We start from the raw sequence: 68,869 nt of genomic DNA, 5'->3' as shown, positions 1-68,869 counted from the left end.
TACCAGCCCAAGGACATCCCAAGCTTAGCAGATGCCCTTTTGCACATGTGGTTGGTCTTTCACTCACCTCTCGCTTGTAGCCATGTGGCTAATGCAGACAAGAATTATGGGCTAATATAAATTATAAGAGTTAATAAGAAGCCTGAGCTAATAGGCCAATTGGTTTATAATTAATGTAGGCCTTTGTGTGTTTGTTTGGGACTAAACAGATGTTGGGACCTGGTAGGGCAGACACCACAGTCAACACTCAGGAGGATCAGAAGTTCAAATCATCATTAGTTATTATCTAAAATACATCAGACTCTGTCTCAAAAAAAACCCATATCCTGTATGATTCAACAAAAATAAAATCATATACTAAATGGTTCAACAAAAAAAATTATCTTTCCACCTCATGAAATATTGATAGTTTTAGTTTTTGTTTTAAAATTTATTTGTTTAATTGCATTGATGTTTTGCCATGGGTGTCAGGTCCCCTGGCACTGGAGTTACAGACAGTTGTGAGCCACCACATTGGTACTGGGATGTGAACTCGGGTCCTCTGGAAGAGCAGTCGGTGCTCTTAACAGCTGAGCCATCTCTCCAGCCTGTGTTATTAGTTTTGACTGTCAATTTGACACAACCTGGAGTCCTCTGGGAAGAAATTCCTAGTGAGGAATTCTTAGATCAGGTTGGCCTGTGGACCTATCTAGGAGGGTCTGTCTAGTTTGTTAATTGATGTAGGATGGTCTGGTCCACTGAGGAGAGCCCCATTCCCTAGGCAGGGGTGTCTGAACAGGCACCAAAGCTACAGAGAAACCCTGTTTCAAAAAACCAAACCAAACCAAACCAAATCCAGCGCATGCTCTATGTTTCCTGCAATGGCTGAGCTGCACCACATGCAAAAGGCTCGTGGTCACAAAGACTACTTGGAGAAGCGCCAGGACAGTAGCTTCAAGGGACCCAGAAGTCCAGGCTGATGGGACAAGGGGTCCTTGGAGGCCTAGCATTGCTGTGGATGACTGGTCCAGGGGTTCCTAAGGACCCAGCAGAAGGAAGAGTAGCCTAGCCCCTGCATTGTGAAGAAGGCCCAGACCCAGGGGCAGGGATCATTCCAGGATCATGGTTTCTGCTATTTAGGAGAAACCTAGCAGCACATCCATCACACACAAACATCCGCTTACCTCCCCCTGATCGAATTTCCCCATCTTTCTGTGAAGATGTTCTGAGGCAAGAAGACTGCAATTTCAGGAAGGCCTTGGCCAACTTCACATTGCACCTCCTGAGGCTCCACTGGGTGCAGTCCAGACCCACCCAGCTCACTCCCAAACTCCAAGTCTTCTAATAAAAAGATAAAACATGAGAAGGAACGGTGGGATCGCACAAATACGTTAGTCTAGCACTGCGAGGATGCCATGTGCCTGGAATAAACTTCTAGTCTCCCCGCGTGGCTCCTCTTCAGCCTGTGAGCAGAGCCTTGGCCTGAGAGGCACCACATTGCCCTTTGGCTCTGGACAAGAAGGATGACAGCAATCTGTAGCTCTCTCCAGACCTGGTCCAAAACATGTCAGCCAGTAAAAGGGCATGGATTTCTGCAGAGAAAGCTCCTCCAGTGGAGACTAGCTTTGGGGCGCTGGGGAAGGCACAGTAGAGGGCTGCAGTGTCCTGGCTAGGAAAATGGCTGCTGCTGGCCTGGGCTCGGGAGACTCCCAGGCCTGCAGAAAGCATCGGTACTTTTATTCTAAGCAGGGAGGTGTAGAGTCAAGTCCTGACTCAGGTTCTAATACAAGAGGTTTGATTTCCTGACCTTTTCCTTTCTAAAACCCTATCCTAGCGTACCACTCCATAATCTGTTTCCAAATCCCACTCCCAGGTAGCTCATTGGTTTACAGAAAACAGGAGAAGAAATATCTGAGAAAGCAGAACTTTAAAGAGGCTGTTGAGCCCACCCGCAGCATCCGGAACTCACTTCGCAAATGGTTATATATAAGCATCCAGAACTCCACTATCTACAGGAACTTCTAACTTCCTTCAAACAAGAGCATCCTTTAAACACAAGACATGGGCTCCAGCTCCAGGTCCACCGTGGTCAACATCAGCAGCAGCGATGTCCCAAAGGATTATGTGACCTGGTCCACATTTAACACTGTGTATATGAACTGCTGTTGCCTGGGTTTTTTTGCCTATATCTTCTCTGTGAAGGTGAGTGTCCTTGTCGTGGGAGTGATGGGGCAAGAAGGTGTGTGTGGGACTGAGGCTCTTTCTGCCCAGAGGGCACCTGGGATATGTACAGCCTTGTGTTTGTGAACGCCTGACACTCTGTGTTAGGTGTCCTGTATGTATCTATGTTTGTGTCTGTAGACTGTGTAGACAGCATATAGTGCAAGTGAATTTTATGTGTCTTGGAGACTCTCCTAGGTAGGCAAATGGTAAGGCTGCCAGGGATTCTGGGTGAGACTGTCTCCACTCTCGAGGACTTCTCCTGACAGCTTAGCATCTGGAATGCCCCTTCATCCTGCAGCCTGGGGCACCAGTGTGTGTAAAAGCAGGGCTTACAGAAAACAGTACCCCATGGTGGGACCACAGACAGTGCTTGGTTCTGTGGGACAGTCTGAGTGTGTGCGAGGGAGGGGGTCCTTGTGCTGAGGGAGGAGATGGCAGTGGGCAGGAAGTACCGTGTGGGAACTGAGGCAGAGCGCAGGGCTCTCAGATGACTTGCTCCAAGTCCACACTGATCATCTGGTCTCCTCCAGTGCAGGGACACATCTGTTCACATTGGAGTCAATAAAGTGTGCGGGATGGCAATTGCGCTGTAACTCTCTGTACCCGACTGGTCCTGTCCTGAACTTACTCAGGGTTTTCCTGGCTTCCTTCCTGTCTAAGAGGAGCTGTAGGGGCAGAGTGCAGGGCCTTCACAGTCAGGAAGGTTTCTGGCTTCTTGCTGGAGACAACAGTTGACCAGCATCCTGCCTAGGGTCCTCTTTTACTTAGCAGGCACAGGCAGGCAGTAATGTATCCACCCCACCACCCAGAACTCCACAGGGCACCAGGGTTGCAGCCAGAATGCCTTAAAGCACTGAGGACTTGAAAGAATGTCCTACCTATCTAAAGAAAAGAGACGTACACGTCCCATCTGAGGGTCATGCTGTCTTTGTTTCCAGCTCTCGTTCTCTGCTCCCATCCTCTCTGTTCACACAGCTTATATACACACTCAATCACAAACTTCAGGCAGTAAACAAGGCTACAAAGGCGATTTCTCAGCGCCCTGAGGCATTCCTTGAGTAAAACCATAAGGGACAAATAAACTTGTCAGCTACCGATTAGTAGGCAATTGTAACAGGGAGTATATGCAGTGTCCTTTTCTCTTAAGAGGGTTGCCTACTGCAGAGACAGGAGGATCTCTGTGAGTTCAAGGTGGCCTTGTCTACGGAGCAAGTTCCAGGACAGGCTCCAAAGCTACAGAGAGAAACCCTTTCTCGAAAAATCAAAATTAAAAAAGACAAAGAAAAAAAGGAAAGTTGCTTACAAGGGTTTAGAGAAGAGAAAGGCTAAACTATTGAGGGGTCTAAGGAAGAAATAAAGAAGTTGTGTACTATTCTACATTTCTTAAGCGTATTAAGCTTTATTTAATTATTTATTTATTTTCGAGACAGGGTTTCTCTGTAGCTCTGGAGCCTGTCCTGGAACTAGTTCTTGTAGACCAGGCTGGCCTCGAACTCACTGAGATCCGCCTGTATCTGCCTGCTGAGTGCTGGGATTAAAGGAGTGCACCACTACCACCTGGCGCGTATTAAGTTTTACAAACTGACATTGTGTGATTAACAAGACATGAAGGTGTCGTGTCCTCCCCTCTCCCCTGTCCCCAACCCTAATGCCTGGAGGACATTTCTGAGCGTCTATGAGTAACCATGGCAACCTACAGGAGGCAGGGCAAATAATGCTGTCTTTTGCCAAGGCTGGTATTGAAAGTGTTCCAATTTAAAAGATACATATTCTTATCCTGCAAGCAGCCTCAGAGCACAAAGAGAGGATTTATGGGAGGGAAGCTAGTAGCTTTTGGGGGGGGGGGGCAGGGTTTTTCTGTAGCTTAGGAGCCTGTCCTGGAATTCGCTCTTGTAGACTAGGCTGGCCTCGAACTCAGAGAGGTCAGCCTGCCTCTGTCTCCAGAGTGCTGGGCTTAAAGGCATGCGCCACCCCCACCTGGTTTATAAAAGTATATTTTATTCACCAGAAGTACACAGCAGAAGAGGAAGTCATCCTGTTAATCCGCAGGAACAACAGTGCCCAACAGATGAGGAACACACTGGCAACAGCTGTAGGAAGAATCCCGGGGCTATTTTGGGAAGAGGGGAATCAGGTTGGCACACAAGAGAGTTATAGACAGACACAGACATTATTTATAGGCAATGGACTCATAAATATTGTCTATGAGTTTATCCTCCATCAGATAAATCTGGCAGGTTGACCTTGTAAATATCAGCTGCCACTACTGCGTATCTTTGCGACCCCGACGGTAACTGAGCATCGCCTCCCTCTGGCTTCACGTACTCGGAGCACCCAGGACAGGTGCAGAGCCACAAGCCAGGGAGTCCTCAGTCCAGGGAAAAAGAGCCAGGCTAGGGTCCTCCCATTTCAGGAGGAAGAAGCCTCGACCCAGACAAACTGTTCCCAGGATTTCTGTAGTGACTTCCAGCTTGGATTCTGGGCAAACTGTTTGTAGTACCCGCTGGGCACTGTAATGGGGCAATGACCCTTACCTTCTCAGGCAGTCTTACAGGTTTATTTCAGGTCAGGTCGGGGTGGGCAGCAGGAGATGAACACGGATTCTTCGCTGCCAGGCGCCACCTGCTGACGGAGCACATTATCGCTCTGTGGAGCCTCAGATCTGCGATGGGAAGGGCGGGTCTCCATGGGCCTTGGCACCTTCACCATTAGTCTGTACTCAACATTCACCTACCCTCTTCCTGGATGCCCTTGGTGCCTGCGTTTCGGGCACCGATACATCTTTAGAGCTCCTGGGTGGCACTGTCTCCCTGTGTTGGCACATAGGTTCTAGTCCTGGGTTCTGATCATCTTGTGAGGCTAAGCCGGTTTAGAGATGCCCTCTTCACCGAGGTTCAAGGTTCCGGAGCAGGATCCCTCCCTTCACTGTCTTGGGAGCTGACCCTGTCTTAAGCAGACAGGGACCCTAATAGCAGTGAAGACAGAGCACCCCACTGGGAGAGCAGCTATGAAACTGGAGGGGAGCGACTCAGCCAGACCCAGTCATAGGGAGAAATCAAGGCCTTGTTTGCATCAGTTAAGGAGCAAGAGTTTTTGAGAAGAACCCAGTGTGGCATCTCCACTAAAATTCATGGCTCTGGGCCTTCGGAGTGCTCAAGCTCAGACCCAGATTGGGACTGAATGAAGGTAGAGACCTCAGGACAAGGAACACAGTCCCTATGGTCACACTTCAGGCCTTCCTGATGCCGCGTAGGAACAACGCTTGGCAACTACCCGGAAGGCAGGGAAACTTCAGACATGTTAACACTGTGGAGCACAGGAATCAGGCCGTGATCTCCAGCCCGAACACCGTCCTAACGGCCTGTCTGAAGTGGAACAAATGGGGCTGGATATGACTAGGCTTATTACAACCCATGAGTGACATCAGAGTGGAGATGCCTGTTCTGGTGGAAGCTCCACCTGAGCCCCTAGCACCCGTGTACCCAAAGAGTCTGGGATGATTAGGCGGAAGCTCCATCTCTCCCTAGACCCTGCCTACCAAGAGTTAGCCCCTCCCCAGGGCTGCTCAAGACCCTGCCCGTAGCTCTGCCATGTGTGTAACAGAGGAATCCAGCAACCGGGGATCCAACACTGCTCAGCCATGAAGAGTCCCCATGCTCGCTTCCCACTCACCAAATGTGTAATTGGAGCAGAAGCAATGGAAGTTGTTACAACTCTCCATTGGTGACCTGTAGGGTGCCCTACACCTGCAGGGTAGGATGGTCAGCTGAGTGGGAAGACTCCCAGTTGTTCCCTACCCCAAGCCGGAAAGTAAACAAAGCAATGTCTCATCCTAAAAAGACAGCAGAGAAACCCCTGTCCTCCAGCCTACACTGGGTGGGGTGCTGGTCCCACCCATCTTCCTCACCCGTTCTGGCAGCAGCAGGACAGAGGGTCTCTGGGAGGATTAAGCCGGCACCAGCCAACAGGATTGCAAAGAGGGGTGACTGCAGGAGGTGCTGATAACCCTGTGAGGAACTCAAGGAAGAGAGTGAATAAAACGACTAGAACCTGGGAACTGGGGGAGTCCCAAACCCCAAGACTCGGAGCTCTAGGAAAGGCGGGTGCTGCAAGGCGCCTTGAAGCAGGTCTGGCAGCCCTGTCCTTGCAGTGCCACCAAGACAGAAAGTGACTACAACCCCTAACAGGAGAGTTCAGGCCAGGCCTCCCCGTTGTCAGGGAAGGGTAGCACAATCAGGAGTGGCTTTGGGGGCCATAGTCCTCACCCCACCATGTACTTGAGAAGGCTTTTCTGGCACAGTGGTGGTCCTCAGTGACCATTCCACTAGCACGAATAAATCGTGGTAGGGCTGGAGGAAAAGGGAGTTGGAGAAGCACAAAAAAGCCAGCCCTGGACCATGAGGTCACAGCCACGTGAGCTGGGATCATTCAGTCCTAACACCAAAGTCCAGTGACTGACCACATTAGGGCACTAGGTCTCTGCAAAAGGAGACACAGGTACAGTTCATCCCAACTTCTACCTGCACTGAAGCCAGAACTGGCCTCTAGAGTGAGTGTTGTGGGCTCTGTGGGCACCCTTAATTGCTGGGAGCAGAGAGGGTTCTGCAGGGCTTGCCTGGGACCTTGGCAGGGGCAGTGAAGTCTGCAGCTGTTAGCCTGAGCTCCGCAGACTGCAGGACCCTCTCACTCATAATCAGTTTAGTTGGGCCCTGGGACAAGTCCTGACTTGGGTTCCAGGACAGGAAGTTCCCCGTTCACAGTCTTTCCTGACATCCTGCCCTGGAGTAATTTGATACACAGAACTTTTAGATCCACGCCCCTCAGAACTCAGCCAATTCTCATTAAGCCAAAATTCAGGAAAAAGAAACTTCTGAGAAACCGAAACTGCTGGAGAGAGGGTGGACCCACAGCACTTCATCTTCTACCCTTCACTGCTGGCTGTGCTCGGGACCATGAACCACACTTCCCAAGCCTTCCTGACTTCTCCCAGCGGAGGACACCCCCCAAACTACGAAAGAATCAAGGAAGAATATGAGGTGGCTGAGATGGGGGGACCCCATGGCTCCACTTCTGTCAGAACCACCGTGATCAACATGCCCAGGGAGGTCGCTGTGCCGGACCATGTGGTCTGGTCCCTGTTCAATACGCTCTTCTTCAATTTCTGCTGCTTGGGGTTCATTGCCTATGCCTACTCTGTGAAGGTGAGTGTGGTGGAGGTGGAAGCGATGGTGTAAGAAGGTGTGTGGGAGCCAGGCGGTGGTGCACACCTTTAATCCCAGCTCTCGGGAGGCAGAGGCAGGCAGATGTCTTTGAGTTCGAGGCCAATATGGACTATAAAGGGAGTTCCAGGACAGTCAGAGCTAAACAGTGAAACCCTGTCTTGAAAAACTTAAAACAACAACAACAAAATTTGTGTGTGAGCCTGAAGTCCCATCTATCCAGAAGGCACCTAGGTGTGGGGGGGTCCTTTGTTTAAAATGTTTGTGTGCGTTCTTCTGTGGTGTGCATGGGGACATGTAAGTGTGTGTTTGTGAGCATGTGCGTGTGTGTGTGCATGCATGTACTTGTGTGTTGGCTTAAAGATGCTCTATGGTAGATATAAGGTGAGGCAGCCTGGGTCAAGACTGTCCCAGGGCAGTCTAGAGGAACTCCCAGAGTGCCCCCTTCACCTTGCATACTGGGTTAGCAGCAAGTCCTAGGGCCACGTTCATAGACAGAGTATGTGAAATGTTCCTGACGAAGTGGGAGAGATGCAGTCCACAGGGAGCATGATAAGAAAAGCGTCCGAGCATTTGCCCATCAGCAATAGGGCCACTGACTGTCTGCTCTGCTCCAGTCCAGGGACAGGAAGATGGTGGGCGATGTGACTGGAGCCCAGACCTATGCCTCCACTGCCAAGTGCCTCAACATCAGCGCACTGGTCCTCAGCATCTTCACGGCTGTCATTACCATCATTGTTGTCGTCTTCTTTGCTGTGTCCGCTAGTCATCCTTACACTTAATAGAGGATTCTGGCTTTTGGATCTGATGTGTGCTCCACCATCCACAGCTGCCTTCCTCCTTGCTCCTTTACCCCTGCCTGTATATACAGAGGTAACCTCACAGCTCTGTCCATAGCGGATTCAATAAAGTACACACGGTAGCTACTGTGCTTTGACTGGTCATATTCAGCTTACCCCTCAATCTTTCTCCCTCTGAGGTGGGAAGGTAGCTTTTTCTCAATTTGGCAGCAATTGGCCTATTGCTGTGGAAATTTGCTGGCCAACTCCTGCATGGTGTTTGGCTACACCAGCAGGAAGAACCTGAGCTTCATCCAACCATGGTCCCATATTCCAACGGCATCCAGCTCAGTTCAGAAGTGGAGGACCACCAGGCCAGGGTCCTTTCCTTCCAGGAAGAAAAAAACTCTGACTCAGACAAAATGTGTCACGGATTCCATTGGTGTTCTCTGGGTGCAGCCTGTGGATCCCTGGGTTTACCCTATCCAGGAGTTGCAGGGTGTTGTGGTGGGAGCCTAGTGCCCCCTGCTGGTCTCATAGCAGTGTTGCAGTTCATTCTATGTTCTGGAGCCCTGACGGACCCTAAACAAAACTCATACTGCCCTAGTGCCCCCTGCCGGCGTTCTGCGGCTATGGCGGGCACGTGACCGTGTGGGGCCTCCCCCCCACCCCCATCCCGATATGGGAGAGTTCCAATCGCGCCCTCCCCTGCCTGGGTTTGCAGGACTCACTTCTTGGGTCCTGGTAACCCTAGTTACTCACGTTTCCACTTCACTTAGATGCACTGGGGGTGGGCGCTGTCTCCCTTGGTGCTGGGACCCAACATGTGTCTCACAGGTGCCTTTCTAAGGGTCCTTATTTCAGGTTCCCAGAGCAAGCACCTTGAGAGTTGCTGGGTCTTCTCCCTGTGTCTATGGGACTCGGCTTGGCCCGTCCTCCTGCTCCTTGCCTCCTAAGCCACCGTGGTGGGTTTCAATGTTTCCTTGTGGCTACACCACCTAGGGCGGCGGGGTGGGTCTGAAGGGCCGTGGGTGCTAGTGAGAGAGACCTTGTAATGGTTGCATCCAGGAGTGGAGGGAGGTGGTGTCTGCACTCAACAGAAAGGGATGGGAACACGTACTCAACTTATACAGGTTTTAGGCTTCTCGTCCAGGATGGCAGATACCCCATAGCGAATCAGGACCCCAAGTTGTCTTCCAGTTCAGACTCTGACAGGATCTGCCCTGCCCAGCAGGGAATTTAACCACCAGATAAGGGAAGAAAAGAGGCGTGCCCTTTCCAGAAGGCATTTGCTTGGCAAGGCAGCGCGTCTGTTTACTTCATCAGCCTCACAGGATGTCCGGCTCAGTGGGAGGGTGTATGGAAAGAAAAGTTCGAGAAATGTGGTTCGTGGAGTAGTCCTGAGGAGCCTTTACACCCTCCCCCCCTCCGCAGCCCGAAGCAGTTTTGGTTTCCCTGCCAGCACTTTCATGAAAGGAATCTTGTCTTATTGGGGATACAGAGGAGGCAGGATAGAGATGGAAAATTAGGAGGACTCGGCTAGGGAGGAAGTCCGTCCTGGGAGCTAGCTTGTCTTCTTCACCACTGACTCAGAGTCAAGAAACATGACTCTCCTCCTCCTCCTCCTCCTCCTCCTCCTCCTCCTCCTCCTCCTCCTCCTCCTCCTCCTCCTCCTCCTCCTCCTCCTCCTCCTCCTCCTCCTCCTTCTTCTTTTTTTTTTTTTTTAAAAAAAGACAGGCATTCTGTCCTGGAACTCACTCTGTAGACCAAGCTGGCCTCAAACTCAGATCCACCTGTTTCTGTCTCCTGAGTGCTGGCTGGGATTAAAGGCGTGCGCCCCCATGGCCCCTTCTAAATACTTAACCAATCTACTATTTCGCTCAGTCTTGTCTTGACATTTTTCTTGATTGTCAAGGGTCAGGCTTTACGTGAAGGGAAGAACCTAAGGGGAAAGGAACTCCTCCGTCTACCGAGGGCAAGGTTGGGCAGTGTCTCCATTACTGCCTCAGCCCTGACAGGAGAAATCCTGAGGATCAGATTATTCCAGGGCAGGTTAACAGGTAACACTGAGCGCCAGGCAAAATTTCTGTCCAGAAACCCGAGTCAAGATTTGACTCACCACAGCCCCACTGCTTAGGGAAAGGGTCCCAGAGCTTTCTGCAGGCCTGGGGGGTCTTCCCAACCCAGGTAAAACTGCTATGGCACCTCACTGCCCCTGTTGAGAGCCCTAACCAGGCCCCACACAGCCTCCTTCCTGCCCAGAGCGCCTCTGTCTGAGTTGGCATTTCTCTGCAACTTTTGTGTGGAGGAGTGCTGCTTACTGCCTTGCTCCCCAGGGCTTGCCCATCCCACCTTTTCATACCACCCAGGACCACCTTCTCAGGGGTGGCACTGCCCACAGGGAGTTGGCCCCGCTGTCTGAGGGTTACTGTTGCTGTGATGAAACACCATGACTTAAGCAACATGGGGGTGGGGGAAGGGCTTATTTACCTTACACTTCTGTTCATCATTGAAGAAAGTCAGGATAGGAACCTGGAGGCAGAAGCTGGTGGAAGAGGCCTTGGAGGGTGCTGCCTACTGGCTTGTTCTTCCTGGTTTGCTCAGTCTACTTACTTGTAGAACCCTGGACCACCAGCCCGGGGATGACACCACCCACAAAGGGCTGGACTCTTCCCCATCAGTCACTAATTTTAAAAACGCCTTACAACTTGTAAAACTCTACAATAACTCTGAGGCCTCTCAGCCTTAGTGCTTTCCCCCATCCCCTGGGAGCCAGGATTCTAACAATTACCCACACCAATACTGAAATGTTGGGAACTTTCCATCTCCCCGAGTCTTTGTGAATGTTCTCCAGATAGAACTCAGTTATTGAAATTGGCGCAAGATAACCCTTAAGATGTTGACTCAGTTCCTGATGTTTTGATTCAGTCCCTGGGAGGGGAGGTCAAAGTAACCCTTAAATGTTTCCTCTTACTTCACCTGATCTGGCAACCGCCCTCCAGCCCTGGCTTGGACCAGTTATTGTTAATAGCCCTTTGAATCAGCCAATCCCAATAGTTGGAAAACAACCCTCGAGTCCCCCCCCCTTGTTTCTATGGATTTTTACTTTAAATGTAGCCTGTACCAGCTATTCAGGGTCTTTTGGTTTCTCGAATGCTGAAAGACCCTGTCGTGACAGAATTAAAAATCCTTGTGCTTTTACATCAACTGTGGTGTGAGGGTGGTCTCTTGGGGTGACTCTTCCTGGTAGCTGGACTTCAGGGTCCAACAAACTGAAGTGTAGTAATAGGAGCGGCGGGCTGTGTCCCCGACACCCCCGCTGCCTGCATGGCTAGCTTTAGCTTATGCCCCGAAATAATTACACGGAAACTGTATTCTTTTAAACACTGCGTGGCCCCTTAGTTTCATCCTCTTAACCCATTTCTATTAATCTATGTAGCACCACAAGGTGCGCTTACCAGGGAGATTCTAGCCTACGTCTGTCTGGAGTGGGAGAATCATGGCGACTCCTTGACTCAGCTTCTTTCTCCCCCCCTTCTGTTCTGTTTACTCCTCCCACCTATGTTTTAACCTATGAGGGCCAAAGCAGTTTCTTTATTGCTTAACCAATGAAATCAACAGATTGATATATGACACTCCCACATCACTGAAGCTTAGGGAGGCATCTTCTCAATTGAGGTTCCCTCCTTTCAGATGACTCTACCTTGTTGTCAGGTTGACGGGAAACTAGCAAGGACAGTCATCAATCAGGAAAATGAACCACAGGCTGGACCACAGGCCAATCTGGCAAACACATTTTTCTCAGTTGAGTTTCCCTCTTCCAAAATGACTGGAGTTTGAGTCAAGGTGACGTAAAACTAGCATTAAGATTGCCCTCACTGTGGGTCATCCTCTGCTAATATCTATGCCCTTCCTAGGCTAACCTGAGGTCAGTCTGGTTGTCAGTTTGCACGTATGTCTGTGTGCCACATGTGTGCAATGCCCAGGGAAACCAGAAGAGGCTGTTGGACTCCCCAGAATAGGAGTCACAGATGGTTCTTACCTGCTACATGTGGGTGCTGGGAATCAAACCCAGTGCTCTTAATGGATGAGCCATTTCCAACTCCACATTTTCTTGATTAGTGATTGATATGACAGGGCCCAGCCTGGACAGGCAGTCCCGGTTTATTTAAGAAGTGGACTGAGTGAACCATACAGGCTAACCAGTATATAGTGTCCCTCTGTGTTGTTTGCTTCTGTTCCTGCCCTGAGTTCCTGCTTTAGCTTCCCTTGTGGATGGGCTGTGACCTGTAAGTCAGACAAACCCTTTCCTCCTAGTGGGGATTTGAATGAGATTTACCCTCCTGCAGAGGTTCACATATTTGAGTACTTGGTCTCCAGCTGGTAGAACTGCCTGTGAAGGACTGGGAGGTGTGGCCTTGTTGGAGGAGGTGTGTACGGGGTGAGGGTGGAGTTTGAAAGCCCACATCAATCACATTCTCTCTTGGGGCTGGAGAGATGGCTCAGAGGTTAAGAGCATTGACTGTTCTTCCAAAGGTCCTGAGTTCAATTCCCAGCAACCACATGGTGGCTCACAACCATCTGTAATGGGGTCTGGTGCCCTCTTCTGGCCAGCAGGCATACACACAGACAGAATATTGTACACATAATAAATAAATATTTAAAAACAATCACATTCTCTCTCTCTGCTTCATGCTTGTGGCTTGTGGAATGAGCCCCAGATACTGCTCCGATGCTGTGTCTGCTTGACTGCTGTTGTGTTCCCTTCCATGATGGTGATGGACTTGGAGTGTCTGGAACTGGAAACCCCAAATTAGATGCTTTCTTTTATAAGTTGCATTGGTTATAGAGTCTTAACCCAGCAATAAAAAAGTAACTAAGACTAGCCGGGCGGTGGTGGCGCTTGCCTTTAATCCCAGCACTTGGGAGGCATAGGCAGGTGGATTCTGTGAGTTTGAGGCAAACATGGTCTACAGAGCGATTTCCAGGACAGACTCCAAAGCTACACAGAGAAACCCTGTCTTGAAAAACAAAAGAACAAAAAAAAGTAACTAAGACACCCCCAGTGTTGCTTTGGGTCATGTTTATCTTAACAACAGAAAACCAAGCTAGGACACCTCTCAATCCCCCACCCCCTCCCCCACATACATACGTGAAGCCTGTAGAAGAATGGCCACACAGGGAACTAACTCCATGTCTGCCACGAGGGAGCTGAGAGACTGTCAGAATCAAAGAAAGTTCCTTTGTAGCAAAGGACACAAGAAAATCATTTGCCACTTTAACCTGTCCAGTAACTTCCCATGGGCCCAAAATTCCAAATTTCACTGCATGGTCAGATGGATGGAGAGGTCAAGAGAACACCGATGCAGAGCCTCCTGTTCTTCTGACGCACAACCCTAACCTCCGGAGTCCTCAAAGCTAGAGTTGGATCTTCTATGCTTCCTGGCATCTGCCTGAGCACTGTCCCCACTTCCAATCCAGGGGTGGCATTCTGGAGGGGTGGTCAGTTTGGTTCTGAAATCCTGAGGGGGGTGGAAGATAGGGATGAGAGAAGGAATCCAAATTGTCTTGATGCTGTTTCCTTGGCGTCTGCTTGAGTCAGCCCTGTCCGTGCCTCGAAGAAGGGTCCCTTGTGCACCCTGACGAAAGCAGCTTATAGAAAGAAGGACTGATTTGTCTTATGGTCCCAGAGTCTATTATGATGGGAAAGTGACAGCAAGCCCCAGCCGTGTTGCTGGAGCAGAAGCTGAGAGAGCACATCTCAACCCACAGCAGGAAGCAGAGAGAGACAACTGGGCATGCTTGCGGATGGCTTTGAGACATCAAAGCTTGCCCCCAGTGATGCACTTCCTCTAACAAGGCCACACCTCCTAAGCCTCCCTGTCAGCCACCACCTGGGGATCAGTTACTCAAAAAGTTTGAGAGTACAGGGACATTTCATTCGTACAACAGGAGCTCAGCTCCCTATGAACTAGGAGGCTTGACTATTTGCTGGTCTCCAGAGAGAGAGCTGGTGCTTTCAAATTAACTACTTATTAAGCTGGCAGCCTCTCTCCTCAGGTGATACCACACATATGACCCGTAAGATAGGACCAAATAACCCCTTCTGCCTTATAAAAGACTTCCGTGTCCTCTGGGCCAAGGGATTTGATGCTTCCTCTGGAATGTGGATTGGGTTTATTGACTGCTGACATTCCTTTATAGTAGGAGAGAGTGGGGAGGGCCACTGAACCCTCACCTGGAGTCCAGCCCCACCAGCTGTGATTCTGCCATAGCTACATGATCTTGGGGGTCTCGGGAGGTGAAAGAGTAGATGGAGGATGGAAAGTTATTTGAAGGGGCCTTCCACCTACGCAGCTATGCAGGAGGAGACTTTCTTGTGGTGTGGCTTCTTCGGAATAACCCATGCTTTTGTAAGTAATTCCTTACCTCTGCTCTGTAAATAATCTACAGTAAACTCACTGGTTCCCCAAATTGGATTTTGTTGGAATCATACTTTGATTGGTCATTGAAGCCCAATAAGGAGGGGATAGATGTTTGTTTCTGTGTCCCTGGTGTGTGTGTGGGGGGGGGGGGAGTTCTTGCAGAAAGTAGCTTCGGGAACACAGTGTTTCTCAAAGACCAGTAGACACAGCATACTCTGTAGGTCACATTAACCTCACAGCGCAGCACTTGTAACTGCAGAGCGGGGGGGGGGGGGGGGGGGGGGGCGCGGAAGCCACTGCTTTATCACCTTCCCCTACCCCAGATGTTACTACTGAGCACTCAAAGGCGAAGACAGACAGCAATGTGCCCCTTACAGCTGCAGGGGTAGGGGCTGAACTCTGGGTCCCTGGTCTCACAGAATCCCAACCGAGACCAGCAGGTCACTGCAAAGCCACATACCCCCTGCCGTGAGGCCTAGCCTTCTGAGGGCACAGAAGTGTCCTGAAGAAGGGACTCCAAGGAATTGTCATTTCTTTCATCACTCTTTGACCCCCAAGATGTGCAGGCTGCAAACTAGCTCCTTGAAGACCAAGTCAAGGAATGTACTTTGTGTTTTGTTTTGTTTTTATGAGGCAGGGTTTCTCTGTGTAGCCCTGGGTATCCTAAAACTAACATGCCTGTTCCAATGTACTCTCTGCATGCTACGTCTACCGTATGATTCTGAGCTCTACTGGCTGAGCTATCCAGGCAAGAAGAGCTCAGGATAAACACACACACACACACACACACCTACAGACAGAGACACGGGGACAAGGGTCATCTTGCATCTAGATGCCAAGAATGCCCCCTTTATTGTCAGCTTATATAGGGTTCTGGCCACGCCCCAGCTCTTAGGATCTTTCTGGTGCAGGCCCACCAGAAACCACTCCCCTGCCATCAGGGTCTCGTGTTCAGAGCAACTGCAAACATAACAGGTTGTTTACAATAAATTCAGGGTCTGGGGGTTCACAGTCCCCAACAGACCAGGCAGGCCTTGAATTCACAAAAATCTGCTACATTTGTCTCCCAAGGGCTGGAGATAAAGGCGTGTGCCTTCAACTGCCTGGCAAGAAAGGCACATTTAATCCATCCTAGTCCATGTTCTGATAATGGTTGTTGTTGGCTCTATGCCTCCTCCTCCTCTTCTTTTTCCTCCCCCTCCTCATCTTCTATGGAAATATGGTCTCACTGTATTGATTATAGAGGAAAATTTTGTTCCAAACTCTAACTATGCTGACTTGGCACAGACTTGTCTGTTCTAGCCTTGGCTCATCCGAGGCTAAAGACGTTCACTAACTACCATGACCAGAAACTGGAGTTTGTGAAGACTGAGGAGGGGATGATACTGGGTAGGCGAGAGGTTAGATCTGAGAGAACCACGGAGAAGAGCAGCTGGATCTTGGCAGCTGTGTTCCCATGGGTCAGAACATCCTTTTATTGTTAAACATTCTCCACGATGCAATTAGGATGTTGGTGCTGTTTGGGGAGCTAGGGCTCCAGAACATTCTCCCTTCGCACGCAGGTGTGCATCCTCATAAGAGTAAGGGTCTCACTATAGCAGCACTTCCAGTGTGGTTTTGATCCCTTTCCTGTGGGCTTTTCTGAAGGATCACAAGTGCTTGTACATCTAGCATCCTAGCCCTTCTCACCTCCTCCCACCCTAAACTCCCCCCAGCCCTCTGGCTTCCCTCCCCACAGCTGTCCTTCCTTCTTACACCCTTCTTATCTACTCTTGCTGTCTCTCTTGCTCTTTTGCTCTTCTCACTATTCCCCATCTCTCAATATCTCCACGATTCTCCCCCACTTCCCTAGCCCTGGCCATGTCCAGTCTGCTCCCTTTGCTCTCTGCTCTGGACTCTTTCCGATATTTTCTCTCTCTTTTTCACAATAAAAACCTTCTCCCCTCCACCCCAGTCAGGCAGTGATTGGTGCACACTCTTTAATCCCAGCACTCAGGAGGCAAAGGCAGGCAGATCTCTGTGAGTTCGAGGCCAGCATGGTCTACAAAGTGAGTTCCAGGACAGCCAGAGTGGTTACACAGAGAAATCCTTACTCAAAAAACAAACAAACAAACAACAACAACAGCAAAACCTGCCCCTGATAATGGAGCAGTCACATCGGCAGCTTCTTTACTGCATCCCTCACATACGGCGGTCTCATAAATGCACGGTTTCTCTTCTTTCTGTTTCCTCTCCTCTGAGACCCCGCTCCCATGATCCTCTCTGTTGAGCCAGTTGCCATAGGCAGGTTCCCTGTCTCAGACCTAAGAGCAGTCATTTTCTAAAGACATTCTCTAAGAGAAGGCAACAATGATCCAGAAAGAGAGCATGCAATCTCAGGAATTGGACAGACCAGCTATACCCCTTTTTTTTTGAGGGGGGGGGGAACGTCAACCTTATTCCATAAATAGGACATCTACCTCATGAATATTCATAAACATTTAAATCCATAATGTTGAATTTGCTAGGCTATCTGCCCACCCCATCCCTTCAATTTCTCTTGGAGTGTGTACTTTAATTTGTCAAATAAGCTTCTGCTTAAAATGGGAATCTTTCCCTAACAAGAAAAGAAAAGAACTGAGCCATCCTTCAATACCTTGAAGGCGTGGTTCAGATGACTTTCATCAAAGGCGAGATGGAGGCTCCTCGGCATGAGACCTCTCGTCTCCTGGAGCTTGGAGAAGGTCTCCATTCCTCCTGCGTCTTCTTACGTCTTTTCTCTTTGCATTTCTCTTTGGGTTGCTCACTCTGATGCAGGGGCCCCTTCTTTCCTCATCCTGAAACCCAGCTTTACCACTTCCCTTCCTGTGTGGCTACTTCTGACCCCTGGAGAACCTCTGCTGTCACCCAGCAGAACCATTTCACTTCTTTCTTTGATTGACAGCGAGAGCTGAAGACTGCCAACACCTCTCCTCGTTGGCTTCCTCTTTTTGCCTAAAAACTCTGTGGGACTGAGTTCTCTCTAGTTTGACCAAGAGGGCAAACCTCCAGTCGCTAAGGAAATTTGATGAGATCCCACTCTGCCTTGCTTACTATACGCCCCTTAATGATACTGACGAGGAAGCCTAGAGCTTATCGCTTCCCTTGCCAACGGGACTCAAGATAATGCATCTATTGTGAATATCGCTCATTCGCCTGTGGCATAAAGAGAGCACCTCTCTGTCGTTTGGCATTTATTCTGCTTCTGGGTGACTCCAGCCCCGGATCGAATAGATTTACCTCATCCGTTTTACCTTTCACAATCCAACATTTGAGTTCCAGAAAATTTAAAGCCTGAGCCATTTGTTGTATGAAGGTTCTTATCAGATCTGGTAGGATGAATTTATGTGTGTGTGGTGGGGCATGCATGTGTGTGGGCACATGTGTTCTGGTGTACATCCACATGTGTGCACATGCATGTGATGGTCAGAGACTGACATGGAGTGGTTTCTTCTGTAGTTCTCTGCCTTATGTATTGAGAAAGGGTCTCTCATTTGAACTCAGAGCTCCCCGATTTGGTTAGTCTAGCTAAGCCATCTTGGTCCAGGATCCCCCAGATATTACAGGAAAGTTGTTCTACCCACCCAGCTTTTCCATGAGTGCTGAGAAGCCAAACTCCTCCAGTCCTCAGACTCAAGTCGCAAGACTTTGTCCTCTGCGGCATCTCCCCGGACCTCAACATCTTTCTAAGGCCAAGGATACCAAAGTGGTTCCATGAGAACGTAGTTTCAGGATGGCCAGCTAGTTACACTGAGTTCCCGGAATGACTAAGGAGTCCTCTGATCACTCCTGTTTCTGTTGTTCTTCCTTTGGCACAGTGGCTGCGCCGTACTGTGCTGCCATTTCAGCCAGCAACTGTGACTCCATAGGTACCCACCTGCTTCTCTGACAGAGGCCAGGCAGTTCAGGCTTTAGCCGGGCAGAGAGTCTGTTCCTGCAGGTGCTGGCTCTGCCGCTGCCGCTAAAGGTAGCTTTAACTAGATCTCCGTCGTTCTATTTGTAAATAAAATGTGAAACTCAAAGGCTGGGGTGAAAACCTGCCAGCTCAGAGACAATGAGTAGCACCCGGCTAAACCCCTCTTCTTGCTGGCATCTCTCCTAGAGAAGGCCTTCTCCTTTGGCTCTGCAAAAACAAAAAAAGTCATATCACTCAAAACCCTCTCTACGACTTCTGGCGTGTCTCTGAAACACAATTAATAAAAACTCAGAGCGAGAAATTGGGGTTCAACCTGAAGATCTGAAAAGCAAAACAGCCAGCTACTGGCTCTTACCTCGACCTCAGTATGAAATGGCGATCCTGCCTCCAGAAATCTCAGAATGAGACTGTGTGTGAGAGCTGTCTCCTCCTGTTTTATAATCCTCTCTAGGGCTGGGATTAAAGGTGTGCATCCCTGGGATTAAAGGCATGCCCAGTTTCTCTGGCAAACTAATGTGGCCACTGGGATTGAAGTTGTGTGTTATCACTGCCTGGTCCGTAAGGCTGGCCAGTGGGGCTGTTTTACTCTCTGATCTTCAGGCAAGCTTTATTTATTAAAATACAAATAAAATGCCACTACATGTCTCTATCTTTCCCAGATGCCCTCTGATGCGCTATGATTACTTTCTTTTTTTTTTTTTTAATTTATTAGGTATACATTATTCTGTTTGCTTGTATGCCTGCAGGCCAGAAGAGGGCACCAGACCTCATTACAGATGGTTGTGAGCCACCATGTGGTTGCTAGGAATTGAACTTAGGACCTTTGGAAGAGCAGGCAATGCTCTTAACCACTGAGCCATCTCTCCAGCCCCGCTATGATTACTTTCTGTCGACCAGTTGCTAACTCAGCCTCCTGACCCAAGGTTAATTTTGTTTAATTATCACAAATGCAAATTCGGGGTTCACATTGTGATCAAATATCCCCCAACATGTTTCTGTGCTTTAACTCATGAAAGAACATCTCTTTCTCCCCCACCTTTTTTTCTAAGATAGGGTTTCTCCTTGTAGCCCTGTCTGTCTGAACTCACTTTTTAGATCAGGCTGGCTTTGAATTCACAGAGATCCACCTGCCTCTGCCTCCCAAATGCTGGGATTAAAGGCGTGCACCACCACCGCCCGGCTGCTTCTCTTTTTAGATGGGAAATCAGGTACCGGTCCAGATGATCTGTCCTTTTGGCAAGTCTACTTTACCTCATATATAATTTTTTTCCCTTTGGGTTTTTCGAGACAAGGTTTCTCTGTAGCTTTGGTGCCTTTCCTGGAACTAGCTCTTGTAGACCAGGCTGGCCTCGAACTCCGAGACATCCGCCTGCCTCTACCTCCCGAGTGCTGGGATTAAAGGCGTGCGCCACCACTGCCCGGCCTCATATATAATTGTTACTAGTAAAATTCTGTGGGAGAATAAATTTAAATGTAACTTAGTCTGCTAATACAATGGGAATCTGTGCACATCTGGTCACATAGCTCCTTCTTTATATATGACTATTCTATATACAAAGGCTCTGGGTTCAGAATGCCATCGATGGACCCAATGACTCAACAGGGACTCTCTAGTTCTTCCTGTATTGCCCCTCCTCTTTTTTCTTTTAATCAATTTTGAAAATTTTTCTGTCTGTATACCACCCACATGTAGTACCGATAGAGGGCAGAAGAGGGCGCAGATCCCCTTGAAGTGGGGAACTGATGGTTATAAGCCATTGTGTAGATACTGATGATTCAACTCGGGTCCTCTAGAAACAGTCAGTGCTCTTAACCATTGGGCTCTAATAACTTTTTTAAGCCCAAGCAGTAATAATATGATCTATAGCAAGCCAGAACCTTATAATTTGACAGTGTGTGAATGGGTAACCTTAATTTATTATTGCATTTTATAAATGTAATTCCAGTTAGCTTCTCTCCTCGTATGTTGATAAATCTGCTTATGTTGCTCTGTTTCATAATATTAAGGAAGGAAATGAAATAGAAAGGAACCAGTAAGTAGAACAGAGAAATAGAAACAAGGGTGAAAGGGTGAGTTTTCAGATCTCTTAGTGAGAGAGGCTAAACGAGAATATTTTATATAGGAAAGGAGTTTTGTAAAATAAGATTATTTTTCCAAGATACTGGAGAACTTTAAGACAATTCTGAAGCCATTTCTGACACTTCTGAGCCCTCTCAGTGTCAGCAGTAATGCTCCCCCCTTCCCCCCTGGGAACCAAGGACCTAACAGCTACACATGCACGTGTGTTCTCCAGAAACTGGGGCAAGATAACCTTTAGGATGTTGACTCAGTTCCTGAACAATTACCCACACACGTATGTTTTGACTCAGTCCCTAGGAAACGGGGTCAAAGTGACCTTTTACTTCATCTGATCTGGCAACCGCTCTCCAGCCAATTATTGGTAATAGCCCTTTTGAATAAGCCAATCATAATAGTCATAGAATACCCCCCCCCCCGCGTGCTTCTGTGGCTTTTTCCTTTAAAAGTATCCTGTACCAGCTATTTGGCTTCCCGAATGACCCTGTCATGACAGAATTAATAAAATCCTCATGCTTTTATATCAGCTGTGGTATGAAAGGTGGTCTCTGGGGGCGAGGGGTGGTGGTCTCTGGGGGCAACACCTCCTTGGTGTTTGGACTCTCGGGTCCAGCAATACAGTGACTGGCCAAACTGGAGGAGAAAAGATAAAGGCAAAATCAGGAAGCGTAAACAGCCGTAAGTATAAGTGAGGTTTTGGGGGGGGGGGGTTGGCGAGACAGGGTTTCTCTGTGGCTTTGCTGCCTGTCCTGGAACTAGCTCTTGTAGACCAGGCTGGCCTCAAATTCACAGAGATCCACCTGCCTCTGCCTCCCAAGTGCTGGGATTAAAGGCATGCGCCACCACCGCCCGGTCCGTGAGTGAGTCTTTTGTGGCTTGTGTGGAGAACTGAAAGATGCTGTATTGCTGATGACTGAAGGTTGGTAAAAGCCCCAAGCTCAAACTGAACGTGCCAATGGAAAATCAGAGAGGAACGTTCTATTTAAGTTAGTGGGGTTCTTTTAAAATACCAATATGTTCTTTGTAGCACTTATAAAAACTGGAGCTGCTTGGAGATATTCTGCCTGCATGTGTGCCTGCTGGCCAAAAGAGGGCACCAGATCTCTTTACAGATGGTGGTGAGCAACCAGAGGTGGTTGGGATTTGCATTCATGACCTCTAGAAGAGCAGCTCTTAACCGCTGAGTCCTCTTCAGGCCCCACGGGGGCCATTCTTATTCCAACCACACACGTACTCTAAATTATATTACCTTAAAAAATTTTAGGACGGGCAGTGGTGGTGCATGCCTTTAAACCCAGAGAGGCAGCGAATGGCAGATCTCTGTGAGTTTGAGGCCATCCTGATTTACAGAGCAAGTTCCTGGACAGGCTCCAAAGTTACAGAGAAAACGAAAAGAAAAGAAAGAAAAGAAAGTTTAGGGAGTCGGGCATGGTGGCACATGCCTTTAATCCCAGTATTCTGTAGGCAGAGGCAGGTGTGTCTCTGTGAAGTTCAAGGACAGCCTGGTTCACAAAGCAAGTCCAGGACAGCCAGGGCTACATAGAGAAACTCTATGAAACCCCACCCCAAAACATTATTCTTTTGTGTGTGTGTGTGTGTGTGTGTGTGTGTGTGTGTGTGTGTAGCACAGAAGACAACTTGTGGGAGATGATCAATTCTCCCTTACTGTGTGGGTTCCAGGGACTGAACTCAGGTCAACAAGCCTGGTGAAAAGTACCTTTACCTCCGGAGACATCTTGCCCACCGTCTACGTTGTGAAAGGGAAACCACACTGTTAAAGTTTCCTTTCTTCTGAGTAGACCCCTCCCAACCCAGATGCCACAGAGCGGAACAAGGAGGGAGTCAGCAGAAACTAACCTGCCTCTGCGGTTTCAGAAAAGCACAGACTCTGGGAAGAGTGAGGAAGGAAACGCAGGTCTTACCTGTGTGTCTGGCCCCGTGACCAAGGACAGGGATTGACAACTTTGTTACCACTCCTTTTTCATTTGCTGACTGGAGATGAGATGGTAGACAGACTTGTTACTTTTTAAAAGGTTTTCTGTATGGGTGTTTTTCCTTCATATATGCCTGTGTGCCTCTGTGTGTCTGGTGCCTGGGGAGGCCCTCTTAGAGGGGGTTGGGTCCCCTGGAATTGGAGTTGCATCTGGTTTGAGCCCCTACGTGGGTTCAGGGGAGGGAATTTCCGCCCTCCGGAAGAACAGCCAGTCCTCTAAAGTACAGAGACTTCTCTCCAGCCCTGGGAAACAGACCCCAAACCCCACTCTCCTCAGGTTGTTGGCTCTCTAAACAAACAGCTTTAAAAATTCACTTCTAGTCTGGTGGTGGCACAGGCCTTTAAATCTCAGTCAGCACTTGGGAGGCAGAGGCAGGGGAATCTGTAACTTCAAGGCCATCCTGGTCTAATGAGTGAGTTCCAGGACAGCTGGGGTACAAAGAAACCCTGTCTTGAAAAACCAAACAAACAAATAAACACAATTCCATTCCAGTCCCTGTCATTGGCACCTCCTGCGACCTACAGGCAAATGCAGGCCCCACTTTCTGGTTGGGCAACCTATCACAATGCAAGGCAGGTCTCTCTGTGTCCCTCCCTCAGAGAGACTTGCTGCTCGCTTTCCTTTATACTAGGCCTACAGCTCTTTCCTCTTGCTGCTGCTGTTCCTTGTTACTACATGGATATGGCCCCATATCTCCTCTCTAACTCTGTAGTTAAGTCACTTAGTTTACTCTGGTTTTCCTTTACTCCTATTTCCTTAAATACCTGATAACATTTATTTTTTTTGTTGTTTGTTTTTTCAAGACAGGGTTTCCCTGTAACTTTGGAGCCTGTCCTGGAACTAGCTCTGTAGATCAGGCTGGCCTCGAACTCACAGAGATCTGCCTGCCTCTGCCTCCCAAGTGCTGGGATTAAAGGCATGCACTGCCACCACAGCCTGGCTTTCATGTTTGTTTTTTTCAGAATTCAACAAATTCAAATGCTTATATAACAAAAATGCTGTTATCAGTTTTATTGTTTTCATTGAAGTTCTGCATATAAAAGAGTCAAGTATCTAGACCTCAGAAATTAAAATAAAAATACTGGCCTCCCTCTCCGAGACTGGATCCTGAGACATCACACCCTCTACAGTATCAAATGAGACAAAATCATGGGTCAAGACCACGCGGCCCTCACACCTGTACGCTATGGAAGCCCTCGCTTCTGTTTTAATTTTTCTTCTTGTCTTTGACCACGGCTCACTTAACGTCCTCTTATGATTATGTTTTTTGACTCCAGGTGCTAAAAGTTTATATAATTGTTATGTTTTAAATAAAATGCTGCAGGTCCCGAGATCAGCCAGTTCCAAGCAGGGACCGCACAGTTCCCCAAGTCACAGCGAGTGCCAGGCAGGGTGCCGCATGGTGGGTGAGAGACCTCGAGGGGGCAGCCAGTCCCATGAGGAGAGACAGACCTATGGGCATGCCACAAGACCACGCCGCAGGTCTCTGAAGGTGGCTGGTCCCAGGCAGGGAGCTGCAGTCCCATCGTTGAGAGACAAAGACAGGGATAGGCACGCCATGCAAATGTTTATTTAGTAGGTTATGGAGGATAAAGGGGAGAAGGAGGAGAGAAGAGGAGAGAGAGAGAGAGAGAGAGAGAGAGAGAGAGAGAGAGAGAGAGAGAGAGAGAGGAGACTCAGGCTAGAAGCTTCAGTAGAGGGGGGAGGGAGTGGGCGGGCTCATCTCTTAAAGGGACAGGGCAGACCAGTCCAATACTGACTTTAGGGTGTCAGCTTCCGCTTGCTGTTTCTGTAGCAGGACGCAGGAGGGCTCTGACCTTGGTCAAGGACACTACCTGGAGTCTGTGTGCTGATTCCCAATCCTGGTAGGACAGAGGCAGGTGTGGTGTTCTGTGTACTGCCGGACAATTCTCTTAGCAAGGTTGGCTTCATTGTCCCCAGCACAACCCTGAGGTGAAATTTCAATTGATGGCTAGCAGCTCCTGTGGGAAATAAATGGGAAATCCCAAGATGTAAATAACATAATTGTGTTGCAATGGGATTGCATCATGTGGGAAACCAATTGCTTTGGTTTTGTGTAGGTTTTTTTTTTCTTTTTTTTAGTGGTTTTTCGAGACAGGGTTTCTCTGTAGATTTGGAGCCTGTCCTGGAACTAGCTCTTGCAGGAAGGCTGGCCTGGAACTCACAGAGATCCACCTGCCTCTGCCTCTGCCTGGAGTGCTGCGGATTAAAGGCGTGTGCCATCACCACCCAGCCAATAGAAACATGTTTTTCCACTTGAGGTTCACTTTTCCTGTGTCAAATTGGCATAAAACTAGCCAGCACAGGTTGGGCGGTGATGGCACACACTTTTAATCTCAGCACTCAGGAGGCAGAGGCAAGTGGATCTTTTTGAGTTCAAGGCCAGCCTGGTCTACAGAACTAGTTCCAGGCCAGCCAGGACTACATAGAGAAAACCCGTCTCAAAAACAAAAAAACAAAACAAAAAGAAAAAAAAAAAACCTACCCAGCACAAACTCACTATAGAATTCAGGTTTCCTTCAACTTGTGATCCTCCTGCTTCGACGTCTCAAGTGCTGGAATTATGAGCGTGTGTTACTACACCTAACAATGTATATTGTTTTCAGCAAATCCTTAATTGTGTTTTTTGGTTTGTTTGTTTTGGTACTGGTTTTTTGAGACAGGGTTTCTCTGTGTAGCAGTCCTGGCAGATCCTTCATTTTGTTAGGTCAGCTAAGAAGATGGGAAAGCTGAGTATGCACAGTTGACAGCACACGCACAGGGCATGCGAGGCCCTGGGTTCAGTCTCTGCTGCAACATGAAAGGACACCATAAACACAAAAAGACCCAGGAATGTAAACCTCGTACCTGAGCACGAAGGTGGGAGGATCAGGCGTTCAACTTCATCCCCTGCCACACAGGAAGTTTGAAGGCAGCCAGGGCTACACCAGACATGGTCACTAAACAACTACTACACAAACAGAATATGCTGGTTTTTTTTTTTTTAAATAAAATTTATTATCCTTGAGCCCCAGTAAGAATCACAACATCTGAACTAATTTGGGTTCTGATGTTTTTATAGTTTTAGAATTCCAGGGTTAGTTTTGGCTGTGATCAGGAATGACAAGCCGGAGAGAAGCATTTACCGTGTTGCCTATGAGAGACCGAGGCCGCCAGTCCTTTAGGGTTTGATGTTTATCTGATCTAAGGTCAGACTCTAGCTGCAGGAACTGAAATGTCAGCCTCTGACATTTCCTTCAGTATCCTGTTTTTCTCCCTGCTAATTGAGTTTTTTCAGAGTTAGAGCCTGCTAATTTGCTCTGCAGAAGAGTTGATGGTGCCTGGAGACGAGGAGCTGTAGATATGGTAACTGTCACGGCGGTGATGGATCTGTGGGGCTGCTGTGACTGGCCACAGTGTTTGGAGTCCTCGCTTGGCTGTGACTTTTCCGAGGCTCCTCCATCTCTCCTTCTCTTTCCGAGGGAACAGAGAGGCAGACCAGGCTAAGGTGAGTGAGGGCCTCCTAACAAGCAGCCTTGGCTGAGGGGGAAAGGATCTCTGTGTAGTCTAAGAACATCATTGCACCCTCTGTAGGAAGCATCTGGGGCTTCTCCTCCTCTGTCCCCAGGCCTTCAGGGTTCTGCACATATGCAAATTTTGTTTCCAGTTTTTTGGAATTCCCCTCCCCGTCCCCCCATTTTTTGAGACAGGATTTTTCTGTGTATCTTTGGCTGTCCTGGAACTCATTCTGTAGACCAGGCTGGCCTCGAACTCACAGAGATCCATCTACCTCCGCCTCCCGAGTGCTGGGATTATACCACGCCCGGCCTGTTTCCAGTTTTTAGGGTGGTCTTGTACACTGTGTTCAGTCTTCCGGCCCATATAAGGACTGTGGCTGAGATGGGCTTTCTTCGCCTTTTTCTGGCTATGATTAGAAGTGAGGGCATGTCAGCGACTGTGCTCTGTGGAAACCCAGAACTCCACATTCAGTAGAAGAGTCCAGCTGCTGAGCTTTGACCACAGACTCTCCATTTGTCTCTATGCTCACTGACACTTTCTTCTTATGTGTTACCATGGTGCCTCACCTCCCCTTACTTCTCATCACCGGGTTTTTGTATGGGGACATGCTTATAATACCTGCTTTGAAATCTTTTCTTGTTAAAGCCAACATTCAATCAAGTCTCTTGCAGGAAGTTTCTGGTTTTCATGGTTTCCCAGAGAGAGACGTAGTTGGTGAATTTTCTCAGAAGACACGTCACAGAGCCCAGAGGTGACTGTTTACCTCTTAGCGCCAATCACACCAAGGGCAAGGTTTGATGAGGAGAAAAAGTTTCTTCACTACACACACAGGCAGGAGAGCAGGTGTCAAATTCTCTGGAGGGGATGGAGGAAGTTGAGTGGCGTGAGGCAGAGATCTGTGGCGTGAGGGAATGGACTGAGAGGGTCCTGTACCTGTGAGATAGACCCTCCTGGCTCCTCTGAGGGCATGTTCAGAAACTGGTGGCTACTTGCTACCAGGCTATTGTTTGACTCTCTGCTATTCAAAGGCACGAAGCCCACATGAAGGATGAGTGGTCTCATCTGGCTTGAAATAGATGGTGACTCGCTTTCTGAAAAACTCAAGTACCTTACTAGTTACCATAGTAACCATGTCAGAGGTTGCCTTTGGCAAAGCTAAGGGAAGCAAATGCCTTAGCAACTGACCTCTGACCTCCTGGATAAGAACCAGTGGAGCGCCAGGGTTCCTGTAGCATCCCCAGTTCCCTAGGGTTTCCATGACTTGTCCTCGCAACTCTGGCTAGCACCGAGCGTTCCAGGCCTGCTACTGTTCTTGCATGTTAGAGACTAGTTTAATTAACCCACTCATCTCCACACGTATACATGGGCTCAGGGAGGCACAGCTTTATGGACAGCCTTGTCATCATAGGGTGGTCTGGTCCTGCCCAGAGTGAACTATGAAGCTAGGCTAACTCATCTCCGGTGGCTCCACTCTTTCTCCATGCTCTAGCCCACAAACTGCTCCGTAAGTGTTTGACACAACTGGCTTTTTTGGTGGGGGAGTTTCAAGGTCATGCTGACTGACCTCTCTGCTTCTTTTTTGTTTGTTTGTTTGTGTTTTTGTTTTTCGAGACAGGGTTTCTCTGTGGCTTTGGAGCCTGTCCTGGAACTAGCTCTGTAGACCAGGCTGGTCTCGAACTCACAGAGATCCACCTGCCTCTGCCTCCCGAGTGCTGGGATTAAAGGCGTGCGCCACCATCGCCCGGCTACCTCTCTGCCTCTTACACAGCTTTCCCCAGCTCTCCCGGTTTGTAGTTGTCTCCTGCCGACTGACCTACGAGAGCCTATTTCGGTTAAGCCACCCTTTTCGTCCAGGTGTCTTCACCATGACTCCACCGTACGTCAGAGTGTTCTCAGCCATGGCTTCCTCTGTTCTGCTGCGTATGGTGCCAGTGCCTAGGGACAGGACAAGTTCTGTTTTCTAGATGCTTCTCCCTCCAGGGAAGTCTGTGTGGGACCCCTGGAGCAGGGGATGGAAGCCAGGGCAAGCTTCTCTGCAGCGATGGAGTCAGACAGTTCCAATGGATGTTGCCACCTCTTGATGAGACCCATGAAGGACCCTTTGCCTCAGCCAAGAACCCAAGTGAACCTTTCCCAGCAAATCAGCCTCTTGAGTGAGGAGTTAAGTCACAATTTTGGGGAAGGAAAAGTGAGCGTGTGAGACGGGTTGCCAGTGGAGCAAACATTCAGTTGTTTTTGGTCATAGACAGAGATCTTCCCAGACTCAAGAGGCCCTCTTTTCCTTCCGTTTATAATCTGGCTGTTTGTGGTCATGCTTGCTGTGGGCAAGACTAGGTCACATCAACCCTACATTACAGTCTTTCTTTCTCTTTCTCTCTCTTTCTCTCTTTCTTTCTCTCTTCTTTCTTTCTTTCTTTCTTTCTTTCTTTCTTTCTTTCTTTCTTTCTTTCTTTCTTTCTTTCTTTCTTTCTCTCTTACCAGCGTCTCTCTACATAGCCTTGATTGTCCTGGATCTCACCACATGCATAGACCAGGCTGGTCTTGAACTCAGAGATTTGCCTGCCTCTTAGTGCTGGGTTAAAGGTATGTGTGCCAACACACCTGGCTGTAATACAATGTTTTTTATTTTTTAATTTTTTTCTTCTTTTTTGGTTTTTTGAGGTAGGGTTTCTCTGTGTATCCCTGATTGTCCTGAACTCACTCTAGACCAGGCTGGCCTCGAACTCCCAGAGATCCGCCTGCCTCTGCCTCTCGAATGCTGGGATTAAAGGCATGCGCCACCACTGCCCAGCTACAATAATTCTAGATGGTGTATCTACATGCAAAGCTGACCTGATGAAAAACTTTTTTCTTTTTTGGTATGTCCTGGAACAAACTCTTGACTCTTGCAGACCAGGCTGGCCTCAAACTCACAGAGATCCATCCACTTCTGCCTCCCGAGTGCTGGATTTTAAAGGCATGCACCACCACTGCCTGACTTCGGTGAAAACTTTTAGGGAAGCAAAGGAACAGGCAGAATCTGAAGATAGAATTGTCGGGTTTCTTATCCCATGGCATTTGCAGGCCTTGGGTTGAGTTAGCATTGTTAGAAGTGGCTTTCAGAGCCGGGCGGTGGTGATGCACGCATTTAATCCCAGCACTGGGGGGGGGGGGGGGCGGCAGATCTCTATGAGTTCGAGGCCAGCCTGGTTTATAAGAGCTAGTTCCAGGACAGCCATGGCTGCTACACAAAGAAACCCTGCCTCGCTGTGATTGCAGCAAGGCTTGTGAGGCACTGATGCATTTCCCACTTGCACTGGCAGCATATTGACGAAGCACCATGTAGAGACGCTGCATCTCATGTCAATATGGTGGGTGGCAGCAGCTCGAGAAGCCCTCCCAGAGGCCTTCACTCTTTGCACTGGTAACATTTCCGTGTTCCCCCTCCCACAAACCACCTTTTCCATTTGTTTATGTAATTTCTCACCCTTGCTTTTGACTTTCTTTTCCAGGGTTGCTTCTCTTTGAGGTCATGATTATTAGGTCATGAATTCTTTGACATTTCAATGCTTTTTACCCTTTAATTGGCTGTTGAAGTGTTAGGATTGTGCTGGAGGAGTCACACTGTCTTGCTGTCCCATCTTTCATGTGTTTCTCCACATCTGTGAAGCTCTATAATGTAAGTCACTTCTGTTATTCTTAAAAAACGATCCCTGGGCGGGCTGGCGGAGCCCACCATGAGAAAAGCGGCTACAGCTTCCCACCAGCGGGAGGGCACGCACCACGCGGGCAGTGGCGGCAGGTAACAGACACATAAACACAGGAAATAGCCATAAGTATTTATTAAGGAAGAGGGAGAGAGAAAGAGGGAGAGAGAGAAAGAGAGAAGAGATAAAAGAGATAAAAGGAGAGAGAGAAAACGCGTGCGCACGTCAAGGAAGCAGAAAAGGAAGGGGCCAAGATGGCGGCGGGCAGGTCAGAGGTAATGGGAGTGGGCGTGGCTTGTCCCTTAAAGGGACAGGAAAGCACAACAACGTCTGCCTTTTCTTAGGATCTTCTTAGTGAGCCCCTTTTGGGGGGATATGGCAGAGCTCAGTGAGGCGTGGCACGTAGGAAGAAACAAGCTGACCAACAGCCACATCAAACCAAACATACAAAACACAATTAAAAGTTGTTAAGCTGGGCGGTGGTGACACACACCTTTAATCCTGGCACTTGAGGGGCAGAGGCAGGGGGACCTCTGTGAATTCGAGGCCAGCCTGGTCTACAAGAGCTAGTTCCAGGACAGGCTCCAAAGGTACAGAGAAACCCTGTCTTGAAAAAAAAACAACAAAAACAAAACAAAACAACAAGAACAACAACAAAAAACAAGTCACCTACAATTAAAAGTTATTAAACATTTAATTGGGGGCTTTCTTACAATTCCAGAGTGTTATTCTTGCTTCTGCCTTTCTCGTCTGCGGGGTTAGAGAGTGGAGACTTTACGCGAGACACACGGCGGTGCGGGGTTAGAAAGGAGAAACGAATACGCGGCGGTCCCACGTGGGTGCACTTTAATGGGGGAGGGATAACAACGGGTAACGTACGGGTGTGCAGAGACGAAAGGAGAGGGGGAAGAGAGAGGGGGCTCGGGGCGACCCCCACCTTTTTAAGAGGAATGCAAGGGCATCTGGGAGAAGTGTCCTATTCCTTTGTGGCTTCCGGTCCAGGGGAATGCTGGGAGCTGTAGTTTGCAAAAGGAACAACACAGAGGATAAGTCCATGACTGTAAAGGTGGGGAGCCTGGCAGCAGGCAGGTCTGGCATTGGAGCAGCAGCTGAGAGTTTACATCCAGATCCCAAAGCTGGAGGTAGAAAGAGCTAGGCACACCTCCCAATCCTTCCCAAAACAGTTCAACCGCCTGTTCAAATATATGAGCCTCAGCCGGGCGGTGGTGGCGCACGCCTTTAATCCCAGCACTCGGGAGGCAGAGGCAGGCGGATCTCTGGGAGTTCGAGACCAGCCTGGTCTACAAGAGCTAGTTCCAGGACAGACTCCAAAACCACAGAGAAACCCTGTCTCGAAAAACCAAACCAAAACAACAACAACAACAAAAAAACAAATATATGAGCCTCTGGTAGCTATTCTCGGTCAACCTTCCGCACTCCTCACCAAAGAGCACTGAAAACTTCATAGTTAGAAATTGCAGTACTAGCAAAAATACTAAATAAAATGAGGTGAAAAGTAAAGACGATGCAAAGTTCAATAAAAGAAAGGAAAAGAGAAAATGAACTGAGGAAAATTAGGAACAGGGCGAAAATGGCAAGAGAAAAACTTGAAACCTGTTAGGTTCCCCAAATTCCTTTTAACAACTCTGGCATTTAGGCATTTAGACAAAAGCCAGCATTCCCTCAAGGACTTGAGAAGATAGTTCCTGCTTGTTGTAAGGAACAGGTCTCCTTGGCAGAAGGACAAGTGGTTCCCCGTAACCTAGCCCACAGTTCCATGGATGAGTTCAAATTCAGACAAGCTGGCAGTGAAGATTGACCATCGGATGTATTACTGCTCAGGCTGCTGCTGATCCCAGACTCCCTGTGGGTCAGTTCACTGTCAGAGTTGGATTCACTGTAGGTTTTTAAGTTCTTTACCTTTTTGGGAGGTGGTGGATCAGGGGACACACGTCCTAGTGGGCAGTGCTGGGGACATGGTCTGAGAGGACTGTGGAGCACTGACTGTTGCCAGCATCGTTCTGTGCTTCCCTGAGATAGATTTACCCTTCTAGCCAGATCCCAAAGCAAATGGACTGCTAATCTTGGATGGAATTTCAGAACCATGAACCAAAATAAACTTTCTTCTTCTTCTTCTTCTTCTTCTTCTTCTTCTTCTTCTTCTTCTTCTTCTTCTTCTTCTTCTTCTTCTTCTTCTTCTTCTTCTTCTTCTTCTTCTTCTTCCTCCTCCTCCTCCTCCTCCTCCTCCTCCTCCTCCTCCTCCTCCTCCTCCTCCTCCTTCTTCCAGGACCTCTTAAAGATATTTTCTTCATTAGTTAATTGTCTCCCAGGTATTGTTATGAAGACTGACCAACACAAGGAAATACACTCATGTGTGCATGTGCGTACCTTTCTGTACTGGTGATGCCTGCCGACAGGTTATATCACACAGCTTTGATTTATTATATTCCAACAATATTAATTGGGTGATTTTGCTCTGTCTTCATCCTGTTTACAGGGTCATAAACAGTTTACATGCAATTCAAGTTTTCATTTGTTTTTGGATTGTTACTGTAACATCTGGCATATGGAAATCTACTGATAGATATTTATATGTTTTTATTTATGTACTTACTATTGTCTTATTTATTTATTTAGACAGGGTTTCTCTTAGCTTTGGAGCCTGCCCTGGAAATCGCTCTATAGACCAAGCTGGCCTTGAACTCAAGAGATCTTCCTGCCTCTGTTGGGATTAAAAATGGGACCCACTACCACCTGGCCTATTTTCTTTTTTGGATGTTAATCTCACTTTGGTCTAGAACATTCTATGGCAGGTATGATGCTCCTAAGTACTTATATCATGCATTTAGTGTATGCATCTTATTTTACCTGAAATAGGAGATAATAATTTTAATATGTGCGACAAGGTCATATTTGTCCAAAGTCAATTAGTTTTTTACTGTGTATTTTGGTCTGCTCTATTATGTTCTTACTTTTTCTTTTAGTGGCTTTTTCTCTTATTGTTTCTGTCTAGTTTCGCGTGATTTGTATTCAGTGTGTGGAGTTTCTTTGTGGTTTTGTCAGTTCCTGTTCTGGGTCTGTTCAGTGCTCTGAGGCTGGAGAAACCTTTCAGTGGGGGTGTGTCTGGAATTCACAGCGACTCTAATTGCAGATGCTTTGGGTTTTGTTCTGCCCTTTCTTGCCTGTTTACTGTGTCAATTAGGCTTTGTTTCCTAAGTGTGTCTCAGCTAGCCTTGTTCAACACTGAAGCCACAGCCTCAGAAGGGAAGTCAGGTACACTCTCTCTGTGGGGAATAGGAGGGGTGGGTGGGTCAGGCTTTCATTCAGGGCCTTCAGGGCCCGGGCGGGAAAAGCCAACTTTCCTTCTACTCCTGCCGTGGGTGAGTCAAAAGGTGAACCTTCCTCAGAAAGTCCTTTACAGCCTCTGCTTACTTTACATTAATGGATTCTCTCTTGGTCCTATAGCCAGAACCAGGGCAGGATAGAGAAGAGCAGGGCATCCTCAACTGGTAGAGTCTGGTGAGGGTGGTGGAAGGGGCGGTGGAAGGCATATAGCCACTGGCTTATGCTTGAGGCTCTTGCCACTCAACCTGTTCTGTGGTTACCTCTTTTCTCTAGATTTTTGATCCCTTGCCAGTCAACTTTCCAAGAATGAAAGACATCTGGGGAGAACCTTGGACTTTGCTACCCCCAGAATGGCCTATTCCTGGGCTTTCATCTCACTAGGATGGCATCCTCTGATTCTCCTTCCTCGTGAAGATGGTGGGGGCCAGAGCAGAGCCCTCCCCAGCTTTCAAGGGGTCTGTTCATCCTCTATCCATCCTGCCATGCACTGAAATTTGGAACATCAGCTCCTTGTGAAGTTACTGAATTGATAAAACTGGCAAATGACTTGTTGTGCCCTTCACCACAAAAGAACTTATCTCCCTTCCTTTCTTTCTTTCCCTCCCTCCTTCCCTCCCTCCCTTCTTCCCTCCCTCCCTTCCTTCTTCCTTTTTGTCTTTGAAACAGGACTTCTCTATATAATCCTGGCTGTCACAGAACTCTTCATGTAGATCAGGCTGACTTTGAACTCAGAGTTCCACCTGTTTCTGCCTTCTCAGTGCTGGATTAAAGGCATGCACAACCACACTTGGCTTCTTATTTTGATTCTTTTAAGAAATGAGTAGTTAGCTGGGCAGTGGGGCACATGCCTTTAATCCCAGCACTTGGCAGGCAGATCTCTGTGAGTTCAAGGCCAGCCTGGTCTACAGAGTGAATGCTAGGACAGGTCTGAAGCTACACAGAGAAACCCTGTCTCAAAAATAAATAAATAAATAAAAGAGTATTTAAATTTATTTATTTTTATCTTACATGTATGGATGTTTTGTGTGCACTGTATGTCTGTGTACCATGTGCCTGCTTGGTGCCCAGGAAGGCCAGAAGAGGGTGTTGGATCCCCTAGAACTGGAGTTACAGATGGTTGTTAGCTGCCATGTAGGATTGGGAATTGAACATGGGTCTTTTGGAAGAGCAACAAGCGCTCTTAACCACGGAGACATCTCTGCAGCCGGTCTGAAGACAGCTCTCACTGGTCCCATGGGGCAGAGTTCCCCATATGGACATCTGCAGGCTTCACTTCAACGATGTTTGTTTCACAGCTGTCAAGACAACATCTGCCTTCCAGGAACTCTCAGGCTTAGCCAAGTAACTGGAATTTTCCAGTTTCCCAGCATAGACCCTCTTCAGTCAACCAGAAACATCCCGATGGTGAGCTCCTTTCCCCGACTTACAAGGAGCAGAAGCTTCTCAGTTCTTATCTGCGGCAGATCAGCCCAGGAGAGGCCCCTCAGGGGGTGCGGGTTTAGGGGTGCTCTGGGCGTGGCTGTGTGGAGCCTGTTAACCAGCATCAGCCCTGAGGGGCCGCTATGCCAGGGGATGCAGACCCTTTCCTCTTCCTGTTGTGGTATAATTCGACCTTCAGTTATTTAATTGCTTCCCCTCAGTACCTAGGTATTTCCCATAAAGCCAACATTCAGGAACGGGAAATTTCTGGGGCATAAAAAAGTACTGGGGGATGCCTGGCCTAGGAAACAGAGCTCTTAAGTGCAGAGGGTGGTGAGTATCCACACTTCTGAAGTCTGCCCTCGGCTTTTCCTCTGCTGGGCCTCAAGGAAGGGAGGGCCGGGTACCTAGATCCCTCATCCGCGGTTATACTCTCCTGCTGGGTGAATTTACTCTGCTAATCAGGGGTGGAACTTTGGGTCCTGGACAGGTAAGGGTCTCTGTCACTCTGTACCCAAGCATCCCTCACCCCCTTTGGTCAACAGCTGGCTTGCTCCCTGGTTGAGCCCACTGTAGCACTTCCCACCTTGGCACCAAGGGACCCCCAGACCCTTGTGCTACTCTAAGAATTCCCGGTACATTCAAACCCACCATGGCGGTTTAGGAGGGAAGGAATTCCTGGGTGTGGGAGCAAGTTCTGCAGACATGGGGGGGGGGGGCGTGAACAGGCTGGAGGCTGGGTGGACTCTGAGGGACTAACCTTGGTGACTGGAAGCAAGTGCTCTTGAGAAGGCCACCTGAGATGAACCCGCAGGACCGCTCTGGGGACTGGCAAACTTGAGGTGCAGGTGTGGATGTGGCCGCCATCACACCTGCTTCTGATTATGGCAAGAGCCATGAGGGAGGGTGGAAGGGCCCTCTGCACAAGCCCACTACTGCACAGCCCAGGTTAGGGGAGCTAGGGTATCCAAACTTCCCAGAAGCTTGCAGAGTTTCCTTTGGGTTTGCTGCCTGCTGATCAGCAAATCAGGTAACCTGGCCTTCATCCTAAAGAGCTCACTCTGGAATCGGAAGTAAGCGCTTGTGTTGTTGCTGGAAGCCAGAAGTGAGAAGGGTAAGAGGTGATGAGCTTCCTTCACAGAACCCAAAGCGTTACAGCTGGCCTCAGAGGAGGAGCCCGGAGCCTCAGCTCTGCAGTTCTTTTAGAACCTGAGATGCAGTTGTCTGGCTAGAAGGTGGATAGGCACCTCCGTGGGTAACACATCAGTGAATTGGACACTCCCTGGATCATTGTTCTGTATCATTTCTGGGTATTCTGGGAACATGGAGTCAGAAGTGGGAAGAGTTGCTTGCGCGCGCGCACACACACACACACACACACCGCACGAGAAGTCTGGTCAACTATTGCCCACTGCAGGTGGCCAGAAACCTGCCAAGCTGAGGATGCCCTGCTGGCCTCAGACAGGAAAGACACACGATGAACTCAGTTCAAGATTAGTTCAGGAACAGAGGGTCACAGCATAGTTGTCAATGCGTGCACTTTATTGACTCCACTGTGAACAGATGCGAGCTAACAGCTGCTGATGTGTGGGGTAAAGTGTCAGGCCCAAGACCAGGGTGTGGGGCAGCTGTAGACAGTGGAGCCCAAGGCAGGACTAGAAGGCCCCAGAACTAAATTTGCTGGCGTAAAGAGCAATGAAGACAATGATCATGATGCTGCTGAAGACCAGGGCGCAGATGTTCAGGCACTTGGCAGTGGAGGCGTAGGCCTTTGCCCCGGTCACATCGCCCACCATCTTCCTGTCCCTGGACTGGAGGAAACCAGACAGTCAGTCAGTGGCCCTGGAGCTGGAGAACTGAGAAACAAGTGCTCTTACTCAGTTCCCCCATCATCTTCCTAGCAGCGCCCTTTACTTTTCGGGCCAGGGACCATGCTCCACTTTCACACACTCAAGACTCTTCAGAGACCCAGCACTGGCCGTCACCCCACGGTTTCCTTGTGCACTTTCTACCCAGCCTAGAGTCCTAGTCTTGAGGATGAAGGGACAGTCCAGGAACCAGGAAGTAAGGAAAAAATTTCTAGATGCTAGGCTACAATAGATAACCTGACCCAGGGATCTCCAGGCACCTCCCTTGTGACTACATGGATATTCCCCAACACACACACACACTCACGACGATACATATAAACTCTCACACACGGACACAGATCACACACCAGGTACCATCGGAACAAGTCAAGCTTGAGGTCCGCATACAATACCTTCACAGAGTGGGCATATGCTATGAAACCCAGGCAGCAGAAGTTCAGGAAGAGTGCATTGAATGTGGACCAGATCACGTGATCCGGCGTGGAGATCTCAGCAGGCATGTTGATTGTGGTGGTTGGTGCAGAAGTTGAGCTGTGGGGACCCCTCAGCGGACCCATGACTTGCTGCTCCTTAGGCATGGCTTGGCTTTTGAGGCAAGAGCTGTGAATGAAGACGGAATTGGGAAATGTGACCCAGGCTGAGGAGTCTGGAGGTGCCTGCACAGTGGGCCTGCCTTCTCCCCAGTGGGGTCCGTTTCTCAGAAAACCACTTCCTAATGTTTGTAAATTGTGTATCCTAGGGACTGGGGAGTTAAGAACAAATAATGGTTTCAGGTTTTCTCTAAGGGCCTCCTAGTCCTTTTCAAGCCATCAAAGGAATCCCCAGAGGCTGGAGGCAACAGCTCACTCTCCACTAGGGAGAAGGAATGACGTCAGTGATCCTGAGTGTGTAGCTTACAGGAAGGAGAAGGGAGCAGCGTGATCACCCTTTGGTGTGCTTTGAGGAATGACAGCTTTTTTGTGTGTATTTTACTCCGTTCCTTGCGACAGACAATAGGGAGCATCTACTTTCTGTACAAACAGGGCCGAGAGAGAGCTCATGCGTCTGTATTTTTAGTTACTTTGCTTTTACTTTTGTAGCATACTCATTCTAGAAGCTGAAGTGGAAAAACAAGGTAACTGTATCCCGAATCCTGGCCAAAACAGCTACACATGGGAGAAAAAAAAGGGGGGGGGAAGGGTTAAATTAGAATGACTTACAGGCTGTGGTCCGAGCGGTCCAGCAGTGGCTGTCTCCTGGTGGAAAGGCAAGGATCCAGTAGTTGTCCACAAGACCCAAAGCGTCAGCTTTTGATGCTAGAGTCCCAGGGCGGTCCTAGAGAGCTGGGTTGGAATCCTGAAGAAGTAGGTTCTAATACCAGCAAAGCAATGTCCCAGGAACAGGGGAGATGAAGGTTTTCAGTGAGAGTGCAGGCAAGCAGGCAAAAACCAAAGGCTTCCTTCTCTCGTGTCCTTTTATGTGGGCTGCGACCAGAAGGTGTGGCCCAGATTTAGGGTGGGTCTTCTGACTTCTGATAATCCCATTAAAAAAGAAAAAATAAAGATCCCTCCCAGGCATGCTCCATTCACTGCTCGGGTTTCAGTTCCTTCTCGATGTGGTTAAGTTGATTAGTGGCATTAGTCCTCGCTGTACCTTCTTGAATGCACTGGCCTTGTCAAGACTGTCTGCTAAGAGCCACCACCTCACCTCCGTAGTGTACTTAAAAGGAAGGAAGCGACAGAGCCGCCCCTCCCTCATCCTCCCAAGCCTCCTTGCTCTTTCCCTTTTTCCTCTGAAGTAAAAGCCCCTGATGAAAACCTTGTCTGGGAAATGCCCTCTGTCTCCCTGTTCATTGTTCATTTCTACCTCTGATGACCCTGCAGCAAACTGATTTCAATTTTTCAAAGCCCTTAGCACTTAATTTTTTACTTACGATTGGCGTTTCAGATGCAAGAGATGATTAGCATCTAATATCACCTTCTAGGAAATCACATCTACATAAAATCCGCGAAGGAGGCGGAGGTCTAAGAGGAGCAGCTGGTGAAATGTGTTGTGGAGGACCGCGGCGGGCGCCTTCAGGCCAGGCCACAGGAGGGAGGGGCACTTGGAGGCAAAGCTGCAGGCAGCTCTCCTGCAGGTGGCTTACGTGGTACTTTGGAGTTATGAGTCTCCCTTTGAGGGATCATACCCAATAGGACTAATACGGCTCAGGAAAGAAGCTGCTTTACCTCTGTGGGCTGAGAGTCCTTGTTTTCAGAAGACACCCTAGTCCAAGTCACATCTCAGCCAAGTCAGTGCACCGGGACAGCGTCTCACCGCGGAAAGCATCAGGAGGCGGTACCCATGGCCTTCTAGGATCCTACTCTCCATCCCTCCAACTCACCTGTGGCGGGGCTGGAGAGATGGCTCAGTGGTTAAGAGCATTGCCTGCTCTTCCAAAGGTCCTGAGTTCAATTCCCAGCAACCACATGGTGGCTCACAACCATCTGTAATGAGGTCTGGTGCCCTCTTCTGGCCTGCAGGCATACACACAGACAGAATATTGTATACATAATAAATAAATATATATAAAAACTCACCTCTGGGATGCATTCTCAATAACGGATCTAAATTTGATCTTCAGACCCTCATCTTTGATAGGAATGCCATTGATGCTTGGCTGGATTCTGATACTCACCCATCCTTCTCAAATTCAGCCCAACATGATGTCCCTGATGACTCCTCCTTTGGGCACATTCCACCTTGTCTAATACCATCCATCCCTCTACTGGCAGCTCTGCTCCCTCCTTGGCTTTCCCTCTTCCTGGTCTCCTTCCTCCCCACCACATAACTCTTCCCAGCTGTCCCCTCACCCTGTCCACATATACACACTCTCTCACACTTGGGACATTCATATTAGGTAACTCAAGAAACAAATAGTCGGGCGGTGGTGGTGGTACACACCTTTAATCCCAGCACTCAAGAGGCAGGTGGATCTCTGTGAGTTCAAGGCCAGCCTGGTCTACAAGAGCTGGTTCCAGGACAGGCACCAAAAGCTATGGAGAAACCCTGTCTCGAAAAATCCAAAAAAAAGGAACAGTGAAGATCTTAGCATCACCCAGGTACATGGCCCCTTCCCCATATCTGACCTCTCTGGAATATAATGCTCCAGCCTGCCATCGCTGGTCCTGGTTGCAAGTCTCCTGTCCATGTTGTACTATTGAACATCATCTCTTTCTCTCTTCTTACTCTTCTGCCCCCTAGGCAAAAGCAGCTGTTTGTTGACTCCTAGTTCTTCAGGGGAGCAGGTGTCTTTTGTATTCTAAGTTGTAGCTGCAGAGTTAACACGTAAGAATTATTGGCACACTGCATCTTCCCTTCTGCCTTTATCACTAAGTTCTAAGTTCACCATCTGAGGTGACTGTAAACTTTATTATGGTGACCATCTCCTGCTGGAATGTAATTGTTAGACTCTCGGGGGACCAAGGAGGGGAAAATATAAAAGTACTTAAAAAACAAAACAAAACAAACCAACAAACAAAAAACCCAAGCACCTATAAAGCCTTCCTAGAACCAATGGCAGACAAGAACTTTACAGTTTCACAACACGTGGACAGGTAATTAAGGTTATTCCATTGTTATAGCATTCAGAACCACCGGGAAAAGAAAGACCCTCAGACTCAATTCAGATTATTAGTCAAATTTATGAAAGCTCCTAGCAGGGCAGCTGTCTCCAAACAAATCAGAGATGCGCGGCCTAGAGGCGGGTGCAAGAAGGGCTTTGAAGGGTGAACAAGGCAAGAAGTCCTTGATGATCTGCGGCAAGCAAGAGACAGGAACCAGAGAGAGTTGTTCTGCCCTGTCAAGCTTAGGCAGTCAGGTGACCCTAAAATAGCCCTTGAATATCTGCTAAGCGGGTTACAGATGCCAAAATCAGTACTCAATCATATCATAACAAAGCAGGAAGTCACGCTGCACATTTCTGTGTGGGGACTGAGGACTCTGGGTTGCTCGGAACCTGTTTCCCAGGAACTTGAGTCAGGCACAAACGGTTATTAGGTGCCAAGTTTGGGGTGCAGCGGAAGATGAACGCTCTGCATGAGACTTAGGTCCAACTCTTTTAGTAAACTGTAAATTTGTTCAGGATGTTGTTCTGACTCACGATAAGATGAATCTTTTTTTGTACTTTTTTATTTATTTGGTTAAATCAATGAAAAAAATCATTTTAGCCACTGGTGATACAGAAAATGTAACAATAGTATCTTGAGAAAAATAGATGTCAATTTCTATCATATACTAACTCTAAAGACTGGTCATCCAAGGAGGGCATCTGAGCATGCTGTTCGGCACCTAAGTGCCTTTTTTCTTTCAGCTTTAATTCCTTTTTTTATTGATATTTATTGAGCTCAACATTTTTCTCTGCTTCCCTCCCTGCCTCTCCCCTCCTCGCTTCAATCTTCCCCCAAGGTCTCCATGCTCCCAATTTACTCAGGAGATCTTGTCTTTTTCTACTTTCTACTTCTCATGTAGATTATATCTATGTAAGTCTCTCTTAATGTCCTCATTGTTGTCTAAGTTCTCTGGGATTGTGGTTTGTAGGCTGGCTTTAAAAACCACCTATGAGTGAGTACATGTGATAATTGTCTTTCTGTGTCTGGGTTACCTCACTCAAAATAATGTTTTCTAGCTCCATTCATTTTCCTGCAAAATTCAAGCTGTCATTATTTTTTTTTATCTTCTGTGTAAATGGACCACATTTTTCTTATCCATTCTTCGATCGAGGGGCATTTAGGTTGTTTCCAGGTTCTGGCTATGACAAACAAAGCTGCTATGAACATAGTTGAGCACATGTCCTTGTGGCACGATTGAGCATTCTTTGGATATATACCTAAAAGTGGTATTACTGGGTCTTGAGAAAGGTTGTTTCCTAATTTTCTGAGAAATCGCCACACTGACATCCAAACGGGCTGTACCAGCTTGCATTCCCACCAGCAATGCAGGAGTGTTCCCTTTCCCCCACAACCTCATCACCATAAGTTGTCATCAGTGATTTTGATCTTGGCCATTCTTTCAGGTGGAAGATGGAATCTCAGAGTTGTTTTGATTTGCATTTCTCTGATGACTAAGGATGTTGAACATTTCCTTAAGTGTCTTTCAGCCATTTTAGATTTCTCTGTTGAGAGTTCTGTTTAGGTCTGTACTCCATTTTTTTTATTAGATTATGTGATCTTTTGGTGTCCAATTTCTTGAGTTCTTTGTATATTTGGAGATCAGACCTCTGTCTGATGTGGGGATAGTGAAGATCTTTTCCCACACTGTAGGCTGTCGTTTTGTCTTGTTGACCATATCCTTTGCTTTATAGAAGCTTTTCAATTTCAGAAGGTCCCATTTATTAATTGTTTCTCTCCGTGTCTGTGCTGCTGGGGTTCTATTTAGGAAGTGGTTCCCTGTGCCAGTGCACTGAAGTGTACTTCCCACTTTCTTTTCTATAAGGTTCAGTGTGGCTGGGTTTATGTTGAGGTCTTTGATCCATTTGGACTTGAGTTTTATGCATGGTGATAGATATGGGTCTATTTTCATTCTTCTACATGTTGATATCCAGTTATGCCAGCATCACTTGTTAAATATGCTTTCTTTTCTCCATTTGATATTTTTTGCTTCTTTATCAAAGATCAGGTGTTCGAAGATGTGTGGATTAATATCCGGGTGTTCTTTTTTTTTGGGGGGGGTTTCGAGACAGGGTTTCGCTGTGGCTTTGGAGCCTGTCCTGGAACTAGCTCTGTAGACCAGGCTGGGCTCGAACTCACAGAGATCCGCCTGCCTCTGCCTCCCGAGTGCTGGGATTAAAGGTGTGCGCCACCATCGCCCGGCTTATCTGGGTGTTCTATTTGGTTCCATTGGTACTCCTGTCTGTTCTTATGCCAATACCAGGCTGTTTTCAGTACTGTGGCTCTGTAGTAGAGTTTGAAGTCAGGGATTGGGATGCCTCCAGAAGTTCTTTTATTTTACAGGATTGTATTGGCTATCCTGGGTTTTTTGCTTTTCCAAATGAAGTTGAGTACCGTTCTTTTGAGGTCTTTGAAGAATTTTACTAGCCGGGCGGTGGTGGCGCACGCCTTTAATCCCAGCACTCGGGAGGCAGAGGCAAGGCGGATCTCTGTGAGTTCGAGACCAGCCTGGTCTACAGAGCTAGTTCCAGGACAGGCTCCAAAGCCACAGAGAAACCCTGTCTCGAAAAACCAAAAAAAAAAAAAAAAAAGAATTTTACTGGGATTTTGATGCCTTTAATCCCAGCACTCAGGAGAAAGAGGCAGGCAGAGCTCTGAGTTCAAAGCCAGAATTATCCACAGTTCCAGGACAGCCAGAGCTGCTACACAGAACAACAGGGTCTCTCTCTCTCTCTCTCTCTCTCTCTCTCTCTCTCTCTCTCTCTCTCTCTCTCTCTCACACACACACACACACACACACACAGGACAGATGGGTCTACCCCTGCTCCTAGGGTTCATCTTTTTTTTTTCCACTGAGCCATCTCTCCAGCCCTCCAGAACTTTTTTTTTTAATATTTATTATTACACAGTGTTCAGTCTGCATGCCAGAAGAGGGAGCCGGATCAAATTATAGATGGTTGTAAGCCACCATATGGTTGCTGAGAATTGAACTCAGGACCTCTGGAAGATCAGCCAGTGCTCTTAACCTCTGAACCATCTCTCCAGCCCCCTAGGGTTCATCTTGAGGACAGTTTCTGGTCAGCCAGCTAAAACCTTCTGTTTGTTCCTGTGTTCCCTCAGCCCCGCCTGGTGATTAGCTGTAGGGCATTGTTTACTCCATCTTGGGTGGGGTGTGGCAATTTCCCACCAGGCTGGTGGGAGAATTCCTTGTGCTGCAGCTAGGTATTTAAGGATTTCCTCAAGGTTGAATAACTGGCAGTCAGCTGATCTCCTTTCAAAAGACCCTGGTCTCTTGTGTGTTCTTTCAATCTCCAGGCCCTTGCCCGGAGTGAGAACTGTACTGAGAGGGTAACACAGACACAGGTCGCAGGTGTTAACCCACCCCCACCCCCATGTCTCTCTCTCTCTCTCTCTCTCTCTCTCTCTCTCTCTCTCTCTCTCTCTCTCTCTCTCTCTCTCTCTCCCCCCCCTTAGATAGCTCTGGCTGTCCCCGGAACACACTAAGCAGATCAGGGTGACCTTGAACTAGAGAGATCCGCAAGCCTACGCCTCCCAAGTGCTGGGATTAAAGCCGTGCGCCACCCGGCTTCCCAATAATCTTTAAGAGACCTTGAGCTTGTGCATACTGGAGACTCAACGAACAGGTAATGGTACCTAGTTCTCAAGCCCCTTTACAGATGGGAGGGTATGGCATTTTAATAAAAGAGCTTCTATTACAGACCTGCCAGCTTCTGCAGCACCCTTTAGCGCCTCCTAGAAGACAAAAGACCTTCTGCCTCCAGGCCTTGCCCTTGGTTTGGCACCCCCCCTCCCTGCAGCAAAAAGTGGCCTCTCATCTCTTCAGCTTCCTGGATGCTTCACTTGGGGAATAGATCTTCTCATCCTCCCAAGACAGGTAGACTAAATCTTTCCCCCAGAGGAAAAATCTTTGGGCCTCTTGTACTCAGCAGCCAACGGCAAGCACTGCTTCTAAGACTGGTGTTCTCTAAGGACCAAGGAGAGGATTTGGGATTGCCTGCGTAGTTAAAAAAGCTGGCTCATTTTATCCCTCCCAGATCTGTCTAAGGGCATTTGAAGGTACTAGTAGCTCATTACTTTCTTTGTAAAGTTTCCTGCTAAAATGCAGACAGGTGTGCCTCTTTAACAGGCTTTGTAGTTCAGGATCAACAGGTTTCAGGTGTATGAAAACTAACAGTCTCCAGAGCCTTTTGCTAACCCCAGTCAATTTCAAGAATATTTTACAGGTCACTTCTGCTGCCTGGGCCAATACCACCCCACAAAGTGCTCTCCAGATAATGCCCAACACCTTGCAACAGCTCCTGGGGCTTCACCATTGGTATCAACTCTTCTGGATCAAGGACACCTGTCAACTAAAATCTGGTTTTTATCTGCTATTGTGTCCCATCCCATGGCTAGCCCCATTTCATAGGGCCAATAATAACAATATTTTTTTCTCCTAGCCACCTGCCTTCTCATCTCCCTCAAATGCAGCTGCCTAAGGACCCCAGGATAACAGTAAACCGGATACCGCTCCAGCCACACCTCTTGCTGAGCATAAACTCAACTCCCAGCTCCTCCTTCTCCCACACTGTCCCATGCCCACAGGAAGTAACCAGACTTGAGCCAGCGAGACCCCAGCCCTCTGACACCCCTATTCCAAGAAGTCTGGCTTGATTGGAAGCATCACCCAGCCGCTGGCCTGGGAGTTGCCTTGATCCGGACTCCAACTCCCAGCCTGCCAAGCGCTGACCCCTCCCTGGGGAAGATCAGGCCCACTCCCACAGGCTATTTAGGTGTGTGTGGGGTAGGAATAAGTGGTTTCAGGTTTTGAGTGCCCCCCCTTCTGTCTCTCTCTGTTCCTCACCATGCTCACTCACTCAGGAGCGTGGCATTCATTAAATGTGGGCATTTTTGATTTGGTCTAATCTGGTTTAATCTGGTTTAATTGGAGTTATTTTGCATCGGCAGAGAGGCTCTTCTTAAGATTTTTCCTAACATCAACCACATTCAACTTTCCCACAGGAAATGCGGGCGGTGACATGTGCCAGGGCCCTGCTCATAGTTAGGTTGCTCATGTTCTTTTTTTTTTAATATTTATTTATTTATTATGTATACAGTATACAATATTCTGTCTGTGTGTATGTCTGCAGACCAGAAGAGGGCAGCAGACCTCATTACAGATGGTTGTGAGCCACCATGTGGTTGCCGGGAATTGAACTCATGACCTTTGGAAGAGCAGGCAATGCTCTTAACCACTGAGCCATCTCTCCAGCCCCCTGCTCATGTTCTTTTATCTTGAGTTTCCCCAGAAAAAGCCTTCTTTACCTTTGCTGGGTTGAGCACCTAAACAATCAGGACTCTATACATTATAAGACCGTCTTAGTTAGAATTTCTGTTGCTTCAGTTAAACACCATGACCAAAAGCAACTGGGTGAGGAAAGGGTTTATTTCATTTTACAGTTTGTAGTCGGTTATTGTCATCCAGGGAAGTCAGGACAGGAAATGAAGGCAGGAACCTGGAGGCAGGAACCCATCCAGAAGCAATGGGGGAGTGTACTCAAGTACTTCTTACCAGCCTGCTCCCCATGGCTTGCCTGGCTTATTTTCTTGTACCATCCAGGACCACCTTCTCAGGGTTGGCACCGCCCACAATGAATCAGGCCTTTCCCTATCAATCATCCATCAAGAAAATGCCTTACAGGGTTGCTCACAGGCCAATTTTATGCAGGAATTTTCTTTTCTTTTTTTCTTTTTCTTTTTTGGTTTTCTGAGACAAGGTTTCTCTACCTAACAGTCCTGACTGTCCTGGAACTCGCTCTGTAGACCAGGCTGGCCTCAAACTCACAGAGATCTGCCTGCCCCTGCCTCTCTAGCGCTGGGATTAAAGGTGTGCCTCCCAACCGCCCAGCACTAGTGTTTTTTAAAGACTCTTTCTTCCCAAATAACCATAGCTTGTTTCAAGTTCATATATAAACTAGTCAGCACAGACTTAGAGAAAAGACTCTCAAAAATCAGAGTAAATGTCAAAATACTAGAGTATCTTAAACAAAATGGGGTAGAGACGTGACTAGGACAACTCCTGAGTAGATTTTCTATGAAAGTTTAAACTTTTTTTTAAAATTTTCCTTTTCTCTCTCTCTCTCTCTCTCTCTCTCTCTCTCTCTCTCTCTCTCTCTCTCTCTCTCTTTTTCTTCTTTCTCCCTCCCTCCTTCCCTTCCTCCCCCCTCTCTCTTTCTTTCTTACATTCCAATCTCAGTTCCCCTTCCTTCCTCTCCTCTTGTTCCCCCTTTCCCTCCACCCCACCCCTCATCTGCTCCTCAAGAGGGTAAGGCCTTCCCTGGGAAGTCAACTAATTTCTGTCCCTTCACCTTATTGAGGCAGAACCAAGCCCCCCTCCCCCACTGTGCCTAGGCTGAACAAGGTCTCTCTCCATAGACAGTGGGCTCCACAAAATCAGTTCATGCATTAGGTTAGCTCCTGGTCCCATTGACAGTGTCCCCACAGACTGCCCAAGCCACACCATTGTCACCTGCATTCAGGAACCTAGTTCAGTCCTACGCAGGTTCCCTGCTGTCGGTCCAGAGTCAGTGAGCTCCTACTAGCTCGGGTCCCCTGATTCTGTGGGTATCCCCATCATGGTCTTGACCCCTTTGCTCATATTTATTGCTCATCCCTCACTCGATTATACTCTGGGGGCTCAGCCTGGTGGTTAACTGTGGATCTCTGCATCTGCTTTCATCTGTTTCTGGAGGAGGGTTCTAGCTTCTGGGGTTGTGGACTGTAGGCTGGCTCTATGTCTGGTATCCACTAATGAGTGAGTGCGTACTGTATTTGCCTTCCTGGGTCTGGGTTACCTCACTCAGGATGTTTTTTTCTAGTTCTGTCCATTTGCCTGAAAGTTTAATTATGTCATTTTTTTTTACCACTGAGTAGTTCTCCATTGTGTAAATGTATCACATTTTCTTTATCCATTCTTTGATTGAGGGGCATCTAAGTTGTTTCTAGATCTGGCTATTATGAATAGTGCTTTATGAACACAGTTGAGCATATGTCCTTGTGGTGTGAGTGTGCATCCTTTGGGTATATGCCCAAGAGTGGTATTGCTGGGTCTTGAGGAAGGTTGTTTACTAATTTTCTGAGAAATCACCATACTGATACCCAAAGGGGCTGTACCAGCTTGCGCTCCCACAGTAATGGAGGAGTGTTCCCCTTACCCCACATCCTCTCCAGCATAAGCTGTCATCAGTGTTTTTGATCTTAGCCATTCTGACAGGTGTATCTCAGGTATATCATCTGTAAGATGGAATCTCAGAGTTGTTTTGCTTTGCATTTCCCTAATGACTAAGGATGCTGAGCATTTCCTTAAGTGTCTTTCGGCCATTAGGGATCCCTCTGGTGAGAATTCTCTGTTTAGATCTGTACTCCATCTTTTAAATTGGATTTCTTTTGTAGTTTGCTGTCTAGTTTCTTGAGTTCTTTGTTTGTTTCGGAGATCAGCCCTCTGTCAGATGTGGGGTTGGTGAAGATCTTTTCTCATTCTGTAGTCAGCCATTTTGACTTACTGTGTTCTTTGCTTTACAGAAGCTTCTCAGTTTCAGGAGGTCCCATTTATTAATTGTTTCTCTCAGTGTCTGTGCTACTGGTATTATAGTTAGGAAGTGGTCTCCTGTGCCAGTGAGTTCAAGGCTACTTCCCACTTTCTCTTCTATGACATTCAGTGTAGATGGATTTATGTTGAGGTCTTTGATCCATCTGGACTTGAGTTTTGTGCATGGAGATAGATATGGGTCTATTTGTATTCTTCTACATGTCGACATTCAATTATGCCAGCACCATTTTTTGAAGATGCTTTCTATTTTCCATTTTATATTTTTAGCTTCTTTGTCAAAAATCAGGTATTCATAGGTGTGTGGTTAATATCAAGGTCTTCTATTCAATTCCATCGATCCACCTGTCTGTTTTTATACCAATGCCAAGTTGGTTTTCGTTACTATAGTTGTATAGCAGAGTTTGAAGTCAGGGATGGTGATGCCTCCAAATGCTCCTTTATTGCACTGGGTTGTTTTGGATATCTTTGGTTTTTTGTTTTTCCATATGAAGCTGAGTATTCTTTTGAGGTCTGTGAAGAATTGTGCTGGAATTTTGATGGGCATTGCATTGAATCTGTTGATTGCTTTTGGTAAAATTGCCATCTTTACTATGTTAATGGAAGCATAAGTATGGGAGATTTTTCCATTTTCTGATATCTTCTTCAATTTTGCTCTTCAAAGAGTTAAAGGTCTTTCACTTGTTTGATTAGAGTTACCTCATGATATTTTATGTTGTTTGTGGCTATTATAAAGAGTGATGCTTCTCTGACTTCTTTCTCAGCTTCTTTATTATTTGTATATAGGAGGGCTACTGATTTTATTTTGAGTTGATCTTGTATCCTGACACATTACTGAAGGTGTTTATCAGCTGTAGGAGTTCTCTGGTAGAATTTTTTTGGTCACTTATGTATAATGTCATATCATCAGCAAATAGTGAGAGCTTGACTTCTTACTTCCCAATTTGTATCCCCTTGATCTCCTTTTGTTGTCTTATTGCTCTAGCTAGGACTTCGAGTACTATATTGAATAGGATACGGAGAGAGTGGACAGCCTTGTCTTGTTTCTGATTTTAGTAGAATCGCTTTGAATTTCTCTCCATTTAGTTTGATGTTGGCTGTTGGCTTGCTGTATATTGCCTTTGTTATGTATACAAATGTTGAAAATTTAAACTCTTAGCTCCTAAAATCTCTCTCTCTCTCTCTCTCTCTCTCTCTCTCTCTCTCTCTCTCTTTCTCTTTTAAAAAGATTTATTTTATTATGTATATAGCATTCTGTGTGCATGTATGCCTGCAAGCCAGAAGAGGGCACCATATCTCATTATGGATGGTTGTGAGCCACCATGTGGTTGCTGGAAATTGAACCCAGGACCTCTGGAAGATCAGCCAGTACTGTAAGTGGAGACTGTGCCTTTGTTTCCCAGTTGCCAGACCCAAATAATCACACAGAAACTATATTAATTACAACACTTCTTGGCTGATGGCTTAGGTGTATTCCTACTTAGTTCTTTTTTTTTTTTTTGAGACAGGGTTTCTCTGTAGCTTTTTGGTTCCTGTCCTGAAACTAGCTCTTCTAGACCAGGCTGGCCTGGAACTCACAGAGATCCACCTGCCTCTGCCTCCTGAGTGCTGGGATTAAAGATGTGCGCCACCACCGCCCAGCTTCCTACCTAGTTCTTATATCTTAAATTAACCCATTTCTATTCATCTATGTATTGTCATGAGGCTGTGGCTTACCAGAATGGTTTCTTTCTCCATTGGCAGCTACATGGCGTCTCTCTGATTCTGTCTTCTTTCTCCCAGCATTCAGTTTAGTTTTTTATCCCAGTCTATTTTGTCCTGCCATAGGTCAAAGCAGCTTCTTTATTAACCAATGATAATAAGACATGTACATAGAGGGGAATCCCACCGTGCTCTTAACCTCTTAACCATCTCTCCAGCCCCACTAAAATCTCTTTCTTGCCACTTTAATTATGTTCTGTCTTTGTCCTCAGCTTAATTTACATCCTGTGATTGGTTTCTTTCAAAAGTCAAGCCTCTCTAGATATTGGGAGAAGTCAAGGAACAAAAGGTTTTTGGAGGACTGCTTTGAAAATACCTCTCTGGACTGACTGAAAAGCTTCAATCTAAAGTCTGTTGGGTTTCCTGAGGAGTATCTTGTGGACATGGGAGAGTGAGGTTGGAAGGTAAGCAGCTTTGAACAGGGTTTCTCATTGTAGTCCTGGCTGTCCTGGAACTCACTCTGTAGACCAGGCTGGCCTCAAACTCACAGAGATCCACCTGTCTCTGCCTGCTGAATGATGGGATTAAAGGTGTGTGCCACCACAGCCTGGCTCCTGGTGTTGTTTTTAAAATGGGTCTTGCAATGTATATAGTCACCTAGGTTGGAGTCAAGATGATGAATATTAGGGCCAACATCTCGGGGCATCTTTAATCAGCCTGTCCTCTCTAGATTGCTGCTAGGACATAGGTCACATGGAATGCACAGGCTGGCTCTGTGTATATTTTAAGTCACTCCTGCCCCCAGCTGGAGAGCCCTAGCCAAGACAATGAGTTCCACTTTTGAGGCTGACTTGGAATTACGTGGAAGTAACTCAGAGTCTATGACCCAAGTCTCACTGTTGCATACCTGACAGATGTTATGCCCAGATCTGCAAAGTCCCCCCAAAATCAGCAAGGAGGCTGACTTCCGGATGTAAAAGCAAAGAGCCTTTATTTTGTACAAGTTTGCAAACTCAGTCTCTCCATGTGTCCAATGTATTGGAATAAATGGAGAGCCCCGAGCTCAATTAGAGTAGGGTTTTTATAGTAGTAAAGGTGAGGGTGAGGAATTTCTAAGGTTCAGGACCCCTGATTGGCTGACATTTATCTCGGGGTGTCCTGGTGAGTGTGTGCTGGCAGGTGATCCTATCTACAATGGTTAGAACCTTAGGCATTTCCTTTGGATGGTCTGTTCTTGGGTGGTGCTCGGGCAATCTCAGTTTGTGGTTCTTCCTGTAACCAGGTGTTGCTTCAGGGTAAACTACTGAGACTCAGGTCTCCGTTAAACTTATCGATGGCTGAGTCCGATACTGGCTGGCTCCTACATTTACCCTTCATAAGCACCGATGACAGGACCCAATCATGGGTCCCGCTTGCCCATGGTTTTAGTGAGGTATCATTGGGACCTAAGAACTATTTTATTTAATAAATTCATTAATTGACAACTCTGGGCCTATTGTTCTGGTATATCAACCAGCACTATGGGTAGTTATTTTGTCCCCCATGCCTGGGAGTTCCCCCTTGTCTCAGCCTTTCAACCTATTCTGTGCAGGGAGCATGGGACAACATGTTCCTTTCTGTAACTACTTCAAGATGACTTTGGGGCATTGTCATCAAGGCCCAAGCAGGTTGAAAGGCTAGCCAAAGGTAGGGAGGAAATTCAGGCAATGGGGCACTCATCAGATTCCGTTGAAGGGACAGGGAGCATTCATATATATCAGCTGAACTGGTCCATATCAGCTTTTGGGAAGTCCAGGACTTGCTGCATTCAGAGCAGGTTGGAGTGGGCAACTGATGCTTATATGCGTCTGCCAGCCAAATGGGAGCCTATTGAGATAAGTTTGAACTAGGAACAGAAGTTAAAACTTATGTACTTAAAGAAAAATCCAGGGCGTTCAGTAGTCGCGGTTGGTGGGCAGCAGCTGAGCCAAGATGTTGCGGAATCTGCTGGCCCTCCGTCAGATTGCCCAGAGGACCATCAGCACTACTTCACGGAGGGATTTTGAAAACAAAGTTCCAGAGAAACAAAAGCTGTTTCAGGATGATAATGAAACTCCAGTGCATCTGAAGGGCGGGGCCTCTGATGCCCTCCCCTACAGACTCACAATGGCTCTGACAGTTGGTGGAACAGCATACGCCGGCCGCCATCTATCAGTTAGCCATGGCTGCATTTCCCAAGAAGCAGAACTGACTTCGTCTTCCCAGGCTTCACATGGTTCAATTGCATTCAGCACTTGATGGACCAGGAATCTGATGAGTAACTGAGCTCTTTGGGGATCACTATTTATTGACGTGTACTAACTGTCAGCAATAAAGCAGTCTTTGCCATGGGAAAAATAAAAAGAAAAATCCAGCTGGGTGGTGGTGGCGTACGCCTTTAATCCCAGCACTCGGGAGGCAGAGGCAGGCGGATCTCAGTGAGTTCGAGGCCAGCCTGGTCTACAAGAGCTAGTTCCAGGACAGGAACCAAAAAGCTATGGAGAAACCTTGTCTCAAAAAATCAAAAAAAAAAAAAAAGGATAAAGAAAAATCCATATTGTAGACAAGGAGCAGATAACAGGTATCTGTAAACAGAAGGAATAGACTCAGACCTTTGAGCCCTAGCAAAAACTACAGATTTTGGTTAGAAGCATGTATATTTTTCTGCTGTCCAGAGAACCACACATGATTTGGACAGAGATGCCTTTGGCCTAATGAGAAACACCATTTAGTTCATATTTAAATGGCAACTAGAATAAATCTAAAACCTTGAGCTTCTGGGCTAACAGTAAGTACTCATTGCTCTATCAGCTTAATAAAACTCTACCATAGAGGGGGGAAGGAAATCAGAAACATTTTCCATATCTTAACCTGTATTCACATCTTAAATCATTTATTTTTAGACCTTCAAAGCTTATAAACTTTTATATCCTCAGATCTTAAAACATTTTTAAAAGAGACCTAGTAGCTTTAGGATGAGCTAACAAGCTGGCTATAGCTTTGTGGAAGGATCTGGATAACTTTAGCTGCTAAACTGACATTATGACTGCCCTAGCCATCAATACTATCAGGTATCCCAGAATGATAAATCAATTATATCTGAGTACTGACCAAGTCGTTTCCAAATCTATTAAAAATGATAGGGATCAGAGTCCATATACAGTTAGCCATACCCAGGTCTCCATAGCACTGGAGGCAGAAGTATCCAGAACAGCAGTCTTACAGTCTTAGCCAGGCCCATAAGGTGAAATATTTTTCCTGTGGAAGTGGGACATGGAAAAGACTGACCTTATTTTGTCAGAGCAAAAGCGGTACAATCAGTTCTCCAATGTTCCGCTGTCTGTTCACAGTCTGGACCGGGTCCTGGCAGCAGGGGTTGTACTGGGGCACCTCGCCCAGTGTCAGCGTCATCGTAATCCAGGTGGAGACATCATGGTGTCCGTAATCTTCTTTGGAGCCCTTAGGCCGCTGCTAGGATCTCCGAGTCTCTGTCCAATATAATAAGCCTTTTAATCATTATTTTAAATGCCATATCCTGCAGATCTCTGAAGTATGAGGGCTGCCTAGGTATGTCTGATTAGACAAACTTTGTTTCTCATTACTTGTATGTATGTATTTATTTATTTATTTATTATGTATACAATATTCTTTCTGCGTGTATGCCTGCAGGTCAGAAGAGGGCACCAGACCTCATTACAGATGGTTGTGAGCCACCATGTGGTTGCCGGAAATTGAACTCAGGACCATTGGAAGAGCAGGCAATGCTCTTAACCACTGAGCCATCTCTCCAGCCCTCTCATTGCTTGTTTTAAGTTTGACTTTGAAAACATATACAGGGACCTAAATAAGGCTTATTCCCGTAATTAATTATATCAGTATCTCAGGGATGACTGACTAACTTGTACTTCCCAACAGTCTACAATACGTTAGCACCTTTCACAAGACTAGAACTCCACGCTCTGTAACGACTTTGAATTGAAGTTAATAAAGAAGCTGAATCAGTCATTCTGAGGGTAAAAACGGAACAAGTTTGTGTCTAGCTGCAAAGGCAAGGAACAGGTTCCAGGATAAAATGGGAACAGGAGGGAGTCTAAGGCTTAGCATTGCCCTAGGGTGAACTGAGACTCAGGCCTGTCTTCCTGCTGATCTATAGAACTCATCTTGGCAGCTGTGTACCACATTGCTCTGGGAAAGCTGCCCTGGGCCCTACACTTCCACCCCCCCTTCACAAGTACCAACGACAGGACTCAATCACAGGTCCTGTCTGTCCAGGACTCAAGGAAGCGGTACTGAAACCTCAATATCATCAGTCAAACAGTACTGACACGTTCTCAAACAAAAGCCATCGGCAGAGGTGAGAGCTGAAAGTAGGGTGGTTAACCAAGGAGACCAGTTGAACAAGCTTTCACACCATCTGGCTCCTACAACAGCTTGTGTCTGCCACCATAAAACTGCTACCGCCTGAGAGCCTTGTAGCCTCAGGCTGGGAAAGTGAGGCACCTTAGAGGTCTCACCCAGCCCTGCAGGCAAAGCAAACTCTGCTTTACTCAGGAGTTTTGTAGAGAATCCTCGGTGTTGCCATCTGGCGGAGGCAGTAGTATTAAAAGCTGGTTAAAGTTTTATAGTTAGCTCTGAAGTTTGCTGAGTGCCTGGTACTTGTTGATTCTGTTTTCTGAGACCCATGGCTTGGCCTTTCTGACTCTCAATATCCAGATTAGCATAGTTGCCCACGGTTTCAGCTCAAAATAGATTATGTTTCTCAAAAGCTGTGTATTTTCTTCCACAATTTATAGTTATGGCGCTTTTATCCTTTCTATTTGATTGCCTCACTGTCAGCGCTGTTATCTCTAATAAAAGGGGAATTATACCTGTAAGTGTCCTGATAGATATGACCTGCAAAGTTCTCCATCAGAGCCAGCAATGCAAGCTAGCTTGGCTGTATCTGAATTCTGTATGTGAGCCTCATCAGTTCAGGATGGTATTAAAATCCAGACGTGGAACTTTTCTTTTTTTTTTTTTTTTTTTTTTGGTTTTTCAAGACAGGGTTTCTCTGTGGCTTTGGAGCCTGTCCTGGAACTAGCTCTGTAGACCAGGCTGGTCTCGAACTCACAGAGATCCGCCTGCCTCTGCCTCCCGAGTGCTGGGATTAAAGGCGTGCGCCACCATCGCCCGGCCGTGGAACTTTTCTAATTGTTCGAATGATGTGGATACCTCTCTAGGTTAGGTCAAATGCCGCAGGGAGACTTTTGAATTCCTTAATGAAGGTGGGAGAGATCCTGGGTAAATGAGGCTTATTTGGGTCACAGGTCTTAGTTACAGTCCTATTACTGGGAAGAGACACCATGATCATGACAACTTTTTTTTTTTTTTCGAGACAGGGATTCTCTGTAGTTTTAGAGCCTGTCCTGGAACTAGCTCTTGTAGACCAGCCTGTGCAATGGTATTTTGCCTGTATGCATATCTGTTTGAAGGTGTCGGATCCCCTGGAGTTGGAGTTACAGAAAGTTGTAAGCTGCCATGTGGGTGCTGGGACTCAAACCCAGGTCCTCTGGAAGAATAGCCGGTGCTCTTAACCACCAAGTCATCTTTCCAGCCCCGACCATGGCTACTCTTATTTAAAAAAAAAAAACAAAAAAACCCCACATTTAACTAGGTGTAAACAGAAACTGCTTTCATTTTCCTTCCATCCACACTCCCCCCAAAAAAAAATCACACAGAAACTATATTAATTACAACACTGTTTGGCCGATGGCTCAGGCATATTCATAACTAGCTCTTATATTTTAAATAAACCCATTTTTATTAACCTGTGTATTGCCAGAAGGCTGTGGCATTACCTCATTTTCTACATGTCTTGTATTCTCAGTGGTTGACTGGCGTCTTTCTTCTTTGGCAGCTACATAGAGTCTCTCTGACTCTGTCGTCTTTCTCCCTGCATTTAGTTTAGTTTTTCCGCCTTTCTCTATTCTGCCCTGTCATAGGCCAAAGGAACTTCTTTATTAACAGTAAAACATTTACAGCATACAGAGAAAAATCCCACATTAATTGGGGGCTTGCTTACAGTTTTAGAGCGTTAGTCCAAGATCATCATGACAGGAAGTAGACAGACGTGGTGCTGCAGCAGTAGCTAAGAGCTTTATATCCTGGTCTGTAACATAGGCAGCAGGAGAGAGAGAGAGAGAGAGAGACAGACAGACAGAAGGCCTAACATGAGCTTTTGAAATCTCAAAGCCCATCCCCAGCGACACACCTCCAACAAGGCCACACCTCTGAACCCTTCCCAAACAGTTCCACTAATTGGGGAATCAAGAATCCAAGACACCCTCCCCCATTCTCTTTCCCCTCTAGACACTGGGAACCACTTACCTGTTTCTGTCCTTCTAAGCACGGTTTTCAAGGCTCACCCCTGACTTGGCATATACCCAGGCTTTCTTTTTGTGACCCAATGACTCTATTTTCTGGATTTTTCCCATTTGTTCCATTTGTCAGTTGATAGACATTTAATTTGTTTCTATTGCTGCTGTAGATGTGGGATATACAGTCTGCACGTAGACACATTTTCATTCTGACAGACACAGAAGTGGGATCATGGGTTGAAGAAGAGATCTGCCCATGCCTGCAAAGCCTGCAGTGTCATAGTTCTGGGTTTTTTTTTTTTTGCTTCTAAAATACAATGGCTATCTGCTTTTTCCCTAACACATCTAATGGGTATGAGCAGTTTGACATTGGGGCTTTGATCTGCATGTTCTTTTCTTTTTTAAAGATTTATTTATTTATTATGTATACAATGTTCTGCCTGCGTGTACACCTGCAGGCCAGAAGAGGGCACCAGATCTCATTACAGATGGTTGTGAGTCACCATGTGGTTGCCAAGAATTGAACTCAGGACCTTTGGAAGAGTAGTCAGTGCTCTTAACCCCTGAGCCATCTCTCCAGCCCCCATCAGCATTTCTTGATAACAAGAATATAGAGCCTGTTGTCACTGTGCACATTTTAGGAGAAATGCTCATTTCCCGCCCCCCTTGGGTCATTTCTAAAGTTTTCTTACTTCTTATTTATTCATTTATTTGAGGCAAGATTTCATGTAGCCCCGGCTAGTTTCATGTAGCCGAGGATGACTTTGAACGCATCCTTCTGCCCACTGCCCACATCTCTCAAGTACTGGAATCACAGACTTGTACCCTGCTCCAGCTTTTGAGTCTCTCGGGTTGCACATCCAGCAGTGAGCAGGAGCTCTGGAGTTAGGTTTATTAATTTGCTCCTTCATCCATACTGCCCTGCTCGATGCAACTTAGGGGAAAAAATGTGTGGTTGCTGAATAGGTTACAGTGACAAATGATTTGTTGCATCCTTCACCGCAAGACAATTTACCTTGATTCTGACAGTTCCTCAGTTTCTTTATTGCTTCTGCCAGGACAGACTCGAGGCGGGGAGGTGAAGGGGGCTGGGGGTGGGGTGTCCATGTGGCTATTCTACAGGCTTCACGTTAGCAACGACTGTTTCACAACTAGCAGGGAAACATCTGTCTTCCATAAACTCTCAGGCTGCAGCCAAATGACTGGAATTTTCCTTCTTCAGCTAAGCCAGGAGCATCCAGGCCCTGGGCCGGAAGGCTCCTCCCTCCTCCACTGACGGCAGCATTCCCCAGCCTCTGCAACAGATTGTTTGGGCCAGGGGTAGGGTGGGGGTTGTGGGAGGAGGCATGGATTTCATTAGGGGAGGCCCAGGCAGTGAGGCTGGGCTTGGGGATGTTCAAGGGGCGTGAGAGCGGAGGATTGTTTGGGTTTGGCTTGGCTGTGGCTCTGAACAGGCACAGTGAGGTGCTGCAACTATTTTTCTGGGCTGGGGAGACTTGCAAGCCTGGGGAAAGTTCCAGAACTCCTATTCTAAGCAGAAGGTGGAGACCTTGGGACAAGTTTTGTCCCTAGTACAAGTCATGACCCCAGGAAGTTTGTCTGTCTCTGTACCTTAACAGCTATCCAGTCCTGAAGTAATTTGATCCTCAAGTCTTTAGTGCCGCCCCCTTCAGTATCTAGCCAATTCCCTACAGTAAGGCCTTCTAGAGACAAACCCACCAACAGGAAAAGGAAACTCTTAGAGAAAGGGCGGGCCTACAGAGCCAGGGTAGCTGCTGCCATCCTCTCCTCCAGACGGGGTGATTGTTCGAGTCAGTACCATGAGCCATAATACCCAAGCCTTCATGAGCACCAATGCCGGACTTCCCCCAAGCTATGAGACAATCAAAGAGGAGTATGGGGTGACTGAGCTGGGAGAACCCCACAACTCAGCTGTGGTGAGAACCACCGTGATCAACATGCCCAGAGAGGTCTCTGTGCCTGACCATGTGGTCTGGTCCCTGTTCAATGCACTCTTCTTGAACGTCTGTTGCCTGGGGTTCATTGCCTATGCCTACTCTGTGAAGGTGAGTGTGGTGGAGGGGGCAGAGACTGTGAGGGGGACAGTGTGTGGGAGCCTGAAGCTCCATCTACTTAGATGGCACCAAGGTGTGTGTGTATGGGGGGGGTCCTTTGTGTCAGAGAGTAAGTTTGTGTGTACACTTCCTGTTTGTGTGTGTGTGTCTGTCTGTCCGCCTGGAGACTTTCCTATAGTTCGATAAGATGAGGCTGTCTGAGGATTCTGGGGCCAAGACTCTCTCCACCCCGTTCCTGGAATGTCCCTTCACCCTGCAGACTGGGATCTAAGCTGTATGGAAAGTAGGGTGTGCATCAGTGCTGAGGCCTCCCCTATCGTTTGAGTTTGTGTGCGTGAAAAGAGAGGCGGGTCCCCGGCCTGAGGGAGGGAGGCTGCAGTGGGCAGGGGGGACATGGGGGAATTGAATCAGAGCACCTGGCTCTCAGCTCCAGGGCCTCTTACGTCTGGTTTCCTTCAGTCCAGGGACAGGAAGATGGTGGGTGATATGATTGGAGCTCAGGCCTACGCCTCCACTGCCAAGTGCCTGAATATCAGCTCCCTGATCTTCAGCATCCTAATGGTTATAATCTGCATCATTATTGTCTCCACCACCTCTGTGGCTGTCTTTCAAGCCTTTTCACACAGAATGCCGCATTCTGGATTCTAGTCCTGCCCCACGCGCCACAGTCCACAGCTGCCCGTCCAGTGACCCTTCCTTTACCCTACGCGTACGCAAATGTTACCTTCCTGCATCTGTCCACAGTGGATTCAATAAAGTGCACATGACGACAACTCTGGCTGTGAGCGTCTGTTCTCTGGTTCTGTGCTAAGCTTGTCCTGCAGCCTTCCTGTCTGTAGAGCACAGAGTGTCCTTGACTTAGACAGGGTTTCTCTGTGGCTTTGGAGCCTGTCCTGGAACTAGCTCTTGTAGACCAGGCTGGCCTCGAACTCACAGAGATCCGCCTGCCTCTGCCTCCCGAGTGCTGGGATTAAAGGCGTGCATCACCACCGCCCGGCTAGACAGAGTATCTTAAATTAGCCCCAGTGCTCCAGAAACTCTCACTGTGGTCTGTCTACCCAGAGCAGGAGGTCAGAAGCCTGAACCCCAGGGATAAGCTCTCCTCCCCTCAGACAGGATGGTAAGGGTAGGTCCTGCCCCCTTTAGACATTGATGGTGAGGGTGGGCTCTCCTCCCCTCAGACAGGATGGTAAGGGTAGGTCCTGCCCCCTTTAGACATTGATGGTGAGGGTGGGCTCTCCTCCCCTCAGACAGGATGGTAAGGGTAGGTCCTGCCCCCTTTAGACATTGATGGTGAGGGTGGGCTCTCCTCCCCTCAGACAGGATGGTAAGGGTAGGTCCTGCCCCCTTTAGACATTGATGGTGAGGGTGGGCTCTCCTCCCCTCAGACAGGATGGTACGGGTAGGTCCTGCCCCCCTTAGATATTCATGGTGAGGGTGGGCTCTGCAGAACTGGCTGGGGATAGTAGCAGAGGAATCCCAGTGTACTCCCAGCCAGGTGCACTTTATAAAGCCCCACTGGATGGATGTGTGAGTGTAACATCTGCGATGAAGCCTGGGTCTAGGTTTGTATGCAGCATCTGTGGAGCGTATGAGACTGGGTAGTGAAGAGCTCTCAAAGACAGAGAAAGACCCAGTAAACATGCTCAGAGTTGGGAGAGTGTTTCTGGGTAGTTTCACCACTGGGATTTTGGATAGTTCCTTTTTTTTTGTTTTTTTGGAGACACAGTTTCTTTGTTTAGCCCTGGCTGTCCTGGAACTCGTTCTGTAGAACAGGCTGGCCTCAAACTCATAGAGATCCATCTGCCTCTGCTTCCCAAGTGCTGAGATTAAAGGTGTGCACCACCACTGCCTGCTTTGGGTAAAATTAATTATGATATATATATGTATATATATATATATATTTTTTTTTCTTAAGATAGTGGCTCTGGCTGGCCTAGGACTATGTAGACCAGGCTGACCAGGAACTCACAGAGATCTACTTGCTCTGCCTGAGTCCTGAGATTAACATTCCTGGCCTATGACTAAACTTTTAAGGGGGAGATAGACTGATTATTCACATGTGAAGGTGGGGGTGGAAGGGGGGAGACTCCTGGGATGTCAAGAGTTTTTCTCTAGTAGAATCTTCTCTCTCTTTGGTCCTTATGCTAATGAGAGCAGATTTTACAATTCTGATGCTATGAAGATGTTATTATAATGAAGGAAAGGGTAGGTAGTGATCATCTGGTCAGTTTGTTTTTTCTGAGTAGTCACGTGTCCTGTTGTTTTTGGCAGCCCAGCCACCGCAGCTGGCCTCTTGCTTTCCCTGTACCTTACTAGCTAACCTCACGGGGACGACATAGCAGGACTAGAAGGCAGGATCTGTCTTCTGAAGAGATGTCTCTGAGCTTGGTTCCTAGCACTCACACGGGGCAGCTCGCCGCTACCTGTAACTCTAGCTCTAGAAGTCTGGTACTTCGCGGGCACCTGCACTCATATCCACATACCCACCCCACATCCATAATTCAAACTCATAACAATGAATATTTAAAGAGAAGTCTCTGAGATTAACAGAACTTGCAGAAACAAGATAGAAACAGTACTGCCAAAGACAGTGGCTCTTAAGGCAGGGAAGACCAGGGCACTGATATACAGGTACTTGGTGGGGGAGGAATAAACCTGGGATTAGTAATACCACTCATCATCTTCCCGGCCCCCGGACTGGAGGAGACCAAATGACAAGAGACCTTGGAGAAAGTCATCTGAGAGTCAGATGCTCTGACTAAGTCCCTGCCAGTCATCTTCCCTGCCCACTGAGGTCTCCCTGCTTCAGGTCAGGGACAACTCCTTCACACACGCAGACTCTTCTGCAGGCCCCAACACTGCTTGCTTGGGGGGTGTCTAGTGATCCTAATGGCACAGGCACGAGTAAGCCAGGCTCTTGGCCTGCACACCCGAGGAAGGCTGGGCAGGGGAGGTGTGGAGCAGGGTCTAGCTCTTGCTAAGGGTTTGACCTGGGACGACCCTAAGGTCCCCTTTACTATTCCACTCAGATTTTAGGATTGGGAAGGGCAGCTCTAACAAGCCCAGGAGCTGGAGGGGATGCCTATCACGGGGAGTGGGGAGGGGCTTCTTACAGTTTGTGGTGGGACGGGCAGTCAGTCTCCTTCCTTATTCCTTTCTGCCTGCTATTTTCTTAGCATTCACCTCCAACAAGTACGCGTTTGCTCTCCCGTTTGTGCTTGTCGGCAGAAGGCGACCTGATCAAAGCCTGGGTTCTGAGTTCTGGAGATGGAGGGCTATGGTATATGCAGCTCTGGTCCTGAGGGGGAGTTCTGGCTGCCCCCTCAAACTGAGGCAGCCTCAGGGTCCACCATGGAACTGTTTGCAGCCAGCGGCCTGGAGCAGCCTTCTGTGAATAGTCAAGACTGCATGCAGGGGGCACTCTTGTGGGTGGTCCGCAGCAGCCGCTGCCCATGTGACGCGGTGGCCTTTGATGGGGTCTTTTGAGAGGGGTGGGGGATGCTGGGGTGCAAGGGCGGGCCACACTACTTGGCAGGCCGAGGTTGTAATTTGTGTTATATATAGCAGGTGGGGCTGGCCAGCCAGGGAGGGTAGTGTCACGCTATAAGCAAGCCTGGTGGTACTCAGAGAGCACAAGCCTCAGCTAGGAAGACACGGCGCTGGAACCCATGGACACTTCCTATCCCCGTGAGGACCCCCGGGCTCTATCCCGCAAGGCTGATGATGCTGCCCACACGGCCCTCTCCGTGGGAACACCGGGCCCTGTGCCACGAGACCATCTCCTGTGGTCAGTCTTCAGTACGGTCTACCTGAACCTGTGCTGCCTTGGTTTCCTGGCGCTGGTCCACTCGGTCAAGGTTAGCTTCAAGGCTTGCGGGAAAGGGCTAGGGAGGGAGAATGTGTGAGCATGGGGTCGGGGTAGGAATTCAAAACAAAAGTATACGAAGGGGTGTGTTAGTATAGCTACTGTCCCTCACCAAGTTTGGGGACCACAAGAGCTTATCCATCAATGGGCGAATGCACTGTTCACAGGCATGGCTATCAAGTCCCCTGAAAAGGGTAAAGTCCTTAAAGGTTGCCCATAGAGGGATTCCCACTGTAGCTCCTGAATGGGATGGAGTTCTTGGTTTCCTAGAACTCTTCTCCACAGGAGGCTCCCAAGGACACTCCTGACCCACAATGGCCACTGATTCTCTATCTGTAGCCTTTAGGCTGGGGCCATCATGACTCAGGACCCTACCAGGAGCCAAACTGTGCCAAGCTGGGAGACTATAGGCCCAGCCCAGGGGATATCTCCTCAAGCCATGCCCCTCTGGAGTCCAGCCTGTGCCATACAGTTGCCCCGGGTGGTCTCTGGTCCCCTATGAGGGGAAACCAGAACGTGTAACATTTTGGCTCTGCAGGCCCGAGACCAGAAGATAGCTGGGGACCTGGAGGCTGCGAGGCACTATGGCTCCAAAGCTAAATGCTACAACATCCTGGCGGCAATGTGGACACTGGTACCCCCATTGCTGCTCCTTGGGCTGGTGGTGACCGGAGCCTTGCACCTGTCCCGGCTGGCCAAAGACTCTGCGGCTTTCTTCACCACCAAGTTTGATGACGAGGACTATAACTGAGAGTTCAAGGTCACCGAACCCAGGCGCCCAACACCAGCTCCTGGGAGTTAGAGCCTACCACAGAACCTTGGTCCCTGCCCAACCATGACCCTCTTGTCCACCATGTGTATTCGACACTGACCCACTCAGACCCTTAGACTTTACCTCTAACCCAGAGGGTCCTCAGTACCTGTCTTTGCCCCCTTTTCCCCACTTACCAGGCTGAATCTCCATTCATGATTAAAGGTGATAGATTCCAGAAACGTGTGAGCTCCTCCTTCTTGGTGGTAGTTATGTAGGGAGACCCAGTACCAGATCCTCTGGCCAACTCCCAGTCATCTGATTCTGTCCGCCTGGCAGCCCCTGACTACTGTTTTTGCTTGGCTACGGGCAGCCTGTGGGTTCTGGGGTGGAGGAGCCTAAGTATTTTAGGATGAAGTTCGGGAACTCGGGCCTTTGATTCCTACTACCCTGTGGTTTGATGGGCTGTGTCCCAGAACATGTGAGGGTGTGCCCCGAGTCCTCACATGCCACAGCGGTCTTCTTCCGTCCTGGGTCAGTAAAGGCTGAGGGGAAGGTAAGTAGGGTCCATTTTCCTATGTGGGACTGAACACTGGACTCTAGCCTTCTCTTTCGCTCGCCCATGTCCAGAGGCAGACAGGCAGTGGGCATGGATAACTCTGAGCCTCCAGTGGTGCCAAGTGCATGTTCTCCCGTTATTTTCCCTTTGTGTCGCGTGCCCGTGGTTCCCACACTAGATTCACAACAGACACACAGACACAACCCTGATGAGGCTGCTGTGAGCTCCTCCACCCCTCCTGCTTCTTACTGTGGCCGGCCTATTATAGAGCAAGCTAACTGCATAGCCCTTAACCAAAAGTAGGCTTGGGGGTTGAGCGCTCCACCCGGCCCCCTTCTTCCCCAGGAGCCCCTTCTCCCTGCCAGCTCTTTCTAGGCTGGAGGTTTCTGCTGAGCTATCCTACTCAGAGACCAGAGGCAGCTCTCCACAGTCACACGGCTATAGCCAAAAGCTGGCCCTGAGGAGCTCCAGGCTCTGCCAAGCCAACTCCTGGAGAGAGGGCCATATGATGACCTGTGTTTGGGAATGGAGATGAAGTTAGTGCTGGGCACTAATCCGACTGTGGACAAGGGACAAGGACACTGTGGCTGTGCTTGGACAAAGATAGAGACAATGTGCTGACCATGGGCCCCTGGTCTAGTTGAGGAAAAGGCCAACTCCTGATGGCTACAGGGACTTATCTGTTCCTGGGTAGATGTCCCCAAACACGGGATATTTTGCCAGCCTCCATTTATAATCTGGGAAAGGACTGCCTGGTTTGTGCCCCAGTGCTGAGGACAGAATGTGTGGTCAAGCCAGTGAGGCATCAGCAACAGCTTCTGCTGCCCCAGGCTACTTAGACCCGATCTGCTGTGCCAGCCCACATATTCTGCCACCCTCAAGGCCCCAGAAGCTTACCATAACACATGCACAGAAGTGAGTCATGCACACCCAGGTACTGGGCTACATCTATTCTTTGGGGGCAGTGTCACCAACCAACCTGCTGCTGCCCATGCCCAGTCCTGGCTTTGAGGCAACGGATGAACACCCACTTCTGCCAGATAACGCCCTGGCCCACCGTAAAGAAGGCAGAGGAAGACACAAGGGCCCCACCTTGCCGCTGAACTTTGAAACCACATCTCCAGATGCAAAGGGACAGGAATCCATCACAACCTGACTTCAGGAGCTCTTGCCCCCGCTGACTTTAATTAGCCAAGCTGGTTTGGTAGAGGGGCACAGGTTTTACCAGGATCCTGGCCCTGTTCTATGCACCTTGTTCTGGGAGGAACTCTGATAAAGTATGCCAGGAACTGAGGGCCAGCAGTGAAACCTGGGCAGCTTCTCGGCTCATTTGACTCCAGTTTCTCTGGTTGTCAGCCAGGAACTTCGTGGTCTTGATCTGATGTTCATCTACTGCATCCTCTGGTGACAGCACTGACTTCCTTCTCCCATGGTTAACGGCTTTCACCCTGGCCCACTATGCTAGACACCAACTGACGTCAAGAGGAGTCAGAGAAGAGGAAGCTCAAAGCCACAAACCCTGAGAACTTGGCCAGTCAGGTGTGGTCCCAACTGCAAACCACAGGAAGCTCTTATTTGGGTAGGTAGCTAAGCCTCCTTCTAGGACCCACCTGCTGGCCACCTCTCAGCAGGGCTGCTGGTCATTCCCCATCCAGCTCTTTGACCAGAGCCATTCAGAGACCAGAGGTGAGCAAGGAAGTTAAGGACTAGGGAGACACCAAAATGGGGAGCTGAAGGGTTGGGTGCTGGGGTCGGCCCCAAAGCAAGGAATGTATGAAGCTCTAGGTAGACAGCCCAGTACAGGAGAGGGTAAGGAGAGGAAGGAGGAAGGGAAGGATGCAGAGGGAACGCCCAATAGCCTTAATGGCTTAGGCCTGGATCCAGACTGAGAGACTGTGTGGGTGGGCAATGCAGCTGAGGGTCCAGAAGTGTCCCTGAGGTACTGAAATGGGTTCCTTTCAGGAAACACTGAAGAGTTGGAATTTCTGGACAGCTAGGGGGGTGACTTTTGTATCCGGCCAGCTGAGTGGGGAAAGCAGACCTTATGTCCTGCAAAAGAGATGGTTAATCCTTTAGAGCATGCACCAAGACTTCTGCACCCCACAGTCCCAAAGGCTTTTCCTTACCTGGTGGCAGGGGGAGCCGGGTCAGCGATGGCCACAGCTCAGCCTCTAGCAAGGGCGCCCAGGGTTCTGCACGGACTGTGACCTCAAGTGTCACCGTGTCCTTGGAAAAGGTGAAGTTGAACTTGTTCCCCAGGTAGGAGATGCCAGAGACAGACACTCTGGAGATCAGGTCTGGACACAGGGGGTCAAAGGTCACACCTGCCTCAGTGATCCTGTGAGGGAGAGCTGTGTGGTGAAGAGGGTTGGGACAAGTGGGAATTGCACCGCCGGTCTCTGCACTCACCTGAATCCTGTGCACCCGAAGAGTGCTGCCTGCAGAAAGCCCCCCATGCCCGTCAAGAAGTTCACTGTGCCAGACCCATCCGCGTTCTCTGTCCACACCTGCAGGCAGCAAGAGCGGCTGTGACAGGGGTCCAGCCTCAGCAGGACCCTTACCCCGCTGAGATTCCCACAGAGGGAGAAGAGCGAGGCAGCGGGTGGTGGGCGGAAGACAGGCTGACCTTAAAGGGCTCAGTGGCATTGATGAAACTCTTGCTCAGGAGGACCTGGGCCCTTGAGGGGTCCCTCAGCTCCATCCAGCCCACGGCAAACATACTCTGAGGTCAGGATCCAGATGTGAAGCAGTTAGACTCACCACGTGGGAAGGAACGGGAGGACAATAGGGTAAGACTACCTGCCAGGCTCCTTACCCAGGTCATTGCAGGGCCCTGGGGGGATGTCACAGCCTCATAAATCTCCAGATTTTTCCTTCGGATGTCGGGTCTCAGGGGAAAGGGAACTGGGTATCCCAGGAGCACGACATCTGCCTGTTTCACTTCTTCTCCTGATTTGGGGGGAGGGGGCAGCAGGATAGGGATGCATTCTTGGTCAAAGGGATGAGGGTGTTACAGGGTGAGTATGGGGCAGGGAGGGGGGGTGAGGTGTGTGTGTGACCAATTAGAAGGGCCCTTGGAGGACTCAGTACTACTCACCTCGCTCATAGCCGTCAAACTCAGGGTGGAAGTTCTGCTCAGAGTCAAACGGCACCTTGATCCTATCGGCCACCTCCAGCCACTGGTTGGGAACAGACAGACCCAGGTCCTTGGCCAATGCAGCAGCGAAGCGCAGGCTGGGGAGGGTACAAGCCACAGTTGCACAGCTTCTGACTGGGCCCTGTCTGCTGTGCTGGGCTAGGGAAGGGGATGTCTTCTGTCTGACCTGTTCTGGACCAGGACGTTGGTGTACACAGAGTTGTTGACTCCTGAGTGGTATTCATCGGGCGGCATGACTCCTGGTCACACGGGGCCACCATGACAGTTAGTGTAGGGGCTCAGGACACGCCCTTCCATGGTGGCAGTCCACGCCGAGCTGGCCCCTGTGCCTCCTAGTGCTCACCTTTCAGGTGGTACATCTTCTCCTGGGGGCTCCATTCTACGCGGCTGCACCAAAACTCAGCTACCGCGCTCACCACATCCCAGCCACCAGCCTCTTGGAAGAGCTGCAGGTCCTGCAGAGGGAGAGCAGGGTGAAGGACCGGGTGTACAAGAGGGCCACTGTGCACGGTCGGTGCCTACCTTCCGAACACCCAGAAAGCAGTGCCTGGCTTCCAAAGTCCCTCTTCACTCAACTTCCCAGGGTCACGGCGTGGAGTGTGGCCTCAAGAGGTGCGTAGGTGCACGCGGGACACAGTGGTGCCTCACCTGAGTGCAGCGGTAGTACAGCTGGAAGGCCAACACCACGGCTCCATTCACGTGGACCTCCTGGATCCCATAAATGTCCTCAGGGCAGACCTCCAGCCCAGTGCCTGCACTTTCCCAAGCGAACTTGGCTCCCTAGGAGGAAAGAGGATGCAGTGGTCAGGTCTTGGCCTGGAGGGCCAGTCCAGTCCTACCAGAGGTGCAATCCTTTGTGGAGGAAAGGAAAGAGGAGGTTTGGGGGTCTGGTGGTCACTGAATGACACTGGGAAGACCCTGGGGCAGGGACCCTATGGGATAACACCCAGGCCCTGTTACCTGGTAGCCTAGGTTCTGGGCATTCTTCAGGGCCCCTCCCAGTGTACGGACTCTGTACTCCAGGATGGCCCTAGCAGCCTCTGGGTTGAACATCAGAATATTTGGGAATATCCAGAGGTCCTGAGAGGAGGAACCATTCTGGGGTTAAGCAGAAGTCCATACTGTCCCCCTCCCTTACTGCCCACATTCCATCCCGCCAAGGCTTCCAGCCCGCACACAGCAAAAAAGACATCTGGGGGCTTCTTCCCCCCCCACCTGCCCTTTGGCAATCCCTCTGCCTTTCTCTCTGAGTTTCCTCTCATGCTCACCCAGACCCACTGGGGCCTCCCTCGCTTGCCCACTCCAGTGTTATTTCTCCAGCTTAGACAGCCCAGAGTTCTGGTTCTCAGCCCGGGCAGTATCAGGAGATGCTAAGGGCTCTAGTTTGTATCAGGGCTCAGGCCTCTAGGGTGAGCTTGCTCTGCATTCTCTGGCTGCCTGACCTCAGCTTCCTTTGGCTTCATCTGCCAAATTGGCCACAGCACAGCTTTCCCAAGGTGTCAGATGTAGAAGTGGCCTTGAGTCTTCTCACCCAATATTTCCTCAGCCAGTGGCCACTGAACCCGGCATGCTACATCCTTGACCCCTCCTCCAGTCCTTGCTTCCCATCACCCAGCTACTCCTGGCAGATCTTTCCAGACTGTATCTCCACCTCTGTCATTCCTCTAAAAAGTCCCTATGGCTTCCTGCGTCCTCCAGTAAGCTCCAGGCTTGTACCCAGCTCACTCTGGGGCTCTGGTGGTACTGGCCTGCTGTTCTTCCCACCTCAGTGAGGTTCCTCTGCCCTCAAACGCCACACACCCTCGGCCTTCCACAAATTCTGTTGCTCTAACCCACACCACTCTTCTCTGCCAAATTCTTACACACCTTTCTTCTGAGAAACCATCTCTTCCAGGAAGCCCTTCTGTCTATAGCCCCCATTTTTTTTAAAAAAATTATATTTGCTTTTTAAAGAAAGATTGATTTTTTTATGTATAGTGTTCTGCTCGCATGTATACCTGGAGGTCAGAAGTGGGCACCAGATCTTATAACAGATGGTTATGAGTTACCATGTGGTTGTTGGGAATTGAACTCAGGACCTTAGGAAGAACAGTCACTGCTCTTAACTGCTAATCCGTCTCTCCAGCCCGCCCCCATGTTTTCTATGGTCTTGAGCTCAGGCAAAGGCAATGCCCAAGATGTTAACATGCAGTTCTTCCCTTGTAACCAGTGCAGGGTGTACCTGATCCCAGAAGATATGGCCCCAGTAGTCCTCCTCCTGACTCCCATTAGAGAGGCCTCCAGGGCTAAGCCCATGGCTGATTGATCCTTGGGTGCCAGGCTGGGGAAGCTCACTGAGCAGGTAGTAGAGAGAACCACGGAGGGCCTGGCGCAGGGCCAGGGGTCCAGTCACATCTAGGCCACAGCTGGCCCAGAGCTGGGCCCAGGCGTCTGCATGGACTGTATACAGAATGCCCCTGGTCTGCAGCTGCAGGGCCTCAGCAAAGCAGCCCTGGGCCTCAGCCTGGCTGCCACCAACCACAGTCAGAAAGTCCCAGGTCCTGTCTTGCTCATCTTCTGCAAGGGTCAAGACTGGGGGTACTGGCATCCACAGCATGTGTACTTCCTGCTGTGGCTCTCCTGGCTGCTCAGGAGTGAGTGTGTGGCCATGGAGGTACCTGCAAGAGCATAACTGAGTCTCAG

General features: G+C 48.5%; 5 protein-coding genes and 1 pseudogene across 7 annotated transcripts in view; 4 read left to right on the top strand and 2 right to left on the bottom strand.

Annotated features, from left to right (window-relative positions):
* The first annotated feature begins 6,805 nt into the window (after window positions 1-6,805).
* LOC142849891 (interferon-induced transmembrane protein 3-like) lies at window positions 6,806-8,348 on the top strand. The gene is made up of 2 exons (XM_075972702.1): window positions 6,806-7,403; window positions 8,039-8,348. Exons 1-2 carry the CDS (start codon window positions 7,155-7,157, stop codon window positions 8,201-8,203), a joined length of 414 nt encoding a protein of 137 aa, XP_075828817.1. The 5' UTR covers window positions 6,806-7,154; the 3' UTR covers window positions 8,204-8,348.
* A 27,772-nt stretch (window positions 8,349-36,120) lies between these two features.
* On the bottom strand, window positions 36,121-38,146 carry LOC142851021 (interferon-induced transmembrane protein 1-like). Its single transcript, XM_075974915.1, has 3 exons — window positions 37,670-38,146; window positions 36,863-37,070; window positions 36,121-36,410 (listed from the first exon to the last, which is right to left on the bottom strand). The coding sequence occupies exons 2-3, from the start codon at window positions 37,046-37,048 to the stop codon at window positions 36,255-36,257; spliced, it is 342 nt and encodes a 113-aa protein (XP_075831030.1). The 5' UTR covers window positions 37,049-37,070; window positions 37,670-38,146; the 3' UTR covers window positions 36,121-36,254.
* Window positions 38,147-51,337: 13,191 nt separating this feature from the next.
* Window positions 51,338-51,791, top strand: LOC142851020 (cytochrome c oxidase subunit 7A2, mitochondrial pseudogene; annotated as a pseudogene).
* A 5,483-nt stretch (window positions 51,792-57,274) lies between these two features.
* Window positions 57,275-58,625, top strand: LOC142849890 (interferon-induced transmembrane protein 2). The gene is made up of 2 exons (XM_075972701.1): window positions 57,275-57,843; window positions 58,312-58,625. The coding sequence occupies exons 1-2, from the start codon at window positions 57,598-57,600 to the stop codon at window positions 58,498-58,500; spliced, it is 435 nt and encodes a 144-aa protein (XP_075828816.1). The 5' UTR covers window positions 57,275-57,597; the 3' UTR covers window positions 58,501-58,625.
* A 2,753-nt stretch (window positions 58,626-61,378) lies between these two features.
* Ifitm5 (interferon induced transmembrane protein 5) lies at window positions 61,379-62,667 on the top strand. The gene is made up of 2 exons (XM_075974914.1): window positions 61,379-61,712; window positions 62,259-62,667. Exons 1-2 carry the CDS (start codon window positions 61,524-61,526, stop codon window positions 62,469-62,471), a joined length of 402 nt encoding a protein of 133 aa, XP_075831029.1. The 5' UTR covers window positions 61,379-61,523; the 3' UTR covers window positions 62,472-62,667.
* A 1,516-nt stretch (window positions 62,668-64,183) lies between these two features.
* The window catches only part of Pgghg (protein-glucosylgalactosylhydroxylysine glucosidase), a 6,965-nt gene continuing 2,279 nt past the window's right edge, over window positions 64,184-68,869 (bottom strand). For 2 of the 3 annotated variants that reach the window (XM_075972699.1, XM_075972700.1), the window contains 11 exons: window positions 68,409-68,844; window positions 67,148-67,267; window positions 66,836-66,967; window positions 66,531-66,642; window positions 66,354-66,426; window positions 66,128-66,264; window positions 65,846-65,979; window positions 65,657-65,752; window positions 65,440-65,537; window positions 65,157-65,368; window positions 64,184-65,079 (listed from right to left, as the gene is read on the bottom strand). In XM_075972699.1, coding sequence (XP_075828814.1) covers window positions 65,024-65,079; window positions 65,157-65,368; window positions 65,440-65,537; window positions 65,657-65,752; window positions 65,846-65,979; window positions 66,128-66,264; window positions 66,354-66,426; window positions 66,531-66,642; window positions 66,836-66,967; window positions 67,148-67,267; window positions 68,409-68,844 — 1,606 coding nt within the window. In that variant the 3' untranslated portion in view covers window positions 64,184-65,023. The remainder of the gene's footprint in view (window positions 65,080-65,156; window positions 65,369-65,439; window positions 65,538-65,656; window positions 65,753-65,845; window positions 65,980-66,127; window positions 66,265-66,353; window positions 66,427-66,530; window positions 66,643-66,835; window positions 66,968-67,147; window positions 67,268-68,408; window positions 68,845-68,869) is intronic. The other variant, XR_012910622.1, reaches the window with a different exon arrangement.

This window comes from Microtus pennsylvanicus, chromosome 5, assembly GCF_037038515.1.
Source record: "Microtus pennsylvanicus isolate mMicPen1 chromosome 5, mMicPen1.hap1, whole genome shotgun sequence".
NCBI lineage: Eukaryota > Metazoa > Chordata > Mammalia > Rodentia > Cricetidae > Microtus > Microtus pennsylvanicus.
This window is presented reverse-complemented; position numbering and strand designations above follow the sequence as displayed.

Coding starts and splice junctions, on each gene's coding strand:
- LOC142849891 (XM_075972702.1), top strand. CDS start 7,155: ATGAACCACACTTCCCAAGCCTTCCTGACTTCTCCCAGCGGAGGACAC. Junction 7,404..8,038: donor CCTATGCCTACTCTGTGAAG/GTGAGTGTGGTG, acceptor GCTCTGCTCCAG/TCCAGGGACAGGAAGATGGT.
- LOC142851021 (XM_075974915.1), bottom strand. CDS start 37,048: ATGCCTAAGGAGCAGCAAGTCATGGGTCCGCTGAGGGGTCCCCACAGC. Junction 36,411..36,862: donor CATATGCCCACTCTGTGAAG/GTATTGTATGCG, acceptor GGTTTCCTCCAG/TCCAGGGACAGGAAGATGGT.
- LOC142849890 (XM_075972701.1), top strand. CDS start 57,598: ATGAGCCATAATACCCAAGCCTTCATGAGCACCAATGCCGGACTTCCC. Junction 57,844..58,311: donor CCTATGCCTACTCTGTGAAG/GTGAGTGTGGTG, acceptor GGTTTCCTTCAG/TCCAGGGACAGGAAGATGGT.
- Ifitm5 (XM_075974914.1), top strand. CDS start 61,524: ATGGACACTTCCTATCCCCGTGAGGACCCCCGGGCTCTATCCCGCAAG. Junction 61,713..62,258: donor CGCTGGTCCACTCGGTCAAG/GTTAGCTTCAAG, acceptor TTGGCTCTGCAG/GCCCGAGACCAGAAGATAGC.